General features: G+C 46.5%; 1 protein-coding gene and 1 long non-coding RNA gene across 3 annotated transcripts; one reads left to right on the top strand and one right to left on the bottom strand.

Annotated features, from left to right (window-relative positions):
- The first annotated feature begins 2,180 nt into the window (after positions 1-2,180).
- LOC127690784 (uncharacterized) lies at positions 2,181-42,288 on the top strand. 2 transcript variants are annotated; one of them, XR_007979186.1, is made up of 3 exons: positions 2,181-2,286; positions 2,434-2,524; positions 41,946-42,288. It is a non-coding gene; the product is annotated as an uncharacterized LOC127690784 (long non-coding RNA). The 2 variants fall into 2 exon arrangements; XR_007979187.1 differs by having other exon boundaries at positions 2,267-2,338.
- A 6,684-nt stretch (positions 42,289-48,972) lies between these two features.
- On the bottom strand, positions 48,973-52,213 carry Scgb1a1 (secretoglobin family 1A member 1). The gene is made up of 3 exons (XM_052173179.1): positions 52,110-52,213; positions 49,827-50,014; positions 48,973-49,137 (listed from the first exon to the last, which is right to left on the bottom strand). Exons 1-3 carry the CDS (start codon positions 52,162-52,164, stop codon positions 49,090-49,092), a joined length of 291 nt encoding a protein of 96 aa, XP_052029139.1. The 5' UTR covers positions 52,165-52,213; the 3' UTR covers positions 48,973-49,089.
- Between the last annotated feature and the right edge of the window lie 8,899 nt (positions 52,214-61,112).

The raw sequence follows: 61,112 nt of genomic DNA, 5'->3' as shown, positions 1-61,112 counted from the left end.
GAATTCAGGTCCTCATGCTTGCATAGCAACCACTGAACTGTCTATCTACCTCTCTATACATTTACAAAATTGTTTATTTTACGTGTATGTGGCTAAGGGTATGTATATGCACCACAGGCATGCAAGAGCCCGAGGAGGTCAGAAGAGGCTGTTAGGTCCCTTGGTCTGGAATTACACATCGTTGTGAGCTGCCTCATGATCACATAGCATGTCTCCAGAGCTGTAAGGAGTTAACATGTGAATGAAAACTATTTGACCTTGTTTGGCACATGCTCGGGGCTAATGTGTTTGCCCTTCTTATTTGATCATTGTTGCTGACAAGAAAAAGCATTCCTTTCTTCTGTGGTTATTTGGACTTATTCTGAGATTCATTTTATAACTGAAAGCAACAAAGTGAAAGAAAAGAAATAGCTTTCAAACACTTACTCAACCAAACTCTTTCTGGGAAAGCCGTGATTGTTTTCTTGAAAACTATTTCATATCTGATTAATCTATCTGAAATTTTGGAAATGCATGATAATATGAAGACTCAGGGATGGGACTAACCTATGTGCAGTTTTTGGATTGTTAATTTTGAGACAGGGTTTCTTTGTGTAGCCCTGGCTGTCCTGGACCTTGCTCTGCAGACCAGGCTGGCCTCAAACTCAGAGGTCCTCATGCCTCTGCCTCTGGAATGCTGAGATTAAAGGCGTGTGTCACCGCTGCCCTGCCCTATGTGCAGCTTTTTAGAGCCTTAGAAGTTTCATGCTATTTTAAAACGAGATTTCTTTCTTTCTTTCTATTTTCTGTGTTTGTAATAGTTGCCCACATGTATGTATTATATGCATGACTGGTGCCCAAGGAAGCCAGGAAAGGGGCTGGGTCCCCCAGAACTGAAGTTACGGATGATGTGAAGCACTATGTATGTGCTATGAACAGAACCCAGAGCCTCAGAAAGAGCAAGTGTTCAGTCTCCAGACCCCACTTTCTTTCTTTTTTTCTGTTTTTGTTTTTTTTTGAGACAGGGTTTCTCTGTGTAGCTCTGGCTGTCCTGGAACTCACTCTGTAGACCAGGCTGGCCTCCAACTCAGAAATTTGCCTGCCTCTGCCTCCCAAGTGCTGGGATTAAAGGCATGTGCCATCTCTGCCCCAGCCCCCACTTTCTTTTGAGACACAGTTTAATATAGTCCAGGCTGGCCTCAAACTGAATGTGTAGCCAAGGATGGCCTTGAACTCCTGATCCTCCTGCCTCTACCATCCTGAGTGCTGATATGACTTGTTTGCACTACTGGGCCCAGCAAGAGAAATTTCCTAAGATAAAGGACTGGAGAGATGCCTCAGTGGTCAAGAGCCCTTGGTTGGCGGGACAGTGGTGGCGCATGCTAAGGCTATACAGAGAAACCCTGTCTCGAAGAAACCAAATCCAACCCCCCCCCCCAAAAAAAAGAGCCCTTGGTCTCCAATCATGACCAGAGCTCCAATCTTATGTAATAAGCCGGGTATCCCTGCAAATGCCTGTAATCCCAGCATTTTTGGTTTTTTCCTCTTCTTTTCTAATTAGTATAAACAAAAAACAATGGAAGGGCAACAGACTAATCCAAACTACACTTCATATGGCTCCCAGGATAGCTGAGAAAAGGCAGGTTCAGGAAGAGATCCTGCCTCCCAAGTAGAAGGCAGTGAGTACTAGAGAAGGGCGCCCAGCACCGTCTCCAGGCCCCCTGAGTGTGCATAGGCTTGCACTCTACATGTGTGCAAATGCTTATACAAACCAGACACAACTAAACACATCTCTAAAATGATTTGCTAGAATCACAGGGAAAGAGTAGCCTGCAGAAGCTGCCACCACTAAGTTCTCTGTGAACTGGTTCCCCTGTTGCTGTCTGGTGGACTCTGGCTATGGCCAGGAAATCCCAAGGCAATGTGGGTTCTCCTTTCTGATAGGATTCCTCCATCCAGGATAGAGATGACCCTTGAGGAGGCCTACCTCATAAGTCTTCAGGAACTCCTTGAGGGGTACAGCCTATTGGTTGTGTGTTCTGCTCTATGACATTTAACAGTGCTGGACAGAGAGAAAAGGTGTCCTATGGACAATAACTGACCAGTTTGTTAGCACGATAAAAACGCCTCTTTCCTTACAGGCTGTTCATAGTGTTGACCACAGTTCTTGTTTCTCTCACTTGCTCCTGTGAAGCCTTTGAGGACTGGATCTGGTGATTGGTGACATTTATGTGGCTTTCACAGTAGGATGGCTCTGAGTGCGAGGTCCTCTGCTGGCTTTTCTATAGCCAGAGCGTCCAGGCTAGGGTATGGAAGCACTGGGATGTTTGTAGGTAGTTTGGGAAAGGTGGCTTCTCTGGTGTGTTTGTACATACCCACAATATACATCTGAGAAACATTAATCCATGAGATGGTGTTGACTGACTCTATAATCATCTTTATCCTTATCATCAGAGCACAGCACGACCTTCATCCCTGGACTGCAATGAACCCAAGGAAGCTATGGAGAAAGCTGGGGCAGGGTCAGGCTCCGCCCCAGATACAGGTGAGAGAAGTGGTGGGGGCTGAAAAAGTGGCAGCCTGCATTATAGAGGGAGTGTATGCAGAGATGGGAAAGCACCGGCGGGGGCAGGTACGCTGACTTCCTGGGCTGTGGATGGCCACCCTGGAAGGCGCTCGCTCAGGATACCAGCACCCGGTCCTGCATTCCAGGACCTAGACATTCAAAACCTTCTTTCCTACCTCTTTTTAAAAATGTTTTTTATTATTTTTAAGTGTGAGTGTGTGTGTGTGTATTTGAGCACAAGTGCTGGTGGAGATTACAGGCAAGAGGCTTAGGTCCCCTGGAACTGGTATTATAGGTAGTTCTGAGTGGCCTACTGTGGGTGCTGGAAACTGAACTCAGGTCCTCAGCAGGAGCAGCAAATTCTTTTAACTGAGCCATCTCTCCAGCCCCCACATTTTTGTTTTTGTTATTTTTGATACAAGGTCTTCCTCTGTATTCCAAACCGCCCCAGACTCACAATGTAACCCAGGCCAGTACCAAACTTGAGCTCTTCCGGTCTTCTCTTCCCAAGTGCTGGATCTACAGACATGGGTCACTGTGCCCAAGTCATAGTTACCCTTGCTTACTCGCCCCTCCATCTCATACAGATTCAAGCGTCTCTGAGGACCAAGACAACTGCTGCAGCTGAAAAGCAGAGAGAGGTTCTCATCTACTGCTGTGAGGGGAATGCTCTCTTGTGAGGGTCTTTTCTGTCAATAATTACAGTTGCTTTGTCTTTAAGACCACAGTGGAGCCCGAGCAAGGTGTAACACACATTTAATCCCAGGATTTGGAGGCAGAGGCAGGTAGATCTCTGTGAGGTGAAGGCCAGCCTGATCTACAGAATGAGTTCTGGGCCAACCAAGGTTAAATAGATAGAACCCGTTCAAAAACAAAACAAAACAAAACAACAACAAACAAAACAAAGATTGAAGTGGCCATATCACGTACAGAAGACGGGTTCCACCATAGCCCCTCTTTCACTATAAGTGCACAAATGGCATAATTCCTCCACAGATTTGTGGATTTATTTTAAGGTTCTTTAACCCCTTATTCTCTGGGTAACCTTGTCGGGGGCAACTAACTCTCAAGCCCAGACTCCTGCAATCACTTCTGAGGTGCCCCGCACTGGACTCCACCTCTTCCTGCTCTGACCCCCACCCTCCTGATTTCTGTGCTAATTTCTGGTCACATCACAGGTCGCCCACATCCTTGCCATCTCTGACGGCTGAGGTTTTCTTTGCTGACTGCAGTCACCTCTGCCTTCCTGTCTTAGATATTTTTCTTCGCTGCTAGAGCAGGCTCAAAGAGCTGGTTTAGAACAAACACACATGCACAATCAAATCATGTTACTTTATTTCTTGAAGTTCTCCATTGGCTCATGACTTTCAGGCTAAAGTTCATCTTCTTAGCACACAAGGTGGTTTGTGATCCACTCTCTATCTCCGTGCTCCTTTAGTCCCGCAGACATCCTTCATTCCAGCCAATGCTGGAGGGTCTGCAGGTCCCCAGGCCATGATGCTGGGCCACAGATCTGGTCTTCATGATCCTTCCAATGCCCTGCCTTATGGTTATTTTGTTTGTTTATGTATTTATTTTAATTTTAGCACTACTGGATATTGAATGTAGGGTCTTGGGCATATGAATAAGCCCTCTGCTACTGGTCTGCAACCCCAACCCTTTATTTATTTTTTTCTTTTGAGACAACCCTTTATTTATTTATTTATTTTTTCTGGCTGACCTGTAACTTTTAATCCTCCTGCCTCAGCTTCTGCAGTGGTTAGGATTTCAGGCTTTCCTACCAGTCTATGCTCTGAGTTTTTGATGATCTCTCCCTCAATTCAGGTCCACCTGAGACTCAAAGTCCCTGCTTCCCAGGATTCCTGGGCATATTTGCACAATTACAGGGGAAATGGGGCGGGGGCAAAGAATGCTCGGCAAACAGAATGGGCAGAAGATGGCAAGAGCTGCTGGTTGGCTTCCCGGCTGTCGTGGTAGACCGTGCTTCCTTGCTCTTCGGAACAAGTTTGGTTTCTTGTGGTATTTGCCATTCCAACAAGGTGCTTGTTTCTTTTTTCAATTTATTTCGTCATTGTTTAAATGTCTTGAAATTTAAAGGGAATTAGGATCAGATCTCTTCTTCAAATACTGGAGAAACATGGACTAGTTTCTCCTACCATGTGGGACTCAGGGACCAAAGTGGGTCATAAGTCAGATAGAGGCAAGCACCTTTACCCTCTGGCCTATCTATCTTACCAGTCCCATGTGCCTTGGACTAAAGTACAGGAATGGCTCTCTCCCTTGACTATGAATGCTTCCTTAGAATGAAGGGTCTCATGCACATGCAGCTTAGAAACTAACTTGTGCTGGGCGTGGTGATTTGTGATTAGAATCCTGGGACTGGCAAGGCAGAGGCAGGACTGCTGCAAGTTCTAGGCTATCCTGGTTTATTTATGTAGCAAGTACCTTACTTTCTAACCTAGGCTATCTGTAGAGATCCTATTTCAAAAACATAACTCAAAGGAACAACAGCCAAATAAAGAAAGCAGCCTTCAGGACCCAGGCTTGCTGGTGCTCATTAGGCAAAAGGATTGCTATGAGATCGCAGTCAAACGTAAGCCCAAAGGCAAGCCTTGGCTATAGACCAACCCTGCTTCAAAAACACATGTGTGCACGCAGGCCCGCAGGCCCTCAAACAAAGGAGGGAAATATCGACTGCGTGTCCTCTCTTTTGGACACAGAATCTGGTTGTCTTCAAACATCACTTTCTTTGGGTTCCAGAAACCAGGTTTACCTGGCTCTGCTACTTGCCTGCAGATCACAGAAGGATTTTGGTATTTCTCTGAGATCTAAAAACCAGTTTGTGTACAACAGAGCTTGCTGCTGGTCAGCATGGTCAGTCATTTTGGTAAAATAGCAGCAAGTCAGTCATAGAACTACTTTCAAGTAGAGCTACCTCAAGAGCCTTGCCATCCTTGGCCTGGTCAGTCTGTGGCTTCAAGGATATGGTCATTTTGCAGGGGAGATGCGGGAGTGTGGAAATTCTGGTTGCAGCTGACGCAGCTATGCTCCTGCAAAGCTGCCCTGCTTCCAGTGCAGTGGAGCAGGCCTGAAGCTGCCGGGCGCTAGGCCGATTTCAGCACCATAACCCCCGGCAGGCTATAATTTGTTTGCTTTTTCTTTCTGTTTGTTTATTTTTAGACGGAGGCGGGGGTCTTCCTGAGTAGCTAGTGTTGGCTTGGAACTTAGGATCCTTTTGCCTCCACCCCCTGAGTACTAGGATTACAGACAGGCATGTGCTGCCACACCCAGTTCACTTTATATTTAAGTTCCTGAGTCATACTCACATGCGAACTTGGTAAAAGTCTTAAAATAACATTTAAAATATCATTTTAACCTTTTTGTTTTCCACTAAGAGCAATTGAACCCAGGGTTTTGAAATTGCTAGGCGAGCACCGTACTATTGAGCTATATATCTCTCTTCTTTTTTTCCTTTTTCTTGCTTCCCTTTCTTTTCTTTCTTTTTTTATTTTTTAAGACAGTGTTTCTCTGGGTATTCTTTTTTTGTTGTTGTTTTTTTTTTTGTTTGTTTTTTTTGTTTTTTGTTTTTTTTGGTTTTTTTGAGACAGGGTTTCTCTGTGTAGCCCTGGCTGTCCTGGAACTCACTCTGTAGACCAGGCTGGCCTCGAACTCAGAAATCCACCTGCCTCTGTCTCCCAAGTGCTGGGATTAAAGGCATGTGCCACTACCGCCTGGCTTTCTCTGTGTATTCTTGGCTGTCCTGCAACTCACTCTGTACACCAGGCTGGCCTCAAACTCACAGAGATCCACTTGCCTGTGCCTCCCAAGTGCTGGTAATTAAAGGTCCCTGCCACCACCCCTGGTTCCTTTTTTTTTTTTTTTAATTCTTTTTCTTCTTACCTTTCTTCTTCTTCTTCTTCTTCTTCTTCTTCTTCTTCTTCTTCTTCTTCTTCTTCTTCTTCTTCTTCTTCTTCTTCTTCTTTTCTTTTTCTTTTTCTTTTTTCAGTGCATGTTTATTATTATTATTTGTTGTAACACTTTTCTTTTTTTTAATATTTTTATTTTCTATATTCTTTGTTTACATTCCAAATGATTTCCCCTTTCCCAGATCCCCCCTCCCCATATGTCCCATAAACCTTCTTCTCTCCATCCCTTCTCCAATCACCTCCCTCCTTTTTCTTTGTCCTTATATTCCCTTCCCATGCTAGATCAAAAGTTCTCTTGCAATCCAGGCTGGGTTGATCTCAATTTGTAGCAGAGCATGACCTTGAGGTTGGCCTCAAATTTGCTGAATTTGCAAAGATGGCCTTGAACTCCTGATCCTCTGCCTCCACCTAATGAATTCTGGGATTATAGCATGAATCGTCATACCTGGCATATTCATCGTGGGCTTTGACTCCAAGGCTCTAGGTACGCTGGGTAATTGCTCTATACCGACAGCTCCCAAGTCCCGTTTCTAACTTTTTACTTTGAGACAAGCTTCAACTAATTCTGTAGCCCAGCTTTGAATCCTTCTGCTGTCCTCCCAGGTAGGTGGGAGTGCAGACTAATTGCAGGTCTGTGGTACTAGGTCTGCTTTAACTATTTTTTTCTCCTCCTTTTCTTTCTCCTTCTCCTCCTTTAAATCTATTTATTTTATTTGAGAGAGAGGAAAGAGGAAGTGAGAGAGCAGGGAGAGAGAGAATTGTGCTTATAGCGTTCCTACATGTACTAGATACATGCCTGGTGCTCTTGGAGGCCAGAAGAGTCATGCACAGCTGTGAGCTGCCTTGCAGGTTCTGGGAATTGAACTCAGGACCTCTGGAAGAGCAGTCAGTGCTCTTACCCTCTGAGCTATCTCTCCCACCCCTGACTTTACCGTTTTGCAGTGTTCACCTCAGTGACATTAAATATCTTCCTGTGCTTATGGGATCCTCACCGTACGCTGCCTCCAGAACTCTTGCCATGTTCCTCAGTCATTAAACACCAACTCCCCAGTCCCATTACCCAGCTCCTGAAATTACCTTCCTTGGTGTGACTCTGAGTTCCATGATTCCAAGTACCTCATATCAGGGGATTCTAAAGCATCTGTCCTTTGGGGTCTGACTTATTTGTAGTAATGTTCTGAATGTTACAGCACACATCAGAATATAATCACTGTTCAATATTAGTAGTAGTTTATTTCATGTATATGCCACGTTTAGCTGTCTTCCGCCTCTTTAATACAGTCACTTTTCTGTGACCACCACAACTGCTCTGCTTAGAGCTGCCAACTCCCACCTGCATTGTGGCGGTTGCTTCCTCACTGGTCTCTCTTTCTGTGTCTTGAACCCTCTGGACTTTATATATCATAGCAACAAGATTGACATTTTCAAAACATTAGTCAATCAGGCCAGCTTAGTCTAAATATCTCAAAAAAAAATCATGTCATTGTAACTTTCTGTGGCTCTCCATCTGACTGTGAAACAGCATAGCTCAAGGGCTAGCAATGATCTCAGACTTCCACAGCATCTGGCTCCTGCTCTCCATCCCTTCATCTTTCGCTGTTCTTTGATTTGAAAGTCAAATTCCTTGCTATGAACTATGCCTGGAATGCCCTTCTGTTTGACAAATTCTTCTAGTGGTAAAGGGCACCTCACCAGAGAGACCTCTAACATCCCTTCCATCCTTGTTTCGAACCTCCCCCTTCTCTCCATCCCTCTCCTTCCTTTCTCACTATGTATCTCCCTATGTAGTCCAGGCTGACCTTGAACTCACTTCAGTACTCCTGCCTCAGCCTCTAGAGTGCTGGGAATTCAGGCATGCATCACCACAATGACTACCACTGATGGCTTTTACTAATTCCAAGAAGGAACACTTTCTCTGATACACATTAATACCTACATTTGTTAACTTCCTTCCCCACCACTAGAATGTAACCTTTATGATGTTTTTATTTTCTTAATTTTCTGTTGTAGCTTTCTTAATCTATGAACAAGTTGTAGACTCTTGATAGTCTCTTCTATGTGTTGTTCCATTTGGTGAGCTATATATTGGATGCTGAAGCAGTAGGTCAATGCAAGTTTGAGGCCAGTGAAGGAAGCATAATGGATTCCAGACCAGACTGAACTACAGCGTGAGACACTGTGGGAAAAGTGGAGAATGAGCTGGGCAGAAGTGGACCACGCCTTTAATCCCAGCATTTGGGAGGCAGTCAGGTTTCTTAGTTCAAAGCCAGCCTGGTCTACAGAGTGAGTTCTAGGACAGGCAGAGCTTCACAGAAAAAAAAAAAAACTGTTTCAAATTCTAAAAAAAAAAAAAAAAAAAAAAAAGGGCATGTGTGTGTGTGTGCCCCATGTGTGTGTGCCCCATGTGGTAGAGAACACCTTTAATCGGGGAGGCAGAGGCAGGTGGAGTAAGGCGTAAGAGTAAGAGGCCAGTCTGGTTTAAATATCAAGTTCAGGGCAACCAGGGATTCACAATGAGATTTTTTTTTTTTTGTTTTTTTCGAGACAGGGTTTCTCTGTGTAGCCCTGGCTGTCCTGGAACTCACTCAGTAGACCAGGCTGGCCTTGAACTCAGAAATCCGCCTGCCTCTGCCTCCCAAGTGCTGGGATTAAAGGCATGCGCCACCACTGCCCAGCTTGCAATGAGATCTTAATTCCAAAAAGGTGAAGAGGTGGCTGGGAAGATGGATCAGTGGCTAACGGTGCTTGCTGTCAAGCTTGATGACTTGAATTCAGTCCCCAGGACCTGCATGGTGGGAAGAGAGTCCTGTAAATTGTTCTCTCTCACACACGCTGTGATATGTATGTACTATTCCTGCACACAAATAAATAAATGTAATAACATTGTTTAAAGCCCATTTGGACACTGAGAAAATATTTTGTTACTGCCAAACCCAGAGCACTGCCAGTGAGTATTAGAATGGCCACACTCTGCAGACCCTGACATCTGTACAGGGCTCTCTCCTCTGCTGGCCTGTTCGAGGGACGCAACATAAGAATCGCACTTCAAATCCCATTTCCTCTCTTGATTATTTTTTCCTTTACATTTTTCTTTTAGATATATTTGAGAAGGCATGGGCTTTTATTTAATTTTGACTACACCATTCCCTTTGCTTCCTTAGAGAGTAAATTCCATAAAGAGACTTTGGTTGTTGTTGTTGTTGAAAACTGTGCCTCTGGCCCTGTGAGAACAGCACCTGTCATTTAGTGGGTATCCAGTCAACATTGGCGGGGTGGAGAAATGATCTGTGCGTTTCCTCCGTTTCAGGTGCTACGGAAAGTGCTTTCATCAAAAATGAATGCAGGAGGTGTTACCAGCCTTATGTAATGGCTAAATTATCAGAGGCCTCACGTGGCTATGCAACTTGCCCTTAGGTTTCAGAGCTGGGACCTGAACACAGATGAATTGAATTCCTCTCTCCATTCATCCTTGGCTTTGTCACCAACCAGCCAGATGGGGTCTAGTAATGAATTCACGATACTATAGATAGCTACACAGCAGCTTCCTCCTCCCACTCTCCCTCCTTTGATGTTATGGGTGGAGCCCAGGGCTTCACATAAGCTAGGGAAGAAACACTTAGTGAACCCCACCCACCAACCCCTTCTCTCTCTCTCTCTCTTTCTCTCTCTCTCCTTCCATCTCTTCCTTTATTGTTTTATTAATTTTAAATTTTTTATGTGTGTGTATTAATGTTTTGCCTGCATGCAACCATGCCTGGTACCTGCTGGAGATCTGAAGAGGGAGTTGGATTCCCTGATACTGGAGTTACAGATGATTGTGAGCCCTGGCAGCTGTGTTTAAATCCCATCTTTCTGAGCTGTTTTCTCTTGACCTGCTGTTGTATGGAACATACCATGTAGGTCTCTCTGATGGGGCCAGAATTTCAGGGCTGGCTGATTACTTAGCTATCTTGGCTACCAGTCCCTCTTGAAACAGTGGCAGAGGCCTGATGAGGTTGACCACCCCTGACTCCTGGGTGGTCCTGATCTGTGAATGGATTGATTCACGAGCCTGCAGCATTCTTTTGACTAACCAGAAGTTCTGATAGCCTTTCACCCTGCTTGTTCTTGTTGACTAGGGGCCCTGTGATTCTGAGCTTTTGCTGTCTTCTGTAATTTGGGTACAGATCACTTTTAGGAGGATAGTTCCAGCTCTGGTGGGGCCATTTCCCCTCTTCTTCCCCCTCCTCTCCTCCTCTTGTTGTTTCTCTGTGTGTTCCTGCATTCCTGGCTGTCCTGGAACTTACTCAGTAGACCAGGCTGGCCTCAAACTCGGAGATCTATCTGCCTTTGCCTCCTGAGTGCTGGGATTAAAGGCATGGACCACCACTCCCCAGCCTGGAAGTGTTTCTTGGTGTGGAAATCATGGTATTTCTAAATGTCTTTGAGTTGTTCAGCTACCCAGGAGGATGAGTCTTAGGACATAGCTTGTCTTCACATTCTGGACGGTTTGTTCCTATCTTTCCTCTAAGTTTCTTAGGGGCTAAACGCAACCAGGGAGGAGCAGGTCCATTCTGCATATTCCACATTCAGAATGAGGAATATTTTTTGTTCATAGGGATAGGGGACAATCTGAATGATGGCCCAGAGATAGAGGCAGACTCAACAAGGAATAAAAAAAAGTGACCTCACCTTGAAAAGAGTATGAGCTGATGAGTGGTGTGGAAGATGATAAGGTAGGGGAGTAAGGACATAGCATGAAAGGTCTTGCTTTTGGGCATGGTGATGTATTCTCTAATCCTAGCGCTTGAAAGGCTGAAGCAGGAAGATTGCTGTTGGTTCAAGACTGGCCTGGTCTATATAGTGAGTTCCTGGACAGCCAGGGCTATGTAGAGAGACTCAGTCTTGACAAAACAATTTTACTCAGTGTGGTCACATCTGTAATCCCAGCACTTGAAGGATTGAGGCAGAAGGATTGCTGTGAGTTTGAGGTTAGTTTGGGCTATTGTCTTAGAATTTTTTTTTGTCTTAGAGTTTCTCTTGCTGTGATGAGATACTATGTACAAAAACAGCTTGTGGAGGAAAGGGTTTATCATTGAAGGAAGTCAGGACAGGAGAACTCAAACAAGGCAGGAACCTGGAGGCCATAGCTGATGGAGGAATGCTCTTACTGGCTTGCTCCTCATGGCTTCATCAGCCTGCTTTCTAATAGAATTCAGGATCATCAGCCCAGTGATGGCTCCACCCACAATCTCTAATTAAGAATTGCTTTACAGCCTTGCGTATATCCCAATCCAATGGAGGCATTTTCTCAATCGGCTCCCTCCTCTCTGATGATGTTAGCTTGTGTCAAGTTGACACAAAAGGAGCTGGCACAATTGTGCAGTGAGTGCCAGACCATCTTGGACTATACTGTGAAACTCTTGTTTCAAAAAGAAAAACCAAACCAGGATTAGCAAGATGTCTCTGTGGGTGAAAGCACTTGACGCATAAGCACTTGTTGTCTTGACACTTGACAACCTGAGTTGGAGGCAAAGGCCTGTAAAAGTGGAAAGGAGGGACTCTGTTTCTCTCTGTCTCTCTGTCTCTGTGTGCTTCTCTCTCTCTCTCTCTCTCTCTCTCTCTCAATTAAAAAAGAAAAAAAGCTTTAACATATAGGCAGAGGGCTTGATTTGATGAGGAAGGACATGGTCTTTGAAGGGTCTTGAAAGATAATCCCTGTAGGTTTGGGGGTGTGATGTAGGTCACAGAGAGGGACGTGTGAGGGTAAGAAGGATGCACTGGGGATGTTGCAGAAGGAAGGAGAGGAGAGGCCGGAGTCACCTTTCTTCCATTCAGCTGCTGGTTTCCTGTGTAGTACAGGAAATCAGCAGCTGGCTCAGGAAATGTCTCCTCAGGCATGGAAGACACCTAAAAGGCTTTGGGCGAAGGTGGAGGTCTTCAGTCACTGGCGTTCCTTTTTACAGGGCCGTGTACAGGGCCAAGCAAGGAGCCTTTCTCCACATTGTGTATTCTGACTTGGTTGGATCACAAAGCAGCGGATCCAGGGAGAGTTTTTGCTTTTTACATTGCAACAGAATTCCTTGCATAGCAGAGCTCAGGAAAAAAGGCCCTATTTGAGGACAAAGGTCAGGGCTCCAGAGTTCAGGCCCATTTGAAGAGGGGTAGGCCCTTCTTTGCTAATCCCAAGTTTGCCTGACAAGCCTCTGCATTGATGTATGTGGAATGAACTCTGTCAGGACCAGTGATTTAATCTAGTCTTCAAGTCACATTTTCTCCCACCTTGAAACTATCACCCACAGATGGGCTTGGACAGCAGGAGAGGTAAGATTGACAGATGCCCTCTCCATCCAGGACCAGCCTGCTTTCCCCAGCAAGCCCAGGCAGTGCCATCCTTCTTGGCCGGGAACAGGGTCTGGGTGTGGTTTCCTTGACTTGCCTGTTGCTCTCCTGCTCAGGATTGGTGATGGTGGGAGGCAGGAGGAGGGAGGAGGGAGGAGGGAGGAGGGAGGAGGGAGGAGGGAGGAAGGGGGAGGGAATGCCCTCCTACAAACCTGGCAGAATCAAGCCAGAAGGAGCACTCGGCGCCTTATCTGCCTCTCCCCTACATTCCAGCTCCTTGGAACCAGCCAAGCTCTTCACTGAAGTCCAAAGGCAGTTGAGATGCCCAAGCCACTTTGGACTGCTTCCCAGAATAAACTCATAGCACAGGAGGCAAAGGGCAGGGTTGTACCCAAGACCCCATTACCCAGTTGTCCAGTAGGGGTTGGGAAGATATTTTGATTTTGTTCCTTATCCCCAGAGGGGATTCACACACAGTGGAAGGAGGCAGTGGAAGGCACCAGGTCACAGAATAGAGGCCTGCTCCTTGTCCAGGCAGTTCCCCTCGGCATGGTGACAGGCTCTTAGAGAAATATCTTAATAAAAGAGTTCTAAGCAGCTTGGCAACCTTCCAACCTTCCTTGTACCAGAGACAAAAATGTTGTCCTGACAAAATGTTTAGGTAATTTCTTAGCACATTCACCACATGTAGACCCCAAACTACACAAGTTGTGGAATTCTTGAGAGGAAAAAAAAATAAAGCCCTTAAAAATTGTGCAGTGATCTTATTATTCCAGTGAGTGTGGAAGTAGATATTCTGTGATCTTTAATTGTGTCAACATGAGAGAAAGATTTGTGGACCAAGAGTCCCAGGAGGGATTATTTTAACGTGATTTTTTCCTATTTTATTATTATTAATTTTTTTGGTGACAAAGTCCCATTACATAATCCAGGCTGTCCTTGAACTCCAGATTGTCTTGCCCCAGTCTCTTGAGTGCTAGGATTATAGACATGAACCAACGAGCACAACCTTACTGTGATTTTTTTTAGCAGTATGTGCCCCCCTTTTTATCTTTGGGGGGGTTGTTTGTTTTGTTTTTGTTTGAGATAGGGTTTCTCTGTATAGCCTTGGCTATCCTTTAACAAGCTCCATAGTCTAGGCTGGCCTCCACCTCACAGATCCATCTACCTCTGCCTCTTTAATGCTAGAATTAAAGGTGTGTGACACCATGTTCAGTGAAATATGCGCCCCTTTTCTAAGCATTGCCAATTGTTGAGGTCAATTTGGGAAAATTAAGAGAAGAAAAACAAATTAAGAAGATTAGGTTTTGTGTGAAGGACATTAAAATAATTTATTTTGTGTGTGTGTGTGTGTGTGTGTGTACATGTGCGCATACATGTGGCTGGAGGCCACAGTGGGTGTGGGTCCTTAGGGGCCATCTACTTGGTTGTCTTGAGAGATCGTTTCTGATTGGCCTGGAGCTTGTGATTCATCTGTCTATGCCTCCCAGCTCAGGGATTATGAATGTAGGCTGTTGCAAAGGTCCTCGTGCTTGCTCAGTGTCTTAGACAACTGTTTGCTGTGAAGAGACACCATGTATCAAAGCTACTCTCATAAAAGAAAGCCTTTAGCTGGGGCTGGCTTGCAGTGTCAGAGGTTTAGTTCATGATCATCATGGTGGGGAGCAGGGATGCACACAGACAAACATGGTGCTGGAGTAGTTCTGTGTTCAGATCTGTAGGCAACAGGAAGAGACAGGCTCTGGGCCTAGCTTGGGACTTTTAAAACCTTAAAGCCCAGCCCTCTGTGATTCACTTCCTCTAATAAGGCCACACCTCCTAATCCTTCTCAAGTAGTGCCACTCCCTGATGACCAAGCATTCAAATACATAAACCCATGGGGCCCCTTCTTATTCAAACCACCACACCAACTGCGAAAGGCTCAGGGGTGCTTAGGCCTCGCCCGCATGAGGACTTGAGTTCAATCTTCAGTGCTTCAAAAAAGAATGTACAAACATTAATTTATATGACTCAATTTTGGGGCTGCAGAGACAGCCCAGTGGCTAAGAGCATTTGTCCTTACAGAGAACTGGGGTTTAGTTCTCAGTACCCACATGGGTCTTAAGAATTGTTACGTTGTTCTGGGATCCAATACCCTCTTTTGGCCTCCATGGGCGGTTTAAGCACACGGCACACACACATAACTCATACACATAAACAGACAGACAAACAAATACATAAATATTAAATTAAAAAGCCATTTTCTTCTTATCTCTTTTTTTGTTTTGCTTTCCTTCTCTCCTCCTTTCTTTCCTCCTTTTCCCTTCCTCACCTTAGTCGTCTCTCTCTCTCTCTCTCTCTCTCTCTCTCTCTCTCTCTCTCTCTCTCTTAGATGTGGAGTTTAGCCGGGTGGTGCTGGCACATGCCTGTAATCCCAGCACTCTGGGAAGCAGAGGCAGGTGGATTTCTGAGTTCGAGGCCAGCCTGGTCTACAGAGTGAGTTCCAGGACAGCCAGGGCTATACAGAGAAACCCTGTCTCGAAAAACCAAATCCCCCCCCCCCCCAAAAAAAAATAGGTGTAGAGCTTAAGTTTAAGGCCTTGCCCATATTACACCAGCATTTTACCTCTAAGGTACACTCAGCCCAAGATGCTTATCCAACCATGTTTTCCAACCATGTTCCCTGAAGTATGTGGGTGAGAGAGAGAACTGATTAGCACATGTCCTGGCTCTTTTGGGGGCTGAGCACTGGTGGCTAGCAGGAGAGGAAGCATCTGCTCTTTCTGTGAGCAGAACCTAGGGGCTCAGCCCACCCTTGCAGGCCTCCAGGCTCAGCTGACAAGAAGTCACACAGGGAGAGAAGGATGGATGAGGAGATAAGGGGACCACAGACGCTCTTCTTTTAAGATAACAGTGTCTCTGGGAAGGAATTCCTTCAAGATGGCTTCCTGCATGTCTGCTGATTTATGAAGGCCTCATGGATTCAGAACACCCACCTCCCAGGCCAGCAGAACGACAGGTTTCCCAGTGTACATTTCCCATCACATACCAACCTTGGCTGTTTTGTTTTCTTCCTCAAATATATCAAAGTCTCTGGGCCTTTTGTTTGCTCGTTTGTTTGTTTTTGTTAATCTTTGGCCAGGAATACCTAGTAACTATGAGTTCAGGTCTCAGCCCAGCCATTGCCAGCTCAGAGAAGTCTTGACCCTGGGTTTGAAAAGGGGTTCCCCAATTTTAAGTTTTCAGAGATTCTGTTTACCAGACTCACAAAGCTTTTTTGTATTAAGTTTGATGGGGTCTCTCACCCCCTTTACCAGACTGAAACCTCAGCCTCTAAGATGAGGACCTTCCTTAGCTGTGGCCAGGTGTTCTATCTGGTAGGAACAGGAGAGAGGACACCCGACTGTCTATGAGCACCCGGGATGTTGGGACAGTTTCTGTCTGCTCTGACTTCAGTCCCCAGAACTCAGTGTTCATGGGCTGACCAGATGACAAATTCACTTTTTTTCTTTAAAAGAGGCATCTTTTAAAAAATTAATTATTCAGTTAGATGGTGATAGCATATGCCTTTAATCCCAGCACTTGGAGTCAGAGGCAGGTGGATCTCTTGAGTTTAAGGTCAGCCTGACCTATGGAATGAGTTTCAGAACAAACAGGGCAACACAGAGAAACCATGTCTCAGAAAGCAATAATTAGTGTGTGTGTGTGTGTGTGTGTAATACATATGTATATGTGTAAAGAGCAGGTGGCATGTGTGAGTGAGGGTGCAGTCATAGCACAGCACGCATGTAGAGGTAAAAGGGGAACTTGTAGGAATCAGTTCCTTCTACCTTAGGTTAGAAATCAGACTCAGATCATCAGCACGTCCTGTTTGCTGAGCCGTTTCAGCCCCTCAAACTCACTTTTTTCTTTTCTTGAGATGGGCTTCTCTATGTAGCCCTGACTGGCCTGAAACTCTATGTAGACCAGGCTGGCCTCAAACTCATAGAGATCTGCCTGCCTCTGCCTCCCGAGCACTGGGATTAAAATCATCTTCTTCCATATCTGGCTTTCCAGCTCACTTTTTTTGAGGACCCTAGCAGTCATGTTCTGTATCTGATGCAACCCTCAGAAGAGCCCTGAGGAGGTGCTGTGTCCATCTTATAGATAAGGAAAGGAAAGCCTGAAGGATTTAGTAACTGACTAAAGTTACAGTTCATTTATTTTTATAAACAAGGTCTCATCTATTCCAGGTTGTCCTAGACCTCACTGTGTGGCTAAGTTTGGGAGTTACAGGCTCCCTGTTCAGAAAATGACACAAGCAAGAAGTGGTTTGTTTTTCTTTTTTCTTTTTTCTTTTTCTTTTTGGTTTTTCGAGACAGGGTTTCTCTGTATAGCCCTGACTGTCCTGGAACTCACTTTGTAGACCAGGCTGTCCTCAAACTTAGAAATCCACCTGCCTCTGCTTCCTAAGCACCAGGATTGAAGACATGCACCACCTCTGCCCAGTGACATATGATGCATAAAAGCTACCAGGAAGCTTGTGAAAAGCACAGCGTCGGACCCCACTCCCCAGGCTCTGATCTCCTTGTAGCTTTAAAGAGTTGAAGTAGAATGTATTTAACAAAACTTTCCAATTTTAGTATGGTTTTCTGAGACACGGTCTCATATAGTCCCGGCTGTAGCCAGGATGACCTTGAAGGTCAGACAGAATCTCCTCTACTTCTCCTTCCCACTGACTAACTGAGGTTATAAACGTGTGCCGTCATGGCTGTTTGGCACTGGGGATCAAAGCTGGGGCCTCATGCGTGCTAAGCAGGCACTCTTCCAGGTCTCTCTCTCTCTCTCTCTCTCTGTCTCTCTCTGTCTCTCTCTCTCTGTCTCTCTCTCATGACGCATGCACGTGCTCACATTTTCTGTCATGGCCATCCATCTCTAGAACCGTTTCCTCCTTTCCTGCTAAAGCTGGGACCCCTTGAACATCCCTGTTGAATGCTACATTTCCAGTCCCCCTGCCTGAGCCCCTGCAACCACCATTCTATCCCTACATAGCTAACTATTTGAGTAACCTCAGAAGGTAAATTCACAGAGTTTGCCCTTGTGTCTGGTTTATTTCACTGTCCGAGTATTTTAAACAAGGGCTTCTGGTCATCCTCATGCCAGGATCTGGATCATTCTTTGAGAAATTATGGTGGCGGGTGGGAGGAGAGGGAGAGGAAGTGTGGTCCTGGCATAGGCATCAAGGGAGGGCTGAATTCATGCGGTTGATGAGGGCTGGTATGAGTCAGAGCAGGCAGGAGGCAGGCCAACAGCCACAGAGGGGCCCTTGACTGGGTCGGGGAGGGGAGGTGGCCGGTGTCTGGTAGTTATTACTTAGAGGCAGTGGGGTTGATAAGTTATTACTTAGAGGGTGGTGGAGTTCAAAGTGGAGAGATATCATGAATGGTGGCTCACAAGATGGGGTAATGAAGTGGATAGGGTTTGCGGTACCCAGGGAGAGCAGTGGGTGAGAGCCACTTGGAACAACCAAAATGGAGGAGCCTGGAGAACAGGGGCCCTAGTGGGCAATAGAGGGACAGTGTGGGATGCTGGCCTAGGTGAGTGGGGTCAGAATGTGTAGGGAAAGCCTGCAGGGGAAATATTTAAATAGGGCTGAATCCCCACTCTCCTCAATGCTGCGGCAAATTCCTTGAGAAGGAGGCAAGGAAGGAAGAGCTTATCTTGGCTCACAATTCTAGGTACAGTGACAAGAAATCATGGTGGCAGGACTGGTGGCAGGCAGCCAGTCACATCACATCTCAGCATCTGAGAGGTTGAAATGGGCCTAGCGTGAGAGCCAGGATAGCCTGGAGCTGAAGGCTCTAATAAACAGACAGATGAAGACATGGAGGCACGTATCTGTAATACCAGAATTTGGGAGTTAAAGGCAGAAGGACCAAGAATTTGAAGTCATCTTTGGGTACATGGTGAGCTTCCAATTAGCCTAGTCTATAGGAGACCTTGTCTCAAAATAAGAATAAAAATGAAAAACAAACAACAACAACAACAAAAAATCCAAAAAACAAAAAAATGTGGAGGAGGCTCAGTGTGGGTCAGTGTGTCAGTGTGTGGTCAGTAGGTCAGTGGGTCAGTGTGGTCAGCTCCTGGCTGTTTATTTTTATTTTTTGAGACAGGGTCCCACTATATGAGCCCAGTCTATTCTCAAATATGTCATCCTTGTACTTTGACCTCCTAAATGGTGGAATTATGGATGTATATGTAGATGCATACCTGTGTGCATGTAATAGTGTACAACATACATGCACACATGCACCTGTGTTTATATAGGTACATATGTATGCATGTATATGCTACACACATACAAAACACTAATATACACATAGGTTTCTAAATGCATGTTTGTATGCATACATATGTATGTGGACTCACATCCATGTACATGTATGTGTGAAAAGTGGGCTGTGGGAGGCTAGGATCCTACTGTAGCTGTCAGGGGTCAGAGCCAGCATCATGTAAGTTATTGTCAAAATGGCCTCAAACTCAGTCTCAGACTAGAGTGGTCCAGGCAAATTGAAGTTACATGGTTAATTGTAAAATTGATATTGATTCTGTTGGTGAAAAATGACAATTTTCTCTTTGTTAAGAAGTTAGATGGAAGATGCTTTCTTAATTTTATGAGGACTTGTGGCTATGGAAATAGATCTAGATTTTACTAATGTTTCCATTCTTCAGAGGGGAAGCTTAGAGGAGCCCCAGAGGGGGCTTTCCAGACTCTGTGTCTATGTTGGCTACTGCAGACATGATGTTTTTCTCCACTGTCTCCTCTGTATTCTGCCTTGTTCCCCAACACTAGGGTTCCCCCTTTTTATTGTCTTTGCTTTCTTTTCTTGGGCACTGGTTCTCAGCCAGGGATGCTATGCTGGTAATGTCTGAATACACTTCTGGTTGTCACAACAAGGGGACTTCTACTGCCATCTAGTATGTGGTGGCAGGATTGCTGCTAAGTACCCTACAGTACAAAGCAGACTCTTTCAAGACATCAGAAAGAATTGTTCCATCTACAGTAATACAATTGCTGTTGCTTGAGCTGGCAAGATGCTTCAGTGGGTAAAGGTGCTAGGTCTGATGGTCAGAGTTTAAAACTTGGAACTCACATAGGGACAGGAAGTGCTTTTGGAACTAAACTGAAGTTCAAAGAAGCAAAATGGTAAACTTGAATCACTGAAGACATTCTGAAGAAAAGTACTGCGGAGGACTTGTAGCAGGGATGTTGGCAACTGTTCATCTGTCCTTTCCAAGCCAATCATAGCCTATAGTATCATTACCTCAGTGTTGGTAGACTTGACCACCTCAAGATATGTGTTTGGAGTCTGTCTTAGTCAGGGTTTCTATTCCTGCACAAACATCATGACCAAGAAGCAAGTTGGGGAGGAAAGGGTTTATTGAGCTTACACTTCCATGTTGCAGTTCATCACCAAAGTAAGTCAGGACTGGAACTCAAGCAGGTCAGGAAGCAGGAGCTGATGCAGAGACCATGGAGGGATGTTTCTTACTGGCTTGCTTCTCCTGGCTTGCTCAGCCTGCACTCTTATAGAACCCAAGAGTACCAGCCCAAAGGTGGAACCACCCACAAGGGGCCCTCACCATTTGATCACTAATTGAGAAAATGCCCCACAGCTGTATCTCATGGAGGCACTTCCCCAACTGAAGCTCCTTTCTCTGTGATAACTCCAGCCTGTGTCAAGTTGACACATAAAACTAGCCAGTACAATTGACCCCTTGTCAACTTGACACACAAACACATCACTATTAAGCCTCAACCCTTACTTTCTTATTCATCCCCAAGATCTAAATTACTTTAAAAGTCCCACAGTCTTTACATATTAAAAGTTCAATCACCTTAAAATATCCAATATCTTTAAAATTCAAAGTCTTTTAATAGTTCAAAGTCTTTTAACTGTGGGCTCCACTAAAATACTTTCTTCCTTCAAGAGGGAAACATATCAGGGCACAATCACAACCAATAGCAAAACTCAAACTCCAAATGTCCAATGTCTGGGATCCAACTCACGATCTTCTGGTCTCCTCCAAGGGCTTGGGTCACTTCTTCAGTCCTGCCCTTTGTAGCACACAGCTTGTCTTCTAGGCTCCAGCTGCCTGTACTCCACTGCTGCTGCTGTTCTTGGTGGTCATCGCATGGTACTGGCATCTCCAAAACGCTGCTATTTTCCACTGTAATTAGGCTTCACCAATAGCCTCTCATAGGCTCTCTTCATGGTGACAAGCCTCTGCTCCTATGCATGACCCCTTCAAGTCCTGGGCCATCAATTGCAACTGAGGCTGCACCTTCACCAATGGCCTTCCGTGGCCTCTCACTGTGCCAAGAGTCTCAGCTGCTCTTCATGACCCCTTCATGCCTTCAAAACCAGTATCATCTGGGTGACTCTTACATAGTACCAAGTCCAGCCACAGCACAAAATACAACTGTGGCTATCTCTGGAACACAGTCTCTGTGCTCTCAGAAAACACTTCCAAGAAGATTTCATCTCAGTGATGCTGGTCTCTTCTTAATCACCGCTAATTTTTAGCTCTAGCTAACCAGCATCAATAGTCCCAGTAACACAAAGGTTTGCTTTAGTGGTTCTGGTATCTTGTTACTCACAGCTGATTTTTCAGCCCCAGCTAACCAAAACCACAGAATCTTCACAATCAAAACATGGCCACTGTAAGAGTCTTTAATCTTCCCTCTGAAATTTCACAAACCAGGCCTCCATCTTTTGCACTGTTCTTAACATTGTCTTCCAAGCTTCTACAGAACTTTCCACTGAGCTCTTAATATTCTAATGGCTTTTCCAGCTCAAAGTTCCAAAGTCCTTCCACAGTCCTCCCCCAAACATGGTCAAGTTGTCACAGGAATACCCCACTACGCTGGTACCAATTTATCTTAGTCAGGGTTTCTATTCCTGCACAAACATCATGACCAAGAAGCAAGTTGGGGAGGAAAGGGTTTATTTAGCTTACACTCTGCATTGCTGTTCATCACAAAAGGAAGTCAGGACTGGAACTCAAGCAGGTCAGGAAGCAGGAGCTGATGCAGAGGCCATGGAGGGATGTTTCTTAATGGCTTGCTTCCCCTGACTTGCTCAGCCTGCACTCTTATAGAACCCAAGAGCACCAGCCCAAAGGTGGAACCACCCACAAGGGGCCCTCACCACTTGATCACTAATTGAGAAAATGCCCCACAGCTGTATCTCATGGAGGCACTTCCCCAACTGAAGCTCCTTTCTCTGTGATAACTCCAGCCTGTGTCAAGTTGACACACAAAACTAGCCAGTACAGAGTGTGTGGCAGAAACTAGACACTGAGAATATAAAATGTCTTAGAATATAAGTGTCATCTGTCTGTCTGTCTGTCTGTTTGTCTGTCTGCCTGCCTGCCTGCCTGCCTGCCTGCCTGCCTGCCTCCCTTATCTTTCTCTGACCTCTTCCTGTATTTCCTTCCCTCTTCTTCCATTTTTTACCACATGGTCTGGCCCAGTGATGTTCTGTCCAAGTCCATGGAGCTAAGTGACCATGTGTTGATGTCTCTGAAACCTGTAGCCCAGCTCCATCTTTCCTTTGTTGTGTTGTATTTGGCCCCAGTGTGATGAAGGTTTTCTTGGAGAGAAGAGAATGGAGGTTTGAGGAGAAGCAGAGATTCATTGAGGACAGGTAAATCTGCCGAGAACGGCTAAAAAATGAGCTAGTAGAAGAAGAGAAAGCTGAAACTAGGGAAACACTTATTTACTTGCTTTTATTTTTATTCATGTGTGTGTATAGATCTTTGTGTCTATGTGTGGGTACCAGTGGAGGGCATAAGAGGGAGAATCAGGGTTCCTGGAGTTGTACCTGGCAGCTGTGAGCCACCTGATGTGGGTGCTTGGAACTGAACTCTGGTCCTCTGGAAGAGCAGCAAATGATGTTAATGACTGAGCCACCTCTGCAGCCCCAAGATATCTGTGTGTGTGTGTGTGTATGTGTGTATGTGTATATGTGTATATGTATATAATTATACACACACACACACACACACACACACACACACATATATATATATATATATATATATATATATATATATATATATATTTACCTAAGATGGCAGATATTAAAACTTGTGGCCTAATCAGGGCAGCAATGATTCAGTAAAGACAGACAGATAAAAGTGGCAGAAGTCAGGATGATAGAATCCCTCTTCCTTGCACTGGGAAAGACATGAGGGATGGGGTAGGGGTCTTTTGTAGCCAGGAGGGTGTACCTCCCCTGGCATGGAACAAGCAAAGCTAATTAGTTACCTGCCCAGCTATAGCATTAAAAGTCCAGTTTTAAGATGAAGAATTCCAGATACCAGGCAAAGCAGGGTAGTCGGTCATTCCATCAAAGAATGGACCAGCTGTGAGAGTACACAGCTGGGTGAAGACAGCAGGTGGAGACTGGATAGAAGGAAGATGAGGTAGCCTTTCATCTTGGTTTCTATTTTCTTGGTGGCTTAATCTGTGAGATTGTAATCTGAAGGCAGAGATGTGGAGGGAGGCAGGCTGTGGGAACAGATGGGTGTGAGCTCATCAGTATGCAAAAGGAGAAAGGGAATTTGCTAACAAAGGTAGGGGAATATCCCTGCAGTGCTAGGTGGCAGCTTGAGATTGGTAGTCAGAAGTTTAAGGGGATACTAGTCGGCATGGGAATGGGGTGTGTACTTCTCTGGAGTGAGCCAGAAGGCTGACATCCTGTTATAATGGACTCATTGGAAAGTACGGCTGTTAGATTATATAATTGAAAGAGATTCATTATTGGCAACACATTCTGTCTGTAGAACTGGGAAGGAAGCAGCAGAGGCCAACCTCTTGAGAATAAATAACAACTTCACCATCACATGTGCATGTGCATGTGTGTGTGTGACACAGTATGTGTGTGGAGTTCAGAAGTCAAATTCTGGTGTTGGTCTTTATCTTCCACCTTCTTTGAGACAGTCTTCCCCTGATTCTACCCCCACTATGCACAGCAGGCTAGCTAGGCTGAGAACTCCCTGGATCCTCTCTGGTCTCCACACCCCATTTCCCTGGAAAAGCACTAGGGTTGCAAAACCACACTACGGGGCTGGAGATATGGCTCAGAGGTTAAGAGCACGCACCGGCTACTCTTGCAGGGACCCAGCTTCCGTTCCTAGCACACACATGATGCCTAATAATCAGCTGTAGCTTCAGTTCCAGGGGACCTAATATCTTCTTCTGGCCTCTGTGGGGACTGTATACACATGGTACACAGACATAATGTCTACACATAATGCACAGACAATGTATACACATGGTGCACATACATAATGTGTACACATGGTACATAGGTATAATGCAGTGCAAGAAAAACACCCACTTGTTATAAAAAGGCTGAAAAAAAATCAGAACAAACAAAGGTGAACCACTGTACACCTTTGCGTTGCTCTGCATGGGCTCTGGGGGTCCATATTTTGTTCTTCACATTTGGACACAAGCCCCTTACTCATGAAACTGTCTTCCGAGCACCTCTTGGTGGATTTTGCATAATGGATCTTTAAGCAGAGTGGGTACCTCTAGAATTTGTAAAGTATGTGGGCGGGTTTGGAGCCAAGAGGGTTCACATTATACATCTGCCATCAACGGATCAGGTAGCTGTGATGCTCACTTAACTGGGAAGCTTAGTTTTGTCTTTCAAAAAATGTGGCCACACCCCACACCTCACCAGGACAGCGCTGGAGACAGAGGGAAAACTGATGGACTGACCAACGCCCAGGCCCAGATCCAGGGCTTTGAGTTGGCCCACTCCACCCTCTACCCCATCTGTGAACTGCCTGGTTCTGCAGATCCAAAGCTGCAGGATCTCCATGACACAGGGCAACAACAGGATATCCGAGAGGAGCCCTGGTGGGGATCCAGTACTGATGGTGTAGCAGAAGCCAGAGGCCTCGAACCAGACCAATGACTCATTGCAACAAACATTTGCAAGTAAAGCTGTTTGGGCAAAACTATGCTGTGTGACACACTGCAGCTTCCACAGCGAATTTTATTTTTTGTTTTCCTTTGGGGTAGTTGCAAGGGCAGAGGGCAGATATGGAGGTATGGGGAGATCAGGAGGATTGGGGTACATGATGTAAAATTCACAGAGAATCATTAAAAAGTTAAAAAAAAAGTGGCCACAGTAGTGACCTGTGCTGGACACTTAGCAGATGTAAGGACTGCGAAAGCATGCACAGCAATTGTCCCAAGTCCAAAGAGTGCTGACTGCTGGGCTGAGTCTAGGTTCTGAGTCTGGCTAGGGTCTGCAGTGTGGTTCGAGGATTACACTCAAAAGTTTCCAGTTCTGTAACTTTAATAAATATGGATGGAGGAAACTGCTGGCCTGTGGGTGTGGCAGCTGAGAGCTGAGTAACTGTGGTTGTTGGAGGCAGAGATGTGATGAGAGCCTGGCTGGGGTGGAGATGGAAAGTTCTTCATATGAGGTCCTGGGGGATCCGATGGATGGGACGGCAGCAGGGCTTCCTAGGACTAGTGTGTCACCTTAGGAGGTTGCTGAATTCCTGTCTCATGCCTTCTGCTTTATTTTTTCTTGTAGGGGCCTGGGATCAACCTCAGGGCCTTACATAATATGAGTAAACGGATCTCTCACCTCAGGCTCGTATCACATATGCTCTGTTATTATTATTATTATTATTACTACTACTACTACTGTTGAGACAGGGGAGGCTGACCTACTGCTTCAGCCCTCCAGCACCAGGATTCTAAGTATAAGCGTCCATGTGTCTGACTGGTGCTCTGTTTCAGAAGGCAGGAACAAGAGGCCATTTCAGAAAGCATTTATTTAAAAGTTGAAATGCCCTTCATGTAAAGACTTCACCTCCAGTTATCCTGCCTCATGAAGTGACTCATCCACTCCCTGGAGGCTTCTGCACGGCCAGGGCTTTATTGAGCCAACTACAGAGACGTCAATTGTTGGACGATTGCTCCCATTTTGTCATGTCTTATAACTTGAAGGCGACTTACTATTTTTTTATTTTTAAAATTAAAATATTGATTACATCACTTTCCCCCTTCCCATTCCTCCTTCTAGTCCCTCCCATGTTCCCCTCATCTTGTTCAGATTCAGATTCATGATCTCTTTTGATTTCTGAAGATAACTTTTGAAAAAGAAAATAAAAAACCCTCAGATATAGAGAACTCAAAATGCTTTTGAAGAATCAGTTCTGAAACCCTTAGGCGAGGCCGGGCAGTGGTGGTCCGTACCTTTAATCCCAGGTCCTGGAGGACTATGGCTTGACTGTAGAGTCCCTTTGCTTGCTGGATTTGTCCCTGCTGATGGAGGACAACAAAGCAGCTATGTTCTTTGGAGAGGAGAGAGAGCAACGATGACCTTACAACTCCCTTCTCTCCAAGGAACAGCCAGCTTGAGGGAGCGAGGCAGGTATTACTGTTCTTGTGAAGGGTGGTGACTGTAGTTTTGGGCAGAGGGCAGGCCGCGGAAGTTGGAGCTGTTTCCAGGGCTCCTGACTCAGTTCCTTGTGGTCTGTTTTCATTTTTTTCATCTGAAATGTTGTGAAATCCCAGACTTCAGCCACACCCACGTAAATTCTGAGTATATTTGTGGTACATTCCAACTCTCTGAGGGCTGTGGAGAAGAGCTGTCACCTGCCAGGGCCCCCTTCTCCTGACCCGTGTGTGGGGGATTTTAGATGTGCTGTGTGGGGGTGGGGGACCAGCTGCAGTGGTCCATACGGATTGTCATCTTGACAGGATCTAGAATCGTGGAAATGACCAGCCTCCTCTAAACACACCTGTGGGGGATTATTGCAATTAGTTTAGTTGAAGTAGGAAGGCCTACGCTGAAAGTGAGGAGCACCATTCCGTAGGATGAGGTCCCTGTCTGCATACAAATGTGGAGCACCACACTCACATCTTGCTCTGACTGCGGATGCAGTGTGGACCAGCTGTCCAAGCTTCTGTTGCCGTGGCTTCCCCCATGTCGGGCTGTTCCCTCAAACTGTGAGCCAGAATAAAGTCGTCTTTCCTTAGGTGGCTGCTGCCACATTTTGTCACAGCAACTGAACAAGAAACTCATAATACACCAGCCATCGTGTTTCTTTCCTGGATTGTCCAGGGTTTTAGTACTCCAAGTCAAGTGGTCCAGGGTAGGTTGGTTGTCTTCCTTCCTGAGACATTGGGGTATGTCTGGTTTCCTCAGAGAGGTAAATAAAGGATCTAGCAGGGCATAGGACTCAGAATCACTCACAGTGTTTCATAAGTGTACCCTGGTGAGTCTGATCAAGTGGAACCCGGGGAGAGCCTTGTGCAGAAGGTTAGGCACCACACCTTGTCTAACCCTACTGCAGGGGGCTGGAAAGGGAACAGCCTAAGGTGACTTACGGATGAGGCGGGAGGACGGGGCAGAGAACATCATGAGTCCCAGTCAGGGTTTTCACTTCTCCCACGCTCCAGAGTCACTGGGTGCTGACAAAGCTCGGCTTTGTTCAGTACAAAGGGTGACTGGGTGTTTTCTGGCTGGAGGCCCGTTAAGAGGCTGTGCCAATGGCAAGAAGTGAGTGTCCACTCCAGCTTCTGCCAGGCCACCTTGTTGCAGAACTGATGGCTGTATACCATGCCCTGCAGTCCCTTTGGTGAGGGGATCAGGAGAGGCCATCTCTAGGGCCTGTTGTAGCTCTGATCTTTGGTATGTGGGGAGGCAGAGGCCATATTCTTACCCTTGGTAGGCAGCTGTCAGTTCTGCTGCTTGTGGACAAAACCCTGTCCTTGCTGAGCCTTGGGCTGCCTTCCTCAAGGACACTAGGAGGTGGAGGAGCTCTTAGATAACCAGTGAGTTGATGGCCGAGGGCTCCACACCTGCAGTCCTGTTACAGAGAGCAGAGGTGCTTCTCAAAGAGTGGGTGCTTTGATGGCTCCCTGAACCACATGATCCAGCTCTCTCTCCCTCCTCCCAGGGTTTATCACATTTACAGTACTTTATCCTCATCCAGAGCTAGTATATGAATATTCTGTAGGCATGGCAGTGTGGGGCAAGATATGAGGTTTCTGGGCTCTTGGAGTGACATGCCCTCACTGAGGTTCCAGGAGAACAACCCGAGGTGATACAACGAAGTGTCATATCCAGCTAATGGACGAAGTGTCATATCCAGCTAACCTGACAGCTTTGGTAGAGTGTGACTTTTTTCTTTAAATTTATTTTTATTTCATGTGTGTTGCATGCATGTCTGTGTGAGGGTGTTGGATTGGAGACAGTGTGAGCTACGATTGAGTACTGGAAATTGACCCTGGGTCCTCTCAAAGAGCAGCCAGTGCTCTTAACCTCAGAGCCATCTCTGCAGCCCCAAGTGGGACTTTGTATAGACCACTGTTATGAGTGTCCCAGTGTAGCATGATGGTCAGGAGGATGGGCTCTGGAGCCTGCTTTCCTGGATTGAGATATCGTCTCTGACATTTCTCTGGTGGGTCACCTTGGGGGAGGTAACTAACCTCTCTGAGTCCCACTCTTCCGTATTTCATTCATTTATTATTTATTTTTAAATTTCTTTTTGAGACAAGGTTTCTTTGTATAGCCCTGGCTGTCCTGAAACTCACTTTGTAAACCAGGCAGGCTTCAAACTCAGAGATCCTGTCAAGCTGGGAGCAGCCTGCCTCTGCCTCCTGAGTGCTGGGATTAAAGGTGTATGTCACCGCTGCCTGGCAGTTTTCCCAACTTTAAAATGGGGATAATAATGTCCTCTGGGTTGGAAGATTGAATGAAGAAAGTGAAAGGCAGCTCGGAGTGTTGCCACCAGTGACGGAAAACAACAGGGGCTTGAGGTATTGAGACGCTGGTGGTCTAGGGCTACCAAAATGAAGTTCCACAGGTGGGTGGGAAATTCACAGAAATGTATTTTTTACACAGGTACGGGATCTGCAAGTTCAAGGTCTGGTTTCTCTTGGGGGCTTTTTCCTGGTCATCTCCTCTTCTTCTATTTCCCCCCCTCTTCCTCTACCCTTTTACCCCCTCTTCCTCTATCCTTTCCCCCCCTCTTCCTCTACCCTTTTCCCCCTCTCCTTTCCCTTATCCCGTCCTCTTTCTCGTCAGTGTTTTATTTTCTTAGATAGGGTTTCACATAATCTGTGCTGGCCTAAAACCTGATGTGTGGCTGAGGCTGCCCTTGAACTGCTTCCAAGTGCTGGAGATGGCAGGCCGGCACCACTGTTTGAGTCTCTCTCTTCTGTTCCCTTTCCCTCTTCCTCTGTCTGTCTGTCTGTCTGTCTGTGTCTTACTATGTAACTTAGGCCCAGTTCTCAAACTCACCCTGATCCCTGTCATGGCCTCCTAATGGCCAGCATTACTGGTATGAGCCACTGCTCCTGATTAATTGTTTTTTTTTGGGGGGGGGGGCAGTCTTGTTCTGACTGGCCTCAAACTCGTAGTTCTTCTGACGACCTCCTGACTGAGGTGGGCTTACACTCCTCTCCCAGCTCTTGGGCTCCTTGGCAACTCTAGAAGTAAGTCAGAATTTCTCATAGTAGACGTAAACAGACTTCTGGGGAGTCTGTTTCTGGGCAGTGATTCTGTCCGGGTTCAAGTACTGGTCTTGCTGTTGACTCTCTGAGTCTCCCGAGATTTGTTTTTGTTTTTGATTTCATAGACCAGGGTGTCCCCTCGAATTCAGAGATCCATCTACCTCTGCCTCCTGAGTGCTGGGATTAAAGGAGTAAGCCCCCACTACCTGCCTCTGGGGTGGGTTTTAAGTTTCTTTTCCTTGATACCTGATTTCTCATGTGCTTGATAATAATGGGTACATTTTTTGCTTTTATTTGAATCAGGGCCTTATCATGAAGCGTTTGCCGGCCCAGTACTCAGTATTTGGCACTGGCTGGCCTTGAAGTTCCTGCCTTAGCTGCCCATGCTGGGATGACAGGTGTGCCCCATCATGCCCAGCTGTGGCTAATCCTTGTTCTTGCTGTCCTTACTGTTCATTCCACCTCCGCATTTCAATTGGTTCTGAGTGTACTATTTCCCCTTAGAATGAGGATGAGCTGGAAGAAATTCCCCTAACACCACTGTGGTCAAATAGTCATCAGGGAAGCTGAACCAGAGCTATCAGTCATCACACACACACACACACACACACACACACACACTAATGATACTAATTAAAAGGGCTTTGTGAGTAAGGTGCTTGCTGAGCAAACCTGGTGAGCTAAGTTCAACCCCCGGAAGCCAGATGAAGGTGGAGTAGAGAACTGGCTCTGCACGGTTGTCTTCTTACTATGTGCTCCCCACCCCCAAAGAATAAATAAAAAGGAAACTTCACGAATAGCGCCCACTCCCCCATCTTCCTGTATGTCGATCATAACAGAGCCCCCTCTGCAGACAGAGCGATGGAATAAATCAACTGTGCAGCATAGAAGGAGGGACTCTAGGGTTTAGGCTACTCGGTTCCAGCCTTAGCCCCTGGTTTAGGCATCTGGACTTAGCCTCAGCCTCCCTCATGCTGGGAACAGGACACAGAACCATGGACATCATAATATCACGTACAGGTGACTTGAGATGACAGGGGAGTGTTCTGGATGGAGGAAGCAGTCAGAAATTGCTAACTGTACTATTGTTCTCTTTGGGTTGGGCCTGTGACACACCAAGCATGTTCCCTGGGAATACGTTGCTGATTATCTGTCAGAGGCCACCTATCCTGAGATTAGGTTTTCTTTTCCTTTTTCTTTTCTGCTATAGGCTTTGCTGCTTCTACTAATTCCAGTTAATCGTTCTAAGCAGTTACCAGCAACAGTCCCATCTCCTGGCTGTCTCGGGAAAAGGTGTGAAACAACGGAAGATAAGTGTCTGGGAATGAGGAAGTTTCTGGAACAACCTCCCTCTGATCCCGTATCTTGCCCTAGGCTTAGGCCATAAATACCTTATGCTCGCTCTTGGCTTCCTTCAAACTGCATTCTTGTTCTGAGGATTGACCTGAAGTTTTGGTAGAAAAGAGATGAGACCCAGACCTATCCTTGATACAACTAAAGCTCCACAAAAAAGTGGTTCTGAGACATTTGCTTTTCTTGAAGTTTCTTCCCCAGCCTTTAATGTGATTGTGTGTATGTGCATGTGACACACTCACACACACACACACACACACACACACACACACACACACACACACGTGTCCATATTCTTGAGGAGGCCAGAGGTCAATGTCTGGTGTCTTCCTTGATCATCCACAATGACTTTTGTTTAGTTTGGTTTCTTGAAACAAGGTTTCTCTGTGTAGCTCTGGCTGTCCTGGGACTCACTCTGTAGACCAGGCTGGCCATGAACTCAGAGATCTAGTTACCTCTGCCTCCTGAATGCTGGGATTAAAGCACCATTGCCTGGTCACAATGGTTTCTTGAGACAGTCTCTCACTGATCCCGGGGCTCACTGACTAGGCTGGGCTGGGTGGTCAGTAAGCCCTTGGGTTTTGTCTGTGTCGACTTTTGACCCGAATGCTGGGGTTATGAGCAATGCCACCAGTTCTTATGTGGGTGCTGGGGTTTTAGACTTAGCTCCTTAAACCTGTATGACAGTCACTTTATACACAGAACCATCTTTCCAGCCCCTAGGTTGGACAGCCTCTCCCTTTCTTTTGGGGAAGGTAAGGATGTTCTAGGCAGGGAGGCAGCAGGAACATGCAGGGCATGTCTACCAAGTTCTGCGTGGCATAGTGTGGCTGGGGTGTTTTACAGCAAGCAGGGTATAGTGAGACCTTCCTGGGGGAGCAGGGAGCTACCGGTGGTTTTTATGTAAGAAAGAGACATGAGTTTGCTTTTGTTTTGATCAACATCCTAACCATCAATCAGCGATTGTAACAGCGATTATAACAGCGATTATAGTGATCAATAGAAACCACGATTTTTTTTGTGCTAGGCATTAGCTAAAGTGCTTCAACATGACTCATCTCATTTAATCCTACCTGAGGGACAAGCTAGGAGAGCTCACAAAGTCTGTCCACACAGCAATAGGGCCGAGACGAGCCAGCTGTCCAAACAGGAAGTTAATGTTGTTAACCGTTCCTTAGTCTCCCTAAACCTGGTGTCTTCATGTCTGATATTAACTTCATAGGTTTTTTTTTTTTCTTTTCTATTCATGTAAAACCCTTGGCGTAGTGCCTGGAACACTATAACAACTCAATAAGGGTTAGTCATTGTGACTTTTGTGGCTAGTTCCCTTTTCAGAGTGTCCCCTGCTATGCCAGGTGCTGGGTGGTACCAGTAAAATTGCATGGGTTGGAACCAGTAAACTGGGCTCATAAAGCCATTTCTGTCAGTGTAGGGTGAAGAAGAGGGTGTGCTTGCTGCATCTGCTAGTGCGCTCTTTGGTTGCCTTGGTAACCGGTCTAGACACCTGGTTCTCCTTGCAGCTGGTGCTTCTCCAGTTCAGGTCTGGGAAAAATCTGTGTTGTCCCACAATGGTTTCTCTGAGTTCATCCCTTCCCTCTCTGTGTTTCTGCTGCAGCTTAGTGTGTATGTATGTATGTATGTATGTATGTATGTATGTATGTATGTATTATGTGGGTATGTGGGTATGTGCCCATCCCACAAATGTCATAGTGGAGGATGAGCTGAAGGGAGCAGAGGCAGGAACTGGCCCAAATTTATTAGGGGAGAACTCATGAGCACTGGGAGTGTTACAGATGGAAGTAGAGAGAAATAGATTTTAGGAATATTTTGGATTTAGAATTAATATGCTGTGACAATTTAACACCACAAGGAGAAGTAAAAACTAAGCTTTCTCCTGAAAACTCAGATATATTTCTTTTTTTTTCTTTTCTGCCTTTGTTCAGAGAAATACATTCACCTGTGTGATATCCAATCTCACCTCTAGGCTGGTCATTTCTAGTTAATTAGCTTCCCTGTTTTTTGTTTGTTTTTATTTTTAGAGATTTATCTATTTATTATATGTAAGTATACTGCAGTTGTCTTCAGACACTCTAGAAGAGGGCATTTGGATCCCATTACAGATGGTTGTGAGCCACCATGTGGTTGCTGGGATTTGAACTCAGGACCTCTGGAAGAAGTCCTTAACCTCAGTGCTCTTAACCTCTGAGCCATCTCTCCAGCCCAGCTTCCCTGTTTTTAAATTAAAATTCTTAAAAAACGTTATTTGTTTTCGTCTTATATATCTGAGGGTTTTGCCTAAATTTTGTTTTGTTTGGGAACAAATCTCACCTTGTAGCTCAGGTGGGCCTGGGTCTCTCAGCAATCCTTTTGCCTTAGTCTCCTGAGTGCTGGAGTTACAGGTGTGTGCCAGTACTCTCTTTTCTTGGCAGGCGAATTCAGCATTTCCACGATAGAAGTAAAAACTGGAATCCAGAACGATTCCCCCCCCCCCCCCTCTGGAACTTGCTTCGCCTCCTGCGAGTACCACTGTGGTCCAGGCAGAAGGCTACAGAACAGTGATGAGCAGTGGGTGCTCCCCATCCTGCCACCCACTCCTCCTGGCCCTGGAGTCAACACCATTACTGTGTTGGAAATACCCTCACCGGGCTTCGGTGCAGCCACCACTTCTCTTCACACCTTCTCTGTCTCTCACTCTGGTTCTACATTTCAACCACAGGGGTCTCCAGGGCCACAAATCTGCCTCTGGACCTTGACTTCCAGCTGCCTGGCACTTTCGGCATGCCTACTCACTTTCTGTGCCATCCAAAGTTCTCTCTCAGATCTCAGCTTCCTCAATAGCCCCATATGTCAGCCATTTTCTTTATCTTGGCATCCTTGTACTCCCCACGATGTAGCCAGTCTTTCTTCCCATGCTCCTCCGGTGTTCCGGCTACCAGGACGCTCTTTCTTGGCTTTGCATGGCCCACTTCTTTCCAATCTCTAAACCTCAGTTAAATCTTCTCTGCTAGATCACTACTACCTAGCTCCCAAGCAGGTTCCTCACTCCCATTTACACTGTCTTAACCAATTGTTTCATTCAGAGCACGCCCTGATCTCAGGGTAGTCTCATGTATCCCAGGCTGGCCTGGAACATACTTGATACATAGCTGATGATGATCTTGAACTTCTGATCTTTCTGCCTCTACCTTCTGTGCTACTATTATGAATGTGGGCCACTATGGCTGATTTATGTGTTTCTGGGGATCGTACTACAGACTTTGTACATGCCAGGCAAGCATTCCTCTAATGGAGCTACATGCCTGGTGACACAATATAAAGATTTTTATTTATTGTCTTTTTTTTTATTGTGTCTCCCCACTACAATGTGAACTCTAGAAGAGGGTAGCCTGGCAGTTCAGAACAGACATGTCTTTTAAGTTCTTTTTATTGGTGGGACATTGGTGGTGGACAAGTTATTCCTAGAACAGGGTAATCTCTCCCTGTAGGTAAGAAAGGCTTCGTACCTGAGCTTCAATCAGGGACTGTGCCTAACCCACTGAAGTCAAAGAATCACTGTTCCATCCGTAACCCGAAAGGATTCTGCTACCCAAAGAGAAGCGATAGCTTGGGGATAAGCACTGAACACTGTTTTCCATACATGCACAGGGCTGATGGATACAGGGTGATCGGGGTTGGGGTTGGGGTTGGGGTTGGGGTGAAAGGGGTGGGGGTGGGGTGGATTCTGAGGCACAGTCTCTGCATTTGATGCTCAGCAGCCCTTTAGCTCTTGAGAGGGCAGCTCTTGGGTGTTCTTCCTTGGGAACTGTCTACCTCGTATTTTTTTTTTGAGACTGGGTCTCTCACTGGCCTGGGGCTCATGGACTAGTTTAGGTTGGCTGGCTGCTGAGCCCCAGGGACCTGCATGCTTCTGCCTTGTGGTGCTGGGATTGTGTGGGTCCTGGGACTAAATTTAGGTATTCACATTTCTATGGCAAGCACTTTACCCCTACTAAGCTATCTCCTCAGCTTGAGGGTAAAGGTTTTGAACTGAGGTGGGATAGTTGATCTCTGTGCTTTGAAGGAGACACAGGATGAGGTAACTGTCACTGGGACAAGTGGGGCACTTTTCTGAGAAAAGGCAGATGCATTTTACAACATCAGGACAGGACAGTAGGCTGGCAAGAAACATGTAGATGGCCAACTGCCTGGAGATTCATTTTTCTTATGTGTGAAAATGGACTGCCTTGCTGATGTTTTGAGATTGTATTTTTATCCTTGGCCTTTTCTTTATCTTTAACGTTCTAACATGACAGTTTCTTCAAAAATATCCCTTCTGTGTGGCTATACACTGGGAAGCCCAAGCATGGATCCGCCCTTCAGTTTCCTTGTTGATGGAGGGAGTGGCCGCGTAGAGCCAGGGGTGTGACTGTCATAAGATGGAATCCTGAGTCCAGGTCACTTAAACAGTGTACAACTTGGGGCTGGAGAAAAGGCACAGCGGTTAAGAGCACTGGATGCTCTTCCAGAGGTCCTGAGTTCAATTCCCAGCAACCACATGGTGGCTCGCAACCATCCGTAATGAGCTCTCATGCCCTCTTCTGGTGTGTCTGAAGACAGCAACTGTGTACTCTAAGAGAATAAATAAATCTTTAAAAAAAAAAATGAAACAGTGTAACACACCTAAGCCCTGAAGAGTTAGGTGGGCAGATGGCTCTTGATCCCTGAGTTGGCCTAACCAGACTTGGGATCCAGGGCCAGGTCTAATGCTTATATGCTGGGCCTTGTTGACAGCTTCCAAGCCTGGGACCTTATCTATACAGGGCTGGGTAGTGGCAATTGATTCTTCTCTCTCCTCCCTGCTACAGTCATAAAGTGTGCTGGCTCCTCACAGTGCATCTCCGCCCACCCCCCTCCGGGGAGCCTGACCGTTAGGTGTGCCCCAGCATAAGATAGAGCTTTTGGTCACTGTTACTACCGGTTCCTTCCTCTGGCATCCGTCCTCCTCTGTTTTTGGGAATGATGGCGTGAGGCCAGCTAGTAGGATTAGGAGCCAAATCTTTCTCCTCTGTTTATTCACATGGTTTCTATGGATATGGCAAAAAAGCAAACAGAAGTTTGACTAGATATACGTGCTTGATATCCTGCAACATTTAAAACTAGTGTCTACTTACGTAGGAGGCTAAAGACATAACATTATGTTAAAATGAATAATGGCCTCACACCAGAGGGGGAAACGGCTTTTTAAAGGAAAAAGTTCTCAGCAAGAAGGAACGTGCAGATGCCTCACTGCTCTGAGAAATGCTAGCTCCCGTGTCCTCTCAGTGGTTTCTCTGTGCTGTCTAGGTGTGAGTTCAGAAGGGACACTTTCTACTAGACCACCCTCTTCATCTAGCACATGGGGTTGGGCTTGGAACAAAGGAGGGCTCTGTGCATGTGTAGGGCACGTGAGGGCTCTGGGACAGGTAGATGTTGAACAAGTTTGTTAGGACCCAACAGACTGTTCAACTCAATAGTGTCTGACTGTGGCTGGTCTGCCTGGAGTCTCTGCTTTGTCATCTCTGACATGGGAGTTTATTTGTTCTTATTATTTTTAATAGAACATCTTTCATTTATTCTTGGAAGAATTCCTACACGTAAGTATCCATTCCAACTGCCCACTATCTATGCCCCAGGCACCAGGACATACCCCCTTCCCGCTTGACCCCTCTCTATTTTTGTGGCCCATTGAGTGCAGTCATTGCTGCTAATTGAAATGACAACTGATCTTGTGCAGTTCCTGCATAGGCAGCTGGCTGCAGTGAGCCCATACCCCTTGTCCCATCTAGATGACAGCGACTTGCAGTACTTCTCTCCAACTTCTTACGTTCTTTTGTCCCCTTTCCAATATATTCCCTGAGCCTTGTGGTGAGGGGTTAGCAGAGATGACTGTTTAGGGCTGAACTCTCACTGCTCACTCAGCCTCTGCTCTTTGACTGTTTTGAGCCTCTGCCTTGGCTGCTGCCCACTGCACAGAGAAGCTTCTCTGGCCAGGGCTGAGGGCAGCACTGATCTATAGGTAAAAACAAAAGCATTTAGTTATAAGGCAGCATGTTCTTACAGCAAAGGCAAAGTAGTAGGTATCCCCACAGGGCCTATTACTAAGTTTACGGTATCAGGCATGATGGCATGGGACCCTAAAGTAGAATGTTTTGTACTGTCACATCATCTGTCCTGATGGAAATAGTCAATCACCAAACATGAAGTAACTGGAACTTTCTACTTAAAGGAGAAATCCTAGACGTGTTTCTGCTCTCAAAGAGTCAGCATCTAGCTGGAGAAAGGAAAGGGAGGCTGTGGAGATAAATCGAAGGCCACTTGAGGCGACTGGGGCCAGCCCTTCTTGCTGTGCAGACATCCTGGAAGGCAAGAAGTACTAGGCGGGGTGTGCTGACAGCCAGCCATGCTCTGCCTCCTGGCAAGCAGAGCAGGGAGAAAAGAGAATCTGGTATTCATTGTGTGGTTGTTTCTAATTTCCTTCTGCTTTCAAGATCCTCTTCTGAGGAAGAACGATGCCCTGAACAGCCAGGCTTGGCTTTCCTGGCACCGACCCAGCCAGAGGGAGGGCCAGGCACCCGAAAGCGTACAATGGAGAGTGCTTGCCGTACAGATGGCCTCTGACATCCGCTGAAAGTCACTGAGGATAAGTGAGGTGGAGAACAGCTGACGGAGCCAGCCCCCACCCCTCTCATGTATAGATGTTATTTTAAACTTTCCCCAAACTGCCAGGGCAGGACTCAGCCCGGGAGCTAAGGAAGACTCTATGCCGCCACGGCTCTGGGAGCAGGGGTGGTGGTGGGTACTGAGAACAGGTATAGATTACCCGGCAGGTTCAGCTCAAGGACCAGACCTGGGAGGGTCCTAGGCCGGGTCTGCCCGTTTCCACAGCCAGGGTCTTTAAGGCCATTCATGGGCAGAAGGCCCAGGGCTGTGTCCAAGGAATGGGGTGGAGTTTCCTCTGTCCTTGCTGGCTTCGCACTTAGCCTTTTATTTGTAAGTTTAGAACATTTATCAGCCTTTCTGGGTTCACTTTTCATCACCAGATAACAGGTTGGTTGCAAAAATGATAGGCTCATGTGTGTAAAGAGACAAGAGAGGCTGGAGGGTGTGTGATGTTGTCTGTAGTCTGTGGGATTCTGTCAGGAAAGATGGTGTAAGGATGGGGATTAGGAAGACTGAGTGAGGAGTGATGTCAGCCACAGTGGGCACAGGACAGTCATTTTTAAGATGCGACAACATTCAGAGGAGGGGACCTGGACAGATTGCTCAGTGGTTAAGAATACTTGCTGCTTTTCCAGGGGTCCCTGAGTTCAGGTCTCAGCATCCATATGAGATGAATCACAACTGCTTGGAACTCCAGCTCCAGGGGATCCAACGAACTCTTCTGGCCTCCATAGGCTTGCACTAAAAGATGTGACAATGTGACACTATTTAGATATATGGCTTATGTTTATAATCCCAGTACAGAGGAGGCTTAGGCTGAAGGCTCATTCATGAATTCAGTGTTAGACAGTGTTATCTAGTGAATTCTAAGGGATAGTCTAGGCTACAAAGTGAGACCATGTCTCAAAATGAGATAAAATAATAAAAGATGTGGGAAGGTGAGCAGGATTTTTGACATGTATATCACTGAAATGTGATGATATCATTACCGTTTGTTTCATATTTTCTGGTATTTATATTGAAGATTTATTTATTTATTAAAACTGTTTTACATTTATTTGTTCAATGTGTGTGTACAGGTGTCACAGCGCTCATATGGAGGCTAGAGGAAAACTTGTGGGACTCATTTCTCTCCTTCTACACTTATTTTTTTTTTTTTCTTTTTTGGTTTTTCGAGACAGGGTTTCTCTGTGTAGCCCTGGATGTCCTGGAACTCACTCTGTAGACCAGGCTGGCCTCGAACTCAGAGATCTGCCTGCCTCTGCCTCCCAAGTGCTGGGATTAAAGGCGTGCGCCACCACTGCCTGGCTCACACTTATGTCTGAAGATAAAAGACAGGTTGTCAAGCTTGCAAGCAAGCGCCCTTTCCTGCTGGGTTATCTTGCCAGCCCATTATTTGTTTAGTACATATCCCAGGCTGGTAGTGAACTTGTGAGCTTCCTGCTTTGGCAGGAAGTTACCGGTATGCCCCACCATGCCCAACTTTCCTGATTAATTTTTAAAACCTTTAGTTTAATTAAAATTGATTTTTAGCTGGAAATGTAACTCAGATGGTATCGTGCTTCCCTGGCAGGCATGAAACCCTTAGTGGAGAAAAGGCCAGGGCCGGCATTGACCCCAGGCTCCCTCCCAGATCTCCTGTTCTCTATTGTCTTCAGTGGGGACAGGTGTGGTCAGATGGCATGGCTATTCTTTCAGTCATGATTACAGGAGTGCACTGAGATGTGACCACAATATGAGTCATCATGAGATATTTTGGATGCGATCAGTGGTCATCTTTGTCCACTAGATGCTTAGGCACTGAGATGCAGGCGCAGACATTGCTACTCTTGGGCTGGGGGCTTGTCAGATCTTGCTTGCTCTGGTTTCTGGAATGGAAGAAAGTAATGGAGGAAGAAAGACACTGTGGAAAGCAGTCCCTGGGGCCTGCGGGCCTGGAAATCCTGCTGGAAGGCCTGGAATTTCGACTTCCTGTTTGGCCTGGCTGTTGTTCCCCCACATTTTTGGCCCTGACACATCCTTTTCCTCCCCCTCTCAGGATGTTTCCTCATCTGCAAAATGAGGGGGTTGTATTAGATCATATCTCAAGCCCCTTTATGTTCGCAAAAGTGATGATTCTGCCTCCCAGGTGCCTTCTCACTTTTCCCCCAGGCCCTTTTGATTGACAGAGAGAAGAGGAGGGAGAATGCACCTTCTATCTATAGCCCCAGCTCCAGACAGAGTGATCCAGCCCAACGGACAGTGGTCCAGCCCAGGAAATCAGTGGTATTGAGGTTGAAAAACCTCAGCTGTTTAGAGAGGGAGGGACGGAAGGTGGAAGAACTTGGTGTGTAAATGCTCTACAGATAATAGATAAATGACACTGAAAGAAAAAGAATGAAAGAGGAAGAAGACAGATGTGTGGTCAGGGTTTATAAGGGAGAGACCAGGAGCCGCTGGGACAGGATGGAGGTATTGGTGGCAACGTGCTTATAGCTTGGGTGGATAGACTGTAAGCTGCCGACCCCAGTATAAACCAGTGCTGAGAGGTGCTATGGTTTGGATGCTGAATGCTCCCTGAAAAAAAAGGCTATGTGTTAAATAAAGGCTCTTTCCCCAGGGTGCCATTGGGAGTTGGTAGAGCCTTTACAAGGTGAAGTCTGGTAGGAGAGACTTTAGGTTATTAGGGGTGTGTCCTTTAAAGGGAGGACCTCAGTTACTGCCTCGTTCTCTCTGCTTCCTGGCCATGGGCTGGGCTGTTCTGCTTCAGTCTCCTGCAGTTGTCATGGGCCTGGCAGAAATGAAGGTATTCTAAAATGTCACTTGTATCTCTCAGTCTAACGATCAAACTACAGAAATAGTAGACGCCGAAGAAATGGGAATTTTCCTGGAATTCTCAAGACGGGCAGAGGAAAAGTAACCCCCAGCCAGAGGGGGAACTTGTCTCCCAGAAAGAGATTTCATTCCGTTCTAACAGCTTGTCAGATCACCTTCCAGGAAGAGACTAAAACCCAAATAAAGATGGGTTATTGGTGGGCAGGGTCACAAATTGACAGGAACTGCTTAGATGTGCTTGTCAGTGTCCGTCTATCTAAACTTTGATCTCACTTCTGGACTCTGAAGATGGAGGTGGAAGCAAAGGTTGCTTGGTTTCTCTGTCCTTCTTCCCAGTGTGGTCATATTGAATGATCTCCATTCTCTGCTTTCCACTTTTTTTTTTTAAAAAATTTTTATTTTTTATTTTTTTGGTTTTTTTGAGACAGGGTTTCTCTGTATAGCCCTGGCTGTCCTAGAACTCACTCTGAAAACCAGGCTGGCCTTGAACTCAGAAATCTGCCTGCCTCTGCTTCCTCAGTGCTGTGATTAAAGGTGTGCGCCACCACTGCCCGGTTGCTTTCCACTTTTAATTTGACTCTTTCAATTGGCTTATTGAGGATGGGCGGCCGGCTGGACCTGACACACACAGGCTATGAACCCCAAGCTCTATAACAGCCCCCTGGCTCCATCAAAGGCCCAAAGGAATGGAGTGTTTCAGATCTTGGATTATGTTCTCCAAAACACATGGTTTCAGATAAGTATTTCTCATTATAAAAAAAGTATCCTGTTATTTCATTATAGTAACAGAAAGCTGACCACACGAGGAGATTGATGGCGTACCCCAATCTGGGTTCACTATGGAAGAGCTATCACCCTGTGAGGGACCCTTCCTCTAGAATTATGTAGGGGTGGCTGTTACTGTCACATGGCAGTATGAGGCTGACACACTGGGTGGTCCAGTGACTCAGGCAATCACTTCCCTATGAGCTCTAGTCACGCTTTCTCTTGCTTTTCATTAAAATGACAATCCAGTTGTTATCCCTAGAGTCATATAAAAGAAGATGAAGAGAAATAAGAACGGTGTCACGTGCCTGTAACTCCAGCTACCCAGGAGGCTCGAGAGACAAGGCTTGAAATTGGAGGCTAGCCCAAGCAACTTAGTGAATGGGACCTTGTCTACAAAGGGATGGGCAAGTAGCTGAATGCTAGAATGCTTGGGTAGCGTGTGCAATGCGCTGGGTTCAGCATCCAGTGGCTGTGAGTGCCTGTGCAGGCCAGGAGAAGGTGTTGGAGCTTCCTAACCTGGAGTTACAGGCAGGTGTGAATGACTTGACTTGGATGCTAGAAGCCCAATTCAGATCCTCTGGAAAAGCAGGAAGCAGGCGTAGTTTCTGAGCTGGCTCTCCCGCTCTGAAAGTGATTTCTGAATGGCTAAGGCTAGAGGCGGCTGCTCTCTTCCCGGCTCCTCTCCTTCATCTGCTATTTGAATGTTCTCTAGAACACATTGTTCTTTTCTGGTCTTGGGTTTGTACAGGGCACCCAAAGGACACACACTGACTCCTTACAGCTTCCGTTCGGTCTTTGCTGCATGGAAACCACACAAGGAGGTGCGTCCAAACCCAAACATAACCAACAATAGGAATTTCCAATGTTTCCTACTAGGCGCAGGTTTGTTTCGAGGTTCTGTTGGGGTGGGGTTGTGGGGAGGCCTTTTCCAGCCTGTGTAGACCGAACAGTATGGAGACATGCGAACAGAGTTTAGAATAATAATAATAATAATAATAGAAATCTCTCTGTTGTTGTTTTACAGGGCTGTAGCAGTGGCCAGGAAGAAAACTGCCCCCACTGGAGGTTGTTTTTGTGATTGTTCTTTGGAGCATTGTTCTAAAAATGGAAAATTACATCTTGCCATGCCAAAGGAAACAAACACCTGCAGTTGAAGGGACACCTTCTTTGAGGTGGCTTTTTGGAGCAAGCACATTGTAGCTACGGCCATTTCTGGATAGAGGCTGTGGCAGAAGTTTGACGGGAGATTTCTTTTTGCTTGCAAGGGATGGGATGTGGGTTTATTTTTGTAACTAGGGTGGGCTTTGGCAGCTATGGGTATAGGTGACTATCTACTTATCCACCCAATAAACATTTATCAAGCATCATCTGTTCTGTGATCACCTTGATGGGTTTTGCTTACTTATTTGTATTTTGAGATGGTCTCAAAATAATGATACCCAAGCCAGCTTCAAATTTACGATCCTCCTACCTCAGCCTAGGGAGTGCTGGGATTATAGGTATGCACCACCACGCCCTGTTGGTTCAATAGGGGTCTGTTCTGCTTCCTTCCCTGGCTTGCTCACATTCCTGGGAGGGTTGGTCATCACTACACAACATTTTTGTCACATTTTCTTCAGTTTTCAGAGTCAGCACATGACAGCTTGTCCGCATGACTGAGGAGCCAGGCAGAATTTCCACATGTCTCTCTCTCTTTTTGTTTCCTCTTTCTTCTCTCCCTCACTCCCTTCCCTTTCTCCTGATTAATCTGAAGCAGGTAGAAATAGAACTTTAGCCATCAGTCATTTCATTGATCTAGCCCTAGGACTTTCCAAACCATCCCGACATTGGTGGTACACTGGAGTACAGTCTGAAATTCTGTACTCTGAGGACAGACATTCAAAGATCTTCTTAAAAAATTATCTGGTTAATATTTAACATTCACCCACAAAGTAAAAAAAAAAAAAACCAGGCCTTAAAACTTACCAGGCATGAAATGAATACATTTCAGAACAATTTGTAGTTTAGGAAGAATCTGACTCTGTGACCTGACTTCATCTTCATTAGAAAGAAGAAGGTGGGCCCACAGGGCTTGATTCACCCCAAGGTCTTTGGAATTCTGCTTATTACCAGCTGCCTATTCTGCGTAGGCGTTACTAAGCAATAATGGTTTATATGTTGGGTCATCTGGGGAGGGGGGCTCCAGTATTCTTTCTGGGGCTGCTCGGTAATTGATGTGGTCTTATCTAGAATCAGATGGAATAAAAAGAGTCTTCAGCCCTGTAATAGAATTGCTATTTTAATTTTCATATTGGCACAGATTTAGTGGTGGCTCTCAGCCTATGGGGTACAACCCCTTGGGGGTCACATTAGCTATCCTGCATATCAGATAGTCACATTATGATTCATAACAGTAGTAAAATTATGGTTATGAAGTAGCAATGGAAGTAATTTTATGGCTGGGGGGGGGGCGGTCACCACAGCATAAGGATCTGTATTAAAGGACCACAGCACTAGGAAGGTTAAGAACCGCTACACCGGAGGCTCAGAGGCTTGGCACTGTGGACTCATATGTGGGTCTTGCTTTCTTTTCGTGTGCCTCTGTTTTTTGCTTTTGTTTTAATTTCCTTTTTTGTTTGTTTGTTTGTTTGTTTTTCTGAGACAGGGTTTCTCTGTATAGCCCTGACTGTCCTGGAACTCACTCTGTAGACCAGGCTGGCCTTGAACTTAGAAATCCACCTGCCTCTGCCTCCCAAGTGCTGGGATTAAAGGCGTGCGCCACCACTGCCCAGTTTGAGGGAATCTTAAGGTGATCCAATTTAGCAAATCAAAATTTAGGATGCCTCATTGAATGGGAACTTTTGGTGAGCCACAAGGTGTAGGCGAATCTTGAATAGTTCCTGGGCAGTGAAGGATGGAAATTGGTTCACCTGGGAATGGGGACAGTATGGGAGTGGGGGTGGGGGAGTCAGGGCTGCAAGCCAAAGGCATGATGGGGCAGCAGGATCTGAAGCAGAGCAGGAAACAGCGTTGTTCATGAGAGCCCTGTGTGACTCACTCAAGTGACTCACACTTGAGAGACTGAGGCAGGAAGGTTGCTATGACTTTGGGGCCTTGCCTCAGAAAGGAAAAAAAAAAAAGGTAGGGCCTGGCTCAGTGGGTAAAGTGTTTGCTGCACCACCATGTGAACCCAGGTTCAGAGTCCCAGCCCTCACACAAGAATGAATGAATGAGGGCTAGAGAGATGGCTCAGTCTCAGTGGTTGGGGGCACTGACTGCTCTCCTGGTGGTCCTGAGTTCAAATCCCAGCAACCACATGATGGCTCACAATCATCTGTAATAGGATCCTATGCCCTCTTCTTATGCCTGAAAACAGCTACAGTGAACTTACATATAATAAATAAATAAATCTAAAAAAAAAAGAATGAATGAATGAATGAGTCACTCACACCTGAGTCTCAAGGGTGAGTTTAGCTGTTCACATCTTCATCTAAAGCCAGTAAGATCCATTTTGGATGTTTGGCTTCTTAAGCTGTGTGTGTGTGTGTGTGTGTGTGTGTGTGTATGTTTTAAGCCATTAACTTTGTGGTAATATGTTAGACCACTGTAGGAAACAAATTCACAGGTCACTTGCAATAATCCAGGCAACATGCTGACGGCCTAGTGCAGGCAGTGGAGCAGAGCAAAGAACTGAATTCCAGGTTAAAATGGACAGACTCAGAGATTGAAATGGAAACCTAAGATTAGAAGGCCAGGAGAACTCATCACCCCACAGGTCTTTCTCCTCCCCCAAGATCTACTCCTCACCCCTATTTCTTTCAGGGCACCTCTGACCACATTTCTGTCCTAAGGTCGACAGGGTATCTGCTTTACTGATCGGACTTTCTAGGAGGATTCCCTCCACCCCCCGGAAGTGCTGCAGTGTGATGATGCCTTGTAGTCGACAGGGTGGTTGCAAGCTATGGGCACAAAGCTTCAGGTACTTTGTAAAAGTCTTAACAAGGCTTGTGTGCTGGGCTGGGCACCTGTTTGCTGGCCAGGGAAACGAATCCAAAGTTTCTAGCTCCCGGCTTATCAATTCTGAAGCTAGCTACAATGCTTGCTTAGCTGAATCTACTTCTAGATTTTTTTTTGCATATACCATAATTTTATAATTTTAGTTCACAGAAGTACAGTGAGTGGCTAGCTACTGATGATTCTAGTCTCACGTTCTCTAAGCCTGTTGATCTATTCAGTGAGCCCTTGGGAGGACCGTCCCCTAATTACAGGCTTCAGAGCACATTGTTTGCCTGGCCCTATCATCATCAATCAAGGCTTCTTTTATCATCTGTTTGAAGCCCTTTGGAGCAACTGATCATGCAGTGGTGAATTACTACCCACAGCTGCCTTGGTATTCACAAACAGCATGCCTGGTGTCAGCTGCAAACGGCAGAGCATTTTTACCCCCTTCATCTTGATAAGGCCGGTGAGGGCTGGTTTTGCTTTCCCCTTCCTGCCTTGTGAGTCACAGATTTTTCTGCCAGACTCACCCTGCCTCACATGTCAGACTGCAGCTTTCCCGATCCAGGTTACAACCGGCTAATCTCCTGAGTCTGCAACAGCAGCCCCTCTGTAGAGACCTTCCAGGCTAAAATTCCTGTGGTTACAGATGATGGGGATAGCATAGTTTTAAATTTTTCTTCCTCACCCAGATTCAGAGTTTCCTTCACAAAGTCACCAAGACATATGGCCTTTCTCCTGCCCAGGTTCCTCAGAGTTACGAATGTTAAAATTAAGAGTGCTAATGTTTTCCTTCCTTTCCTTGCCTTTCTCTCTTTCTCCCTCTTCCTCTCTTCCCCTTCCTCTCTCCCTCTCCCCTTCTTTCCCTCTCTTTCTTTCCCTTTCCCTCCTTTTGTCCCTCCCCCCTCCCTCCCTTCCTTTCTTCTTTCCTCCCTTCCTTCTTTCGAGGCAGAAGCACAGTCTCACTAAGCAGTTCTGGGCTGGTCTAGAACTTGTTACATACCCAAGCTGGCCTCGAACTCACAGCCATCTGTCTACCTTTGCCTCCTAGATGCCAGCGTTAGAGGTGTGACTGTACCTGGCTATCGATTTTTTTAGACAAAGCTGGCTTTGAATTTGTAGTGATCTGTCTGCGTTTGCCCCTCACGTGCTGTGATTACAGGTGTGCACCACTAGATGCTGCTTTTAATTTTTTTTTTTTGACTCAGAAACATTTAAAACCTTGTCTTCAGAGTCTGTGCTTAATACTTTTCAAGTGTATATTTGTACATCGCCCTCCTGTGATTTAGTTTGCCATATTCATAGTGAAGATAGCTGCTTATAGGAATAGAAGTGTAGTTCTAGCTGACCTAGAACTCAGGCTGTCTGCCTTTCAGATTAAAGGCAGACGTCACTAAACCCAGCCTCTCTTCATTTTTGAAATGTAACAACCACTCTTAACTTGAGGTTCCTTAATCAACAACATCAAACCAAACTGGCTTTGTCAGAACCTTGGCCTATTAGCAGAATCAAGATTTTAGCTTAGCAGGTCAGGGAATAAGCAAAAAAAAACCCAAGCCACTTCCGACATGTCTCTAATTTCATTTACAATGCATAGATAATTCACCTTTTCTGGGGCTGCAGTCTTTTCATTCTGCTGTGTGTGTGTGTGTGTCTGTCTGTCTGTGCACACACAGTCAATCTCAGGTGTTATTTTATCTCCCACCAGACAGATTTTCTCCCTGGGTGTGGATTTGCTGTATGTCCATTCGCTGTCATGGGTGCTGCTGGTGCTGGGCCCGGCATCTGGGTCTTCATGTTTGCACACTGCACACTTTCTCAATAGTTGTCTTTCCTACCCTGCATCCTAACTGAAGGTACATACATTTCTCTGGGTTAGTACACACTCTAAGACATTGCCAAAGTCCTCTTAAGGCAGAGATCCACTGCAATATAACCGTATTTCCTTTTACCCCCAGCCATCTGCAGTGTGTGTGCGCGCAAGGTAAATACTTCTCTAGCCGTGAATACGTACTTAAAATTCGGAACCTTTTATGACCTTGGACCTTGTCCATTTGAGTAATGCTCACCTGGGTGGTAGTTCGAGGGAGTCAGAGTATGCACCTTAGACAGAATGACCTGGATACAGAAGAATCTGGGGCCTTGGGAGTGAAGGAGCAGGGCAGGTCCCCTCCAGGGCCCGGCCTGCTGCAAATAATCTCTTTTGGAATCTCCGATCCCCCTGACCTGCCCTGGAATTTTTACAATCCCAGCCCCTCCTCTGTGGCAGACAATGAAGGAGTGGGTGTGGTGACTTTAACTCTGTGTACACAAGTGGGTGTTTATGGTGGATTTTTCTCTTCACTGTCCCCAGTTTACTGCCCCGGAGAGTCCTGTGTGGGAGGTTCTACCATCAGGAGGGCAGGAGCTAGGCCTCAGCTCTGGCTTGTGAGAGAAATAAAAGAGATATGCTAACGTCTGCCAAGGTCGCAGTTTCTGCTGTGGGACTTTAAAACCAGGCAGGTGGACCAATTCTTGGTCCTTTCTGTCTTCAGTGCCGTTTCCAGGTCTAGATATAACAGGATGTTCTTTGGGGGGGGGGGGTCTTGTGGAGTGGGATTACTCCTAATTCCAAAAGGACTGACGAAAAGGACTGGAAGGCTTCAGTTGTGCCACACTGTTCGTATGCCTTTCCTTTATTTCCCTCGGAATTTTGATTAAAAAAAACCAAACAAACAAACCGCCCAAATAAAATTTTAGAGGTCAGAGGAAAAGATTCAAAATCGATGCTGCAGAATTATTGTCTCACTATCTGCTCAGCCCAAAAGTCAAAGGGTTGGTGCAGGGTCTGGTCCTCAAACTCTCAGGGGGGCGGTAGCCTGGACTACACTGCCCCCTCGTGGCCGCGACGCAGGAGCAGGCGTGGCCCGTAACCGCCCATGTAGCTGCTTCTAGGCGCGGGACTGGCTGCCTGGCTGGCATTCTCTTCCATAGCTTCCTTGTTCCGGTGCCCTCTGCCTCAGCCCTTTCTACGCACAGCTCTTCTGCACATGCCTCCTATCCCTACTCTTAATTCAACTTCTCGGGATTGTGTAGCCCTGCTCCAGTGGAGGCTCGCTGATGCTAGGGCAAATCCCAAACAATGACTTTTTGGGCAGCAGATAGTGTGTGTGGCCTGTACAAAAAGGTCCTGAGGTGGGGCTTGGCTTTTAGGAACTGAGGGTCGGAGAGAGGGGATTTCTGGATTGAGAAGAGGGAGACAAGCCGGGCAGTGGTGGCGCACGCCTTTAATCCCAGCACTTGGGAGGCAGGGGCAGGCGGATTTCTGAGTTCGAGGCCAGCCTGGTCTACAGAGTGAGTTCCAGGACAGCCAGGGCTACACAGAGAAACCCTGTCTCGAAAAACAAAAACAAAACAAAACAAAAACAAAACAAAACAAAAAACAGAGAAGAGGGAGATAAGGCCTGGCATGAGCCTTGGACTGAGTTTGAACATTTATGGTCAGTATGCTGTATGCTTTAAACGCTGGAGTGTGGGAACGCTGCTAAGATTTTACATGTGATCAGTCTCCCTGTGGTGGATGCGTGGTCGTTGAATTGTTTAGCAGTTAGTCAGTTGGAGGCCTGTAAAGGGGCCTCTGGGGTTGCAGCAGCAAGGGATTGATGGTGTGGCTCACGGATATGGAGGGAGTAAATGACTCCAGAGGTCTCCTCAGGTGACTGGACAAGGGAGGTCTAAGGGTTGCCTATCAGGCTCCTGGCTGGAAGAGTGTAGTCCAGAAGATGGAGTTCGAATCCAGTAACATTTAGCAGCAGACATGGGGAGGGAGGGATGGTCTCACAGGTCTTTTAGACAAGCTGGGTTAGAGCTGTTGAATATATGGTGGGACCTAGCATTCGACTACTAGGTAGGGCATTGCAGCCTGCTGATGGTAATAACAGGAGTGTAGCAGAAGGAAGACTTCTGGGCACCATGTTGTGTGGCACCAGGGCCGGACTTAGTTGTTCTCCCTTAGTTCTGGTTCACTCCACTCATTCCAGGACCAATTTTCTGGCTCCAGCAGGTACATGAAAAGACCACTGCACACAGGCAAGTGAGATGCTCGCAGTTTATTGCAAAGAGGAAGGCAGGGTTGGTGTGGGGAGGTTGAGGGGGCACAGGGCAATGACAGGGGCCTTTAGCAGTAGAATATCTCGGAAATCCAGTGAGCTTCAGACTCTTAAATCTTGCTTACACAGAGGACTTGTTAGGATTTTCTCCTAGAATAAAGAAACACCCCCCGCCCCCCAGTAGTGAGTGAATCTCAGAAGTAGACGGAGTAGTGGTGCAGAGACTTAACAGACAAAAGCCACAGTAAGTTCTGAGAGGAACTGAGGGTTAGAAGGCCTCGGATGGTTTTCTCACAGATTTTAATAAAAAAAGGCAGGGAAAATGTTGTAGCAGCAAATGCTTCTGCCATCACACTTGACTACCTGAATTTAATCCACAGGACCCATATGGTGGAAGGAGAGATCCAGCTCCTTAAGGATGGTCCTCTGACCTCCACATGTGTGACACACACACACACACACACACACACACTCCCACTAAGTAAATAAAATGTCAAAATTCTTATGGAAAAAAAATCAGTGGAGCTGGCTGGGTATGTGGGTTCAAGGTTGTAGTTCCAGCCACTCAGGAGGCTGGGGTGAAAAGAACACTTGACTCCAGATATATGGGGACAGTGAGGCTAGCATACAGAGACCCCATCTCTCTCCTCTCTCTCTCTCTCTCTCTCTCTCTCTCTCTCTCTCTCACACACACACACACACACACACACACACACACACACACACACACGGCAGGGTACATGGCCAGGATATTCATTAGCCTTTGTAAATCCCCAAATGGTGTGACCCTGTGGCTGGGGAATCACTTAGAATCAATCTGAGCGACGGATGTGGCTTACCGTGAGCTTCTTGATGTTCGTTCTGGTCTCTTGCGGGAGGGTATCCACCAGCTTCTTCAACTGGATTCCTGAATTTTGCAGGTCGGAGCTAGGGTTGAAAGGCTTCAGGGATGCCTCATAATTGGACTCTGATCCCATAAAGAGGGCCTCAAGGACTTGAAGAAATCCTGGGCAGATGTCCGAAGAAGCTGGAGTGAAGACAAAAGAAGGCGTGTGGATGCAGCCCCTTCTCTAAAAGCCAGCCAGTCTGGACCAGCTGGCCTGGTGCTCAAGAGAGCACAGCCTTTGGGTGGTAGAGTGTAAGCTCTGGGGAGGCTCCAGAAAGCTAAAAATCTGGCACCATGGTGAGGACTCTCTAGGTTACAGCCAGCTTTTGTGGCTTTCTTGAGCCGCCTTTGGATTCCTGGCTCAGGTTGGCCATTGTTACTGCCATCCTTCTAGCAGAGTGTGTAACTGGGCGTGGCTGCTTTCCGCGGTGTGGGGACAAGGAAGAGGCAGGCCTCTGGGAGTCTTGCTTTCTACCAGAATGCCCCTCACCTGTGGTTAATGGTGGTCTGTGCCACGTTACTGGGAGCATGTGACACAGTCTTTACCTCAGTCCAGCATGGTCCCCTGGAGGATGAAGGCACACAAGAGATCCAGTCTGATGGCACAGTCAGTTTGCAGGCAAACCGCTCACCTCCCCATGTTCCCTGTGGTTTGCTGTCTGCTTGGGAACACGATTTCCTACTGTTTGCTGACACTTCTAACCTAGTCTCAAATTTTCTGCCTTGGGATTCTCTGCATTGTTTGCAAAGTTGCTTCACTGCTCTGACTCAGGACCCTATTCCTACTCCAAATGGCCACTCCAGCTAATGGCCACTCTAGCTGGGCATGATAACGTAATCTGTTATGTAAATCACAGCATGGGGAGGCTGAGGCAGGAGGGTTCTGAATTCAGACCAGAATGAGACCCTGTCTCAAAACCAAAAGAACGGTCATTTCAACTTGAACCCTCTCTACAATATCACCAGGCAGGGCATTTCATTTTCCAGGGGATCAGTTTCCTATCTTCTACTTTGTTGGGTTGTTTTGAAAATGAAGGGGATAGTATATAAAAAGTCAGTGACTACCACATTGTAAGGAACACTGATGAGTGTTACTATCAGAGCTTTTAATATGTGAGCACACTGATATGCAAATATCTTACCAGTCCACCCCTTCGCACGTTTTAGCTCTGTCTTGCTGAGCCACCCTCCTCTATGCACAGTACTGATATCTAATTGATAAACATTTTAATTCCAATTGAGCTCTTTCTTCCTGAGAACAAATAAAAATGCTTGATTAAAAACAGATGCTTCCACTGCCTCTTGGCTTGGAGTCTCAATCTCCTTGGTTTATAAAACCTGTATTCATGGGGATTATGAACCTTTTCAAGTACATTAATTAGGGTTTGTTTTTTAAAAAAAAATAAATCAGCATTATCAAAAGGGAGTGGGAGCTAACGAGAGCAATGTTTTTCCCAACTGCATTCCCAGAGCACAAGATGCCTGGAGGACTGACATAGCCTGCCCCTCCATCCTTCCCCTCTCTGTCCATCCTTCCCCCTCTCTCTGTCCATCCTTCCCCCTCTCTCTGTCCATCCTTCCTACCTCTCTCTGTCCATCCTTCCCCCTCTCTCTGTCCATCCTCCCCCCTCTCTCTGTCCATCCTTCCCCCTCTCTGTCCATCCTCCCCCCTCTCTCTGTCCATCCTTCCCCCTCTGTCTATCCTTCCCCCCCTCTCATTTCCCATTCCTTTCTGCATAGTGATAGCAACAACTATTCAGAGACTTCTAATCCTTTTTCCAGAGGACAGAATGTTTAGAAAACTACACCCAAAGTTGGCAGTTTTCCAAAGGGAAGATCTTTTTCTGGAATATTCCTCTTCTCCCAGAATAAGAGACCTTGCCTTGGGTTTGAGGACACGAGTCTCTGTACTTCCCCTACCAGACTAAATTGCAGAGCTGGGTGGGAACACCCCAACTGGTGGCCGTATCAAGATCTCTTAACATCTTAAGCCAGTCCTAGTTCAGGCTTCAAAGGGCTCCTTATTCCTATTCCAGTTTTGGACAGACGTGCTGCTCTAGATGGGCTTTCTCCAGCTTCCCCATAAGGCTTTCCTAGTCCTTGGAGTGCAGAGGTTCAAGGCTTTCCCCAAGATTACAAAATAGCGTTGGTCATCAGACTCAGTGTTTCTGAGAGGCAGCCACAGAGGGGCTGGCCACTTCCTTCTGACCTTGGGAAAGGGACTGTGGGACCTCACCTGAGCTGCAGCAGATGGACAGCATGACCACAGCGATTGTGATGGCGACCTTCATGGTAGAGGCCAGAGGCGCTGTCAGTCTGTAGATGTGGGATGATGTTGTAATGTGTGGGTCTGTGTGGGTGTGTGGCTTTTTATACGTTCTCCGCAGCCCACAAGAGGTAGGGGGAAGGGATTGTGCTCCACTTAGGAAATTGCATTATTAACTTGGCCATCTTCTCCGTGGAATAAGCAAACAATCTCCTTTCATAAACCCAGTTTCTGTTCCCATTGAAACTAAGCTCACACAAAAGGACACTTGTGGGGTGTTCAGGCAGTGGGGGGAACCCAAGTCAGAGGTCGTGGAATTGTAGACACCTGTGTCCTCTCTTCGAAGTCAAGCACTGAGCACTCCAGGTCCCAGGAAGCAATTGTAGACTTGCCAACCCTGGAGAACCAGAGGCTGGAGACCCCTCGGGAATCACAGGGAACGACAAAGACCCAGGACTCTGAGATATCATTGGGCTTCTTCTATTGCTTCTTCAAGGAAAGTGGCTAGACTTCAAGCCACAAAGTCACTCGATTTTTGGGCATAGTTGGCCAGGCTAGATCTTATATACAGTAGACGTGGACATATAAAGACTTCTCCATAGTACACATCAGAGACCCAAGTCCTAGATCAGGCAGGCTCGGCCTGTTCCTACCCAGGGCAGCTCTTGAGTCCCACCAGTCGCAAGCACTGTTGGTCTTCATCTGACTTGACCTCTCCCTGGCCTTTGACCTCTAGCCTCCCCCTTCTTGCCCCATGCTCTCCAGGGCTCTCCCACACTCAGCTCTTTCCTGTTTTCTTTCCTTGGCCATTCTTTCTTATTCTTTCACGATGTTGACAGTTCTCAAGTGTTAGCCATTCCCAGGCTTTACCTCAGTCTCCTTGCTTCCCATGGCCACGTTCAGTGTTAACTCTTTTACCTCTCCAGTGCTCACATGCCTTAGCATGGAACCTGGCTTGGTTGGAACCACACCTTCTCCATTTTCACAAATTCTATTCAAACTTCCAGATTGTTTCAAATGTTCATCCATCCACCCAGTCAATAGATGCCCAGACCCTACTATGGTGCTGGTGGGACTGGAAATTGGGGGAGACCTGGAGAGGCATTTCAAGAGTTCATTTCATGAACTTCCTACCTAGTGGCTATGAGAAGTGTGGTCAACCTAGAGCCTTCAGTTTCCAGTAACTTCAGGATCTGTCGCTCTATAGAACATTGCCTTGCTTAAGGTCACATCCTCCCCAGGGCTATTTGCATCTAATGACAAAACAGGAAGGGGATTTAAAGTCCTGGCATTTGGGTGGCCTTTTCCCTAGTGGCTCTGGGCCCTCAGGATGCACTTTTCTATTGTTCCTCAGTTCTCATTGTAGGTTTAGCTCATTTCTGTGTCTCTGGCCTGACCCTAGCACAGAGGCTGATGGAGAAAGAGTGTACTGATGCTGTTCCCCCACAGAATAGGTTTGCAAAGAGCATTTTATCTCTGTCTTTGAGTCCTAGAGGAGTGAGATTGTCTTTACATATTTTCCCACTTCCAAATTCCAAACCAGCTATTATACAGTGAAGCCTTCCTGGACCTGAGACACAGCCATGTAGTGATACATCCCAGTGGCTGTGCACAGAATAGCGTGAGTGCCATTGTAAAGACAAGAGCCTTTAAAATAAATGTAGTGCCAGCCGTGGTGGCGCACACCTTTAGTCCCAGCACTTGGGAGGCAGAGGCAGGTGGATTTCTGAGTTCAAGGCAGTCTAGCTATAGAATGAGTTCCAGGGCAGCCAGGGCTACACAGAGAAACCCTGTCTTGAAAAAAAAAAAACAAACCAAACTTAAATTAGAAAGAAAGAAAGAAAGAAAGAAAGGGAGAAGGGAAGGAAATAAAGAAGGAAGGAAATTAGTTTTAGGACAGCTAGGGCTACACAGAGAAACCCTGTCTTGAAAAAACAAAAACCCAAAACACTAAAACGCAACCAAACCAAGCCAAGCCTGAATGAATGAATGAATGAATGAATGAATGAGGTGAACATAGTGATCTGGGGACACAGCTCAGTGGGTATTCTGTGCCTATTGGGCAAGCTTGAGGAACTGAATTTGGCTCTCAAACATCCATGCAAAAAAGCTAGATGTGCCTTGAATTCCAGCCCTGGGAAGATGGGGACAAGGGAAACCTGGAGGCTGATGAGGCCATCGAACCACATGGGCCAGACTCAGATTCAGTGAGAAGCCCTGTCCTAAACAAGACTGAGGGTGACAGACAAAGACACCTGATGTTGACCTCTGCCCTCCAGCCTGTGCATGTGCACCCTTGTGCACGCCCGCGCGCGCACACACACACACACACACACACACACACACACACACACACACGGAAGTCTATGGTGGACACCCTCTGTGGGCATCTGCATGTAGGCCCTGCCACAGGGCTTCAGTTATTGGGTTTTCGAGATGGTCTGGATCCTGCACTCGTTTCTGCCACAGGTCTCCATTTGTCCCTTCAACGACTCCCTCCTTCTTTCAAGTTCATTTATGAGGCTTCTCTCACCACAGCACTCTTATTTTCTGACTGGATCTCTGACTCAGGTCACGGAAGGGCAATGCTGTTTCTGGGTGATGGTTCAGACTCTGTGGGCAGAGGCTGGAGGTTGGTCTTGGGGCTGCGGTCACCTGATTGCTACCACCAAGAGTACTAGACAGGGTCTGTGGCCCTGGGAGAGCCCTGCTTGGAGGTGATGGGCCTTTCTCTTGCCCTGGGATCTATGAAACTCCTGTGTCTCTTAACTTCTACAGAGCCCAGCTTCCTCTATTCCAGCAGCAGCAGTTCCCTAAAGCACCCCCCACTCTACACTTTGACTTCCAGGATAGAACCCCAAGCTTGCTTAGCACCTGGGGGAGGGCTAGGGACTGCTATCTCCGGTTGCACTGGGGACAGGCACATTGTGTAAGGACAAACTCCTTGGGAAAGAGAAGCCACTGGATCACTAGCACCGTGATGGCACATGGCGTGCTGTCCCACGACCTCCTAACTTCCTGCAGTCAGCTGTGACTGATTTGGGAGAGTCCTGTTGCCTAGATTGATGGAGAGCATTGAGACCTGGGCTGGGAGTCTTCTGAAGTGATATAAATACTTTGGGCCTGGTTTCAGAAAAGGTCAGGAAGAGCCTCACTCACAGCCTGAGGGCTGAGTGCCTGGACCTTTCACCTGGGTATTTGGATTCCTAAGTCCTTAGGTCAGCTGGACCCTCCCCAACACCATGCAGTCATGCATGTGTGTGTGTGTGTGTGTGTGTGTGTGTGTGTGAACAACATGTGATTATGCATGTGGGTGCCAGGTTTTGGGCCATGTTCATTGTCTGCTTTCCTTGTTCTCTCAGGAATCTAATGGCAATGACAGGGGGGAGGGGTGAAGCCTCTAGTGGCCTCCAGGAGGTTCTCCCAGGAGCTATTGCCTAAGACCAGGTGTTTATCCTCTGGCTTCAGTGCTTAGCCTATCCCAAAAGACAGAAGCCGGGGAACAAGTCCCAGCATGGCCCAGAAAGCAGGCTAGAGGCTCTGGGTGGGTCGTTCTGAGCCTAGTGATCTTGCTGGGCCAGCCACAGAAGGGCTGGTCAGATCACAGGTTGGGGTCAGCTCACAAGGTCAGCTGTGGGGCAAGCTATAGAGGCCGGTCAGTCTCTGTGTCCTCCCCCAGTGTCTAGCTCTGAGATGGCCCAAGAAATAGCTGTCAAACAGATCAGATTGTCCCTCTTGAGTTTGATTCATTTTTCCTGCCCCAAGGCTGACCCCTGCATTGATCTAGAACCCTTCTAGGAAGAACTTGGTACCTTCTGAGCAGTTGGTTGGTTTGCTTAGCAGTGATGATGCCTAGATCCTTGAACTTTTCTTTTTTCACATAAATGGATTTTAAAATATATATGTGAGTTCACTCTCACTGTCCTCAAACACCAGAAGAGGGCCTCTGATCCCATTGCATATGGTTGTCAACCACCATGTGGTTGCTGGGAATTGAACTCAGGACCTCTGGAAGCACAGTCAGTGCTCCTAACCACTGAGCCATCTCTCTAGCCCCCTTTTCTTCTTTCAATTTAAAAAAAAATATTTACTTTATGTGTGTGTGTGTTCTGCTTTTATGTCTGTCTGTGTACCGTGTGCTTGCCTGGGATCCCCTAAAACTGGAGTTACAGTCAGTTGTAAGCTGCCGTGTTGGGTGCAAGGAATTGAACCTGGGTCCTCAGAAAAAGCATCCAGTGTTCTTAACCACTGACTCATCTCTCTCTCCAGCCCTCTCCCCTCCCCCACTCCCACCTTAGAGTGGTCATTGTCTTAGCGGTTTTATTGCTCTGAAGAGACACCATGACAATGGCCACTCTTTTTCCCCCCCCCCCCCCCTTTTTTCTTTTTGGCTTTTTAGAGGTAAGGCTTCTCGGTTAAACAGCCATGGCTGTCCTGGATCTCACGCTGAAGACCATGCTGGCCTTGAACACATAGAGATCAGCCTGCCTCTGCCTCCTGTATGCTGGGATTAAAGGAGTATGCCACTACTGACCAACCGACCGCCCAGCCCATGGCAACTCTTTAGAGGAAAACATTTACTTGGGGTTGACTTCAGAGGCTTAGTCCTTCGCTGTCATGGACAGAAGCATGGTGCCTCACAGACCGACATGGTGCTGTAGAAGCAGAGAGTCTACATCAGATCGGCAGAAAGCAGGAAGAGAACTGATGAGCTCCAGGGACCTCAAAGCTTCCCTCAAGCTTCCTCCAACAAGGCCACAGTCCTAAAAGTGACACTCCTTATGGGCCAAGAACTCAAACCCATGGATCTATGGGGGGGGGGCATTCCTATTCAAACCACCACAGTCCTGTATCTAACCCATTGACTCTAAAATGCTGAGAGGAGATTTCTAAACTATAATTGGTGAATATTTATCTAGATGACAGAATTCAACTTGTTAGCCATAGCTCAGTACAACTATGACACAGTTGCGTGAAGATGCAGTGCAGTTTGAAGTTTAAAATGTTAAAGTGAAGAGTCTCTACCTAGGATTTAGAGAAAACCCAGTGCCATCTCCTTCAAAACGTTTGTAGCCAACTTACACTTATTGTGAGGACTGTGCATTTCTTTTTTGCTTGTTCAATTTTTTTCTGATTTTTTACTCATATTTATTTATTTATTTAATGTGTATGAGTACACTGTAGCTGTGCTGATGGTTGTGAGTCATCATGTGGTTGCTGGGAATTTTGAATTCAGGACCACTGCTCACTCTGCTCATTCTGGATTAAAGATTTATTTATTGTTATATCTAAGTACACTGTAGTTGTCTTCAGATGTACCAGAAAAGGGTGTCAGATTTCATTACAGATGGTTGTTAGCTACCATGTGGTTGCTGGGATTTGAACTCAGGACTTTCAGAAGAACAGTCAGTGCTCTTAACCTCTGAGTCCTCCCTCTCTCCAGCCCCCCTTTTACTTATTTTTATTGTATGTGCATGCAGTACACGGCCTATGTATAGACATCTTTGTTGAGTTGGTACTCCCCTTCCATTTTTACATGGTTCCAGGGACCTTTAAATGAACTCAAGTTATTAGGCTTACTTAGCAAGTTACCCTTGTCTGATGCGCCTCTTGCTTACCTCACTGTTCATCTGTGTGTGTGTGTGTGTGTTTTAAAGATAGGGCCTCATGTAGCCCAAGTTAGCCTTGGACTCCTGATCTTGCTTCTCCCATTTAATGTTATGTCTTGTGCTATCAAATGTGTGTGTGTGTGTGTGCGTGCGCGCAAGCGCGCGCGTGCAGGTGCAATAGCCATGTTTTGAGATTGACATCTGATGTCTTCTACTGTCTTTCTCCATCTTGGTTTTTGAGACATCTCTATGTAACCCTGGCATAGAAGTCATCATGTAGACCAGGCTGTCCTTGAACTCAAGAGAACTCCCTCTTCTGAGTGCTCAGATTAAAGGTGTGTGGAATCAAACCAGGCTACACTTTATTTTTTGAGACAGGATTTTCCACTGAACCTGGAGCTCATCATTTTGTCTAGAGTTGTTGAACCCCCTTTTCGCCTCCTGCCCAATGCTTGGGTTCCCATTGTGCTGCTATGCCTGACTTTAAGGCTCAGGAACTTAATTCAGTTCTTCACGATTGAATACACAGCAAGCATTTGACCCACTGAAATCTTGCTGCTTGTAAATTCGTTCGATCTTTCATGCTGCAGAATGTCAGGTTGTATGGCTCTGCTCTGATTTAATTTTCTAGTACCTTGTTGATGGACATTACGTTCTAGTTTTTCTGCCCTAACAAGCCACTTCATGTTTTTGCTGTTTGCCCTGTTGAATTCTTCTGTGGGGGACATGCCTGGATTTAGATAGGTCCTTATCAGTGTTGGCTCTCTCAAGCTTGGAATTCCATCTATTCCGACAACAACAGGTGTGCTGGAGGTGATGGTCAAGGCTGGACACCTGGGAAGGAAAGAGAAGATGTTGTCACAGGCTGAGGTGTCAACTGTTCTGACCTTCAGAGGGTCTTGGTCATTTTTTTCAGTTTGTCACTCAGCCCACAAACATCTACTCAGCACATATGTGCCCTTCAAGGCCACACAGTGGCATGTTGTGGTTAAACACCACCGTCCAGCTGCCAATTGTCCTCAGGCATGAAATGGCTTGGCTGTCTCTGTTCCTGGAGCTCAAGGGCTTTGGGGATGGAGGAGGTGGGCTTTGGGATATAACAAATCAGGGTGATTTCTTGGCTCCCCAGCTTGGCAGGCACTGTGTCCAGGAAGTTGTGACTGAACTGAATGAAGTTTGGGGGTGGAAGGGTGGGACAGAGAGTGAGGGCTGGGGTTGAGCCTTGGGAGGATGTCCCCGTAGAACCAGCAGGTTCTTCATTTGGGACTAAGTTCCCTTTGAAGGGTGTGGATGAAGAAGCTGCTGGGAGTCTTCGTTCTGCAGGAGGAAACCGGTTCCCTGCCCTTCTACAGCTTGCTGTGGGGATTTGGAGGCTAACAGAAGAACAACACAATTCACTTGTTGACCTTTCCCAGGATGCTCGCTCACCGTTGCGTACTCTGCAGGTTCTATCCTGCTGTGAGTCACCTGGGTTCTGCCCTCTGTGCCTGTACACCCTCCTCCGCCTTCCTTGCTCCGAGTGTGTATCCACTCATATGTTTGGCTGGTTCCTGCCGAGGCTCCCCTGACCCCAGTGTGAACTGTGGGTTACATGGCTCTGCTCTTAGCTGACCACCACACAGAAGGCAAGCTGATGGGGTGGCAGAGGTAGGCCAGCACCGAGTTCTATTGTTGATTGGTGGAGTGGCCTAACAGGGCTCTAGCTATGGAAAGGGGGTAGGAGGGTGGGGATCATGGATTCTTTAAGTGACAAGAGTCTTGAGGGCCAGGAATCTGGTGAGTCTCTAAAGCTGCTTCCCTAGCCAACAGACTGATGCTTTCCTACCTAGACATCTTATCTTGTCAATCAGTTTTCGTCCATCATCATGTACAGGGTGATCCAGGGTCCCCCAAAAAGGGGATCCCAACAGGAAGTAGCACTTTCCTCTTTCAATCTAATCTAATCCAATCCAATATATTATCTATCACCTATATTTTATATTTTCTTACTAATAGTGTTATGTTCTTATGTTTATATATATTACAGATAACATATATATAGCATACATGTATTATATAATCACACAATATATAAAACATGTTATAAAACTTACAGCTGGGGCTGGAGAGATGGCTCAGTGGTTAAGAACACTGACTGTTCTTCCAGAGGTCCTGAGTTCAATTCCTAGCAACCATATGGTGGGTCACAACCATCTGTAAAGTGATCAGATGCCCTCTTCTGGTGTGTCTGAATACAGCTACAATGTATTTATATATATAAAATAAATAAATAAATAAATCTTTAAAAAATAATAATTTTAAAAAGAAAATATAGCCAGATTATTATACTGCTAACTAAAATATAACATAAATAAAGTTTAAAGATTGTGTGTGTGTGTGTGTATGTGTGTGTATGTGTGCACGTCCGTGTGCATACATTCACTGATCATTGCATTGGTGTGGAGGTCAAAGGAGAACTTATGAGTGTCATCATATGGGTCCTGGGGATTGAACTCAGGCTGTCAGTCCAGGAGGCAAGTGCCTTTAAATTCTGAGCCATTTCACCAGCCCTAAAATATTTCAATCTCAAGCTTTCCATAAGCTACAGGGATATAAATGTGATCATGGTCATCTTGGGGGGTGATGCCTAGCTTTCTTTCTGTTGCATCTGGTGCTTGATGTCACCTGTCACCAGAACGTCCCTTGACATTGGTCATGAGCTAAGCAGACTGCTCCTGAGTGTGTAGTTCAGTAACAAGGTTACTTTCTGCAGTCCTCACAGCACCTGTCTAGCCTGGGTTACTTTCTGCAGTCCTCACAGCACTTGTCTAGCCTGGGTTACTTTTTGCAGTCCTCACAGCACTTGTCTAGCCTGGGTTACTTTCTGCAGTCCTCACAGCACTTGCCTAGCCTGGGCTACTTTCTGCAGTCCTCACAGCACTTGTCTAGCCTGGGTTACTTTCTGCAGTCCTCACAGCACTTGTCTAGCCTGGGCTACTTTCTGCAGTCCTCACAGCACTTGTCTAGCCTGGGTTACTTTTTGCAGTCCTCACAGAACTTGTCTAGCCTGGGCTACTTTCTGCAGTCCTCATAGCACTTGCCTAGCCTGGGTTACTTTCTGCAGTCCTCACAGCACTTGTCTAGCCTGGGCTACTTTCTGCAGTCCTCACAGCACTTGTCTAGCCTGGGTTACTTTCTGCAGTCCTCACAGCACTTGTCTAGCCTGGGCTACTTTCTGCAGTCCTCACAGCACTTGTCTAGCCTGGGTTACTTTCTGCAGTCCTCACAGCACTTGTCTAGCCTGGGCTACTTTCTGCAGTCCTCACAGCACTTGTCTAGCCTGGGTTGCTTTCTGCAGTCCTCACAGCACTTTCCTAGCCTGGGC

This window comes from Apodemus sylvaticus, chromosome 1 (genome assembly GCF_947179515.1).
Source record: "Apodemus sylvaticus chromosome 1, mApoSyl1.1, whole genome shotgun sequence".
NCBI classification, from domain to species: Eukaryota; Metazoa; Chordata; class Mammalia; order Rodentia; family Muridae; genus Apodemus; species Apodemus sylvaticus.
This window is presented reverse-complemented; position numbering and strand designations above follow the sequence as displayed.

What these genes read in the sequence shown, in the direction of transcription:
- Scgb1a1 (XM_052173179.1), bottom strand. Translation starts at nt 52,164, where the DNA reads ATGAAGGTCGCCATCACAATCGCTGTGGTCATGCTGTCCATCTGCTGC. An exon ending in GTCCATCTGCTGCAGCTCAG is followed by an intron (nt 50,015 to 52,109) that starts GTGAGGTCCCAC and finishes TCTTCACTCCAG; the next exon opens with CTTCTTCGGACATCTGCCCA. An exon ending in CGAACATCAAGAAGCTCACG is followed by an intron (nt 49,138 to 49,826) that starts GTAAGCCACATC and finishes TCTTTATTCTAG; the next exon opens with GAGAAAATCCTAACAAGTCC.